Source organism: Miscanthus floridulus, unplaced genomic scaffold (genome assembly GCF_019320115.1).
Source record: "Miscanthus floridulus cultivar M001 unplaced genomic scaffold, ASM1932011v1 os_1010_1, whole genome shotgun sequence".
Taxonomy (NCBI): domain Eukaryota; kingdom Viridiplantae; phylum Streptophyta; class Magnoliopsida; order Poales; family Poaceae; genus Miscanthus; species Miscanthus floridulus.
Genome location: NW_027097464.1, coordinates 6,375 through 78,074, shown reverse-complemented (window position 1 = coordinate 78,074; position 71,700 = coordinate 6,375). Strand labels below are relative to the sequence as shown.

The 71,700-nt window shown below is 48.6% G+C and overlaps 4 protein-coding genes and 3 pseudogenes across 4 annotated transcripts; 5 read left to right on the top strand and 2 right to left on the bottom strand.

Moving 5' to 3' along the window:
• Positions 1 to 2,611: 2,611 nt before the first annotated feature.
• LOC136533606 (uncharacterized) lies at positions 2,612 to 9,239 on the bottom strand (annotated as a pseudogene).
• A 6,187-nt stretch (positions 9,240 to 15,426) lies between these two features.
• On the top strand, positions 15,427 to 15,873 carry LOC136533605 (uncharacterized). The gene has a single exon (XM_066526159.1). It carries the CDS (start codon positions 15,427 to 15,429, stop codon positions 15,871 to 15,873), a length of 447 nt encoding a protein of 148 aa, XP_066382256.1.
• Positions 15,874 to 20,043: 4,170 nt separating this feature from the next.
• On the top strand, positions 20,044 to 21,087 carry LOC136533604 (uncharacterized). The gene has a single exon (XM_066526158.1). It carries the CDS (start codon positions 20,044 to 20,046, stop codon positions 21,085 to 21,087), a length of 1,044 nt encoding a protein of 347 aa, XP_066382255.1.
• Positions 21,088 to 33,501: 12,414 nt separating this feature from the next.
• Positions 33,502 to 38,258, bottom strand: LOC136533608 (uncharacterized; annotated as a pseudogene).
• Positions 38,259 to 44,445: 6,187 nt separating this feature from the next.
• LOC136533603 (uncharacterized) lies at positions 44,446 to 44,892 on the top strand. Its single transcript, XM_066526157.1, has one exon. The coding sequence runs from the start codon at positions 44,446 to 44,448 to the stop codon at positions 44,890 to 44,892; it is 447 nt and encodes a 148-aa protein (XP_066382254.1).
• A 4,170-nt stretch (positions 44,893 to 49,062) lies between these two features.
• LOC136533602 (uncharacterized) lies at positions 49,063 to 50,106 on the top strand. Its single transcript, XM_066526155.1, has one exon. It carries the CDS (start codon positions 49,063 to 49,065, stop codon positions 50,104 to 50,106), a length of 1,044 nt encoding a protein of 347 aa, XP_066382252.1.
• A 9,545-nt stretch (positions 50,107 to 59,651) lies between these two features.
• Positions 59,652 to 63,474, top strand: LOC136533609 (putative wall-associated receptor kinase-like 16; annotated as a pseudogene).
• The last annotated feature ends 8,226 nt before the right edge of the window (positions 63,475 to 71,700 follow it).

The window sequence follows — 71,700 nt, the reverse complement described above, 5'->3', positions numbered from 1 at the left end:
GTTGTTACTTTAAGATCTTGGCCATCATATTTTCTTTTACTTGTTAAGTGAATATAACATGTCATATTGCATTCTCTTTTTTATGGATATGCACTTGTTCACATACGCTTGTTGCACCCCACGAATTGCAAAATTTAGGGGGAGTTTCTACATTAATATATGCAAGTGATGTGTTTATGATCATCATTGAAATTCAAATTCATTGCATATATTAAGGGCGAGCTCTCTATAAATTTTGGGGATAAAAAACTTTAAATTCTTATATTCTTATGAAAGCCTAAGTTGGTTGTCATCAATTACCAAAAAGGGGTAGATTAAAAGTGTGTTTGCCCCCTATGTGGATTTTGGTGTATTGATGACATCCAAATTAGGGACTAATGAGATATATTGCAGCTTTAGTCCCTTGAAAGCTTTAAAAGAGGTGATCTAAGATGAAATGGTGTCCCTCAGTTCTTCAAGTCCAAAAAGCGGATGAACCCAAAGCGCTCTCCAAAGCCTTTTTATTTTGTTTTGGGTTTAGGTATGCCATACTATAAAGAGGGATGCAAGTTTAGGTGGTCTGAGGAAGATAGAGTGCTCAAGCATAATAATAAAATCAAAAGAGAGACACAAAATCACCTCACGAACACTTGGACATAGTTTATGGACTTTTGGTAGTCGAAAGTCCCGGTGCTTGTTGACTTAGCCAGGTCTTGAGTCAAATCTTCGATTCTCCTAGGGTCTTGAGTGAAAGGAGAGTGAATTGAGTGAGAAAATCACTTTGGCAAGCTTGAGCACTTGATTTCTTCGTCAAACCGGTTGGATTTATATCTATTACTATTGGGTTCTTGGAACGCTAGCCGGCTAGGCATCGCCCAAGAGCTTCTATCTTGTGGAAGAGCCTTAGAAAGTTTGTATTACCCTTGATTTCTTAGTGGAAAGCTTGATTTACCTTTGTGGTTGCTTTGAGAGGGGCAAGGAGGTGGAAGAGACTCCGACCTTTGTGGTCACCTCAACAACGAGGACGTAGGAGCTCCTTTGTGGGGTTGCTGTACCTCGAGATAAATTCTTGTGTTCCACGTGCTTTTTGTTGTTGTGATTTGTGCTATCATATTTGTTCTAGTTGGTTTGTCTTCCTCCCAAACTATCCTCCTAGGGTTTGGACTCGATCTACAAAGTGGTAATCTTTAGGCATCAAAGAAGCAACCCTAACACTTCACCTTACCACTAGGGAGAGGGGTTGCAAGATATCTTTCACTCAAAGTTTGTTTTAGCACTTGTAGTACAATTCTCGTATGTGCCGGAAGTCCCAGTTGTTTGCGTCGAAACTTCCAGCCCAAACTATAAGGACTTCCAACTATCACTGATATTTGACTTTGAGTTTACTCATAAATTTTAGATACGCCTATTCACCCCCCTCTAGGAATTGTTTAGATGCTTTCAAGCACTTTACTACACACTAGAGGTGGGGGGATAGCAAGGTTGAGTTTATGTCGAACTCAGCAAGTACAGGTGGAAAGTAATGCCATACAAGGCTTATACAAAAAGGTAGGTTGACATGGTTGACTGCATGTAAGCATTTTTAGTTGGTAACTTTTATTAGAACAACCTGTTACTACAATGAGAAGAATCTCCCAACCCTTAATTAAAGTGGCGTAGAGTTAACAAAATTATTAAACACCATCATTATAATTATTATTACTGAGGTAGCAACCTCAATAAGAAACATGGGGTAGCAACCCCAAAGAACATGGGACAACCATTCCACCAAAACACGAGGTAGCCACCTCAATCCATAAGCCCCCTCCATAGTCCAAGTGAGTCAAGTTCTAATCATGTGAGAGTTTGGGCCGCTCGTGTCCGTAAACACGACTGATATATCAGTTTTAACTCTGTAGAGGTGTACACTTTCACTTTAAGTCATGATTCCCATTTGTCTGGGGTAGCTACTCCCCAAAACACTTCCAAGGTGAGTAGACAGGGTTTCACTACGAGGCTTTTCATAGGTTCCAGCTAATAGGATGCAACTCGTAAGGTTTGGTCGAGGCGCACGGCAGCCGTGCCCATAGTAATGGAACCCGGACTAACCGTCAACTTAATATTCATTACCTTGGTTACTTTCTTATGCCTACCCAAAAAGTTACACCCTACAAGTAGAGGTCCTGGTACTACGTCAAGCCAGAGCCATATGGCTTGAAGTTGTATTGTATGTCCCAGGTGGCCGCTCCACGAACAGGTCCTTAAGGAGGGCGGACACGAGTACCCCCGGAAACCAGGCCAAGCTCCAATACCTGTTCCCCCTTTCATCACCTTAACCATAATACTATCAGCATCCTTACTTCTCCATCATCACCATAGTAGTCATTAATCATCATTAACCATTAATCATCATTAAAGTGTTCATTAGGCATCATTACTTTCATTAATACGTGGGAGTGGTGGGTGGAGCAACTAAGCATATCTACACATAACTACACTACCCAATTTTAGAAACCCCAGGTAATACAAGGAAGGTAATCATAGGGCTAGTTAGGTCCTTAGGGTTTGCAATATTGGACACATGCAATGAAAGTAAATGAATTATAAATGTATAGGAACAAAATGATCAAATGGTGCATGCACTTGCCTTTTTCCCAAAGTTAAGATGCTCAGAAGTCTTCGGCTTCTATCTTCTGGTCTTTAGCTTCTACTTCACCTGTCGGTCCTCAGCTCATGGTCTTCAACGCTAACGAACCACTCTTCTTCTACGGACGGATCGTTCTCTAAATGCATCAATCATCACACACGAGAGCAATACATGCAAGCAAACAAGCTTTTAATTAAAAATAGTACACCAACACAAATAACAGAGACAAACAAGTTCATAAAACTAATCTATGCGTAGACGAAACTGTAGAAACAAGAACCACCTAAATCGAAGTTAAAACGTGAAAGTTATGGCCTAATCAAGGTACTGATGGTATTTATGTAAATAAACTGATCTAATTTCACATTTAAAATAATTAAAACTGAAATTCAAAAGCATTTCGGACTAAAACTGCTAATACCGATGGATTCAGGGTATAAACTGCAAAAACCAGGACTTAAATATAAATCTTTTTGAACGCGGTTAGACTGAGAATTAAATTCACAATAATAAAGGGGCCTTTCTGCAAAATAGCCATGGTCGACTGTTGGAGGCCGCGCTGTCGGCCACGCGGCGGCGCGGGATTGGCTGTGGGCGGTGCACCGCGGTGGACCGGCCCCGTGGACCGAGTCTACCAGTCAACGGTGAACCGTTAGAGGTCGGTAGTGGGTTTTGCGGCGGCGGCGCCATGGCTAGCGGCGGCGAGCCTGCGGCGGCGGCACTGCAGGGCATGGCGAGGCATGGAGAGCGCACGGGCGCATAACGCTCGCGGAGGTGATGGCGGTGCGCGCCATGGCCGCGGCGGAGAGCGGCCGGAGCCGGCGGGCCACGCGGCGGTGCGCATCGGCAGGAACGGAGCACAGAGAGGGAGAAAGAGCGCGATGAGGGAACCAACGCGTCCCTAGCAACCTCGCCGACCTCGTGCAGGTGCTTACCGCAGCAAAACGACGGCGAGGACGACGAACGGCGGCGAACTCGATCTAGGGTTTACGTTCGCGAGCGCTGGCCGCTAGGGTTTGGCAAAAGGCCGCGCTGAGGCTGGCACATCGGCTTTATAGGGCAAGGGAGGCCAAGGCGAACCTTGGTTCGCGTGCACGCGGACGCGGCGCGGTGTGGCTCGGCGAGCCCGTGTCCGTCTCCACGAAGGAGACGACACTGTGCTATGGGCCCCACCGACTGGTGGGCCCCACCTGTCAGGGGCAACGGCGCGGGCATGCCTCGGGTGGGGCTGGCTGGGCCGGCTGCTGCGCGCGGGCGAGCGCTGCTGCTGCTGGGCCGCGCTGGCGGGCTGGCGGCCCACGCGGGCGCGCGCGAGCGAGGGGTGGGAAGCAGGCCGGCTGCGGCCTGGGCTGCAAGCGAGGGCGGGCCAAAAGTGAGGGAGGGAGAAAGAGAAAAAGAAAAAGGTTTTTCTTTTTAATCAAAATGATTTAAACCACTTTTCTAAAAAGTTTTAAAACCAAAATTTGATTCATTAATTGAGATTAGTTTTGGAACATGTTTTATGCTATTTTTGAAAGCTAAACATGTTTTCTTTTAAACACATTTTTTCAAAAGTTCTTCAAACTCAAATCTAAACTGATTTTTAAACAAGACTTTTGAAGTTTTAATTTCCAAAAACGAAAAAGACCTATTCGTGGTTGGATTCTATTTTTAGAAATTCATTTTTCACACAAAAGCACAAAGGCACACAAACACACTCATATTAACTTTGTAAAAGTTTTTATAAATCCACATTTTTCTCATTCTGTTTTGACAATTAATAAAATCTTGAATATTTCTAGAAAAATTATTAAATTCTTTATTTTATTTAGTGTTTTCAAATCACATCCCAAAATGAAAATTTTAGGGTGTGACAGTGCACGCCATGGCGGTCGTGCCTGAACTTGGCGGCGGCGCGCCCTATCTGCCCCACTTGTGCCATGGCCCGATGGCTGCTCCCTCCTCACACCTGTCGATGGGCGCAAAAAAAAGACAAACGTTAACGCGAGTTGGGTCCTACTGTGCGAGGTGGAGCTAGCTGAAGCTACTATTTTTAGCTCCACCCTCCATTAGTTCATTGTCTCGGTAGGTTTTAAGGGTCAGTTCTTTGTCTCATCCGGTTTTAAGGGGCTCCTTGATGGAGTTATTTAGTTTTATCATGTTTGGCACAAAACGGCTCTAAACAGCTCTAGAGCTAGTGGTGGAGCTATGCCAAATAGAGCCTTAAATCACAGGCAGCAAAAGTTTGGCTTGCCAATGATGAACCCACGTGTTAACCGTTCTTGCCACCCATACCTTTGCCCAAAGTTGTTATTGACAATATTTCTTTGACAGCAATCCTACCGAAACCATGGATTACTCCCCGTTATGGCACCAACCGAACCAGTGGCAACATTGCTTTGCATGGCACTCAACAAACAGGAGCACCCACAAAGTCTCTTCCAGTTGACCGGCGAGGCCTGCAAAACAAGCTTGACCGGCTCAAGGTTGATTTTGAACATACGCTAGCGAGCCCCGCAGAGCCGAGCTTAAGGCCAGTCTCAGTTTCCAAGATTCTCATATGTTGAAATAGTGTAAACAAGTTTCATCTCATGAAATTTTCATCTTCTCTCTCTTCATCTACACTGAGACTGGCTTGTGACTCATTTGTCCCTCATATTCGCTTTTAATCCCGTTTTAAATGCTTGTTATCGTGTTACAATTTGAATCATACAATTTATACATGTGAAAGATGCTATTTATGTCGCTTTATATCAGTGAATTGATCCAAGTTGGTTTCCACTGAGTCATTACAGTGTTGATCCAAGTTGGTTTCCATTACATATTTTGCTAAAAGGTTCTTCACTGCAAAATGGTAAAAGGTTCTTCACTGTAATGGCTCACCGTTATAACATCAAGTGGGTTTAGTATGGTTAGGTTACACGCTCCTGAAAATCCTTGTCAACACTAAGGGGCGTAACCTGGCACTTTTAATAGCTTTGGTGTATACTGCGTTTGGATCTACATGCCACACAAACTTGGAAACTGGTTCAGGAACTTGCTAAGGCCAGTCTCCATAGAGAGTTTCATTTCGTTGTTTCGAAGAATGCCATGTCATATAGAATGAAATGAAATTTAGATGAAACACCCACTCTCAATGCAAAGTTTCATAGATATATTTAATTCTGAGACTCATAGAGAGTTGGTAATCATACCAGGAGAGTTTCATCCCCATGAAACTCAATTCTTCTCTCTCTTCGCTAAAACGTTATCATATCATAAAAAATGCATATGTGGCAGGTTATTAAATGCAAATGAAATCTTATAAAACTTCCACCGAGACAGCCCAAGTGTTGTTGCTGCACCAGTGTGCATTCTTTCAATCATGACCATTCACTAGTCCCCGGTTCTAGAAAAGTTGCCGCTGCATTATTGCCCACCGATTGAAACACTGATGCCAAATGTCACCGGCGCTTTATCACAAGAGGATTTGACGCATCAGGTAATCAGTTTTTTTTATAACAGGGTAATCAGTTGTAGAAAAGTGTTCATACTTCACAGTTTGAAATGCACTGTAGAAAGCCACTTCATATTGAGCGGACGTCTTTGCTTTTGATAGATTGTGTGGTCTATGGTTTGTGCCATTTTTTTTGGTCATAAACAAGGAAATGCAATGGCATCAGAGAGGTCCAGAAAGTGCAATTATGAAGATGGGAGGGGTTAGCAGCTTAAGAAAATGGTGTCTTCATTACCACAGGGTAAAGAGAAATGCATTGCAAAAAGAAGAATATCCTAGTTCAAAGAAAATAACCTAAACTAATTCAACCTTCGGAACTAAGAACATCTCCAAGAGTATCCTATTTTCCTTCCCAATCCTTGGTTTTTAGCAACATAAGAAAAAACACATCTCCAACATCTCCTAATCAATGCTCCTAAAATTTAGGCACTTAGGAAATCCTCCCCCGTCGCACGTAGCTTTGCGCTAGTAGCGGTCGCGCGGATCCCATGCGTATCGATTAGTCTAAAGGTGGAAGGGTGTGTGAAAGAATAAGAAGTTGGAAGGGGTTCCTGATGCAAATATACGAGAGAGAAAGAATATATAAAAATGGTTACGATAATTTAGAAATAGCATAGGATTCCTGATGTAAAATTGTCTTCTATGACACTGTTCGGCTGGATGAAAAAATGGCTGATGCTGATGCTAATTTGTTGTGAGAGAAAAATACAGTTATTTCGCTGAAACGGTATGGCTGATAAGTTCAAGCGAACAGGGCCTATGTTTTAGGAGTGGATTATTAGAAACTCATGGAGATGGCCTTCTTTTTTCCTACCAATACTTTTTTAGGAGTTGCAAAATTACATGTTTTTAGGAGGAAAAAATAGCATACTCTTGGAGATACTCTAAGATGATTAATGATGAGGAAATAATACCAGTTCCACAGAGGACATCTGCATGCATAGAAGGAAATAAATGCCTAATTAACCAACTAAGAATTGGAAGCCATATCAGGTGCACAAAGATTGGTTACAGTGAAAATAATGTGCCTTATAGTTTAACATATTTCTCATAATTAGGTTCAGCAACCTATGTAATTCATATAGCCAATTTCACAACTATGTTGTCATGGGTGATTTTTCATTGGTCATCCACTGTGAGAAACTAATAATTGCAAGAACCAACTAAAATGCTTCAACCTAATGTATTATCACTTTGCTATGAGCATTCAAATGCTTAATAGCCCCCTACAACTATGCAATGCTTTTGCTACAGGGTACAACTGCACAGTCCCCTTGTATCAGTATGATCAGCAAGTGCTATAGCTCTTCCCTTCCTTTTTATAACCGGTTTTAATCAATGATGTGCTATAGATCTTTTAAACAAAAGTCTATCACTTTCCTTTTCTCAACCACCAACAGGTTCCACACCAAGTGACAGACCAAGTAAGCTTTGCACTAGATCCCCATTTGCTAGTGAAGCATAAAGAAGAGAACCATAAAAGGGCGTTCCAACAAAGTTTGTGCTCAACGAATATGCTAAGTAGATCCCTTTCCAGTGCGAGCCTACAAAAAGACTATGATCTCCCATGCTAATCGACCATTACACCTTTGCAGTATCACCACCTGAGCCAGCCTCATTTCTCATGGCCTCCTTCTTCATCAGGTGTCCGTCAATCTATTCTGCGGCCACATCTTGCTGGCAAAGCCATGGATGAGGATGATCTTCGATCGCAGGGTGGTCATGCCTGAAAGCCTACAGCGCAGAGGGCAACCTAGCAACTTTGGCAGAGTCTTGTATGTCTCCTTGAATTGATTATGGGTTATACTGCAGCTTGTCCTGAGTTCATCTACTGCTGTTAACTTCTATATTTAAAGTAATAGCGAACTGATTATCACTTCTTTGAGACTCATTATATTGCCTATTATTGTTTTGTCCCTATGTGTGATTGTATCAGAGATGGTGTTGAGGGCTTAAAGCCCAAAAGTTAGCTTATCTCTAGTCAGTAAACGCTATACTTCTTTTTCTTTAATCTGTTGATGAAACTTTGGTGTTTTTAGTGATATTGCTGTGGAAATTAAAAGGATAAGTTTGTCTAGCCTGAAAAGCACTCTAGAGAATGTGGCTACTCTCTTGAACTTTACTTCAGATGTCATTCCACATTGGCAATCTCGCCATCTAATGATCTTTTAGGAATATCTCCTCATGGAGGTTAGTTTAAAGTATTAAACACCAGTGAATTACATTCCTCAAATCTCGGTTCTCTACATGTTCACTCTCTGATTTTTTTCCCCAAATTGAACAACCGCCCATCATGCTACTAAACTATTAGGCCCAATCCCATGCTGTAGGAGTTGAATTGGGCACTACAATACTTGAAACCATCCATTTTGGAAATCCCAATTGCAATACAGTTGCCACACCCAGCTCCAACTGACAATTGCTTATTTGTTCTCTCCACAATTTCCACTAATCAAGTTTGCAATTCACAAACACGGATAGGTAATTATTCATTCACCCACAAACCAAACTGACCTTCGTGAGGGTAAATACACGGACTGACCTGCCCGCTACTCCGCCGCCTCCGCCTTGTCCTCGGAGAAGCCGGCGATGTCGCTGCGCTTGAACCACTCCTCCCAGTTCCTCCCGTCAGCCTTCCGGTACTCGACGTGCTCCAGCGTGCCCGGGTCCACGCAGGCCACGGTGACGGCCACGCCGTCCGGGTTGGACCGCGGGGTGTAGAAGGAGGTGATGCCGCAGACCTTGCAGAAGGTGTGCTTGGCCGTGTGCGTGCCGAAGGTGTAGGTGGTGATGAACTCGTCGGCGCCGGCCTGCAGCTTGAACTTGGCGGCGGGGACGACGAAGTGGGTGTTCCCGCGCATGGAGCAGTTGGAGCAGTTGCAGATCCACGCCACCAAGCTCGCGGGGGCCTCGACCTGCCAGCGCACGCGGCGGCAGTGGCACCCGCCCGAGTGCACCACGTCGGGGACGACGGAGCCGCTGCTGCTCATCTTGTGATTGCGAGGTGCGGAACAGAGGGCGTAGAAGCTTATTGGGAGCTTCAGTTCTTGCCGTCAGCCGTCTTGATGAAGTTGGCGATGTGCCCGGGTGGGCTCAGGTTTCTACTCTCCGCGAGAAAATTTGGCGCAGCAGGCGCTCGGAAGAAGCGTGGAAGCTCACTGGGGTAGGTGAGGGCACCGCTGCACCGGTGAAAGGGGGAAGGGGTTGGGTGGCGTGGACACCGTTTAAAACGTGTCACGTGTCACGTGTCACCGAACCGACTGGGCAAGACTCTGACTACGGCAAGGAAGAGCGGTGGCTGGGCTGGGTTTCCACGCCTCATTTCACACGTCCGCGCGAGGGCCCGCGGCGCTCGGGCGTAGCCCGCTTAAAGATGGCAGCGGATCGGGTTTGGGACGGATATCCGCGGGTTTCGGTTTCTCGGGTTTCGGTTTTGGTGTCTGTTTTTCGTCCATGGTTTCGCGGGTTCGGATACCCGAAATACCGTGGGTTTGGGGCGGATCCTAATTTTCACCCGTGGTGCTCCATCGGGGCCCCGAAAGATGCAGCCCACTAAAAGCCCAGCAACCAACCCTAAGTATATAAGCCTGATTGCCTGAAACCCTCACTCCCTCAGCCTTAGCCCTCGACCCCATCCGCACGGCCGCACCCAGGCGGAAGGCGCGCAGCTCCACGCAGTCTGGCCAGTCCGCGACGTCGTCGACATCGCCAGCCTCGCCTCCGCGACCTCGCCCCATCCCCAGTTCGCGATGTCGCTGACCTCCCCACCTCGCCAGTGAATCCAACAGTCCAGCAGGTACGACGGCACATCATCCCTTCCCTAGATCTCAAGCTGCTGTATCAATGTGTGCCATTTTCTCAATCTTCTCATGTAGCCATGTATGTTTTTGCCTTTTTCATTTGACAAGAAAGTGAGCAATGTCGACTCCTGGTGCTACAAGTGGATCTCAAGCTGCTGCTGTATCTCAATCTGTGGGTTCTCGTCCGCAAACTCGTCCTCATCTTGCATCCGGTTTAGCAACACCACCATCCGGTTCAGCAGCACCAGCAACTGATTCTGCAACTGTAGGTAATTATGATGTGGTAGAGGTAGAAGATGATGTCCCTGTTGGTTGTAAGAGGAAGCTAAGATCTGAAGTATGGAAAGACTTTGATTTGATTAATGTAAATGGGGTTTGGAAAGCAAAATACAAATGGTGTAAAAACATTTAGGTGGGGAGACAAGAAATGGTACAACTCACTTGAAGAATCACTTTGCTGTATGTCAGGACAGAGCTAGTAGAAAAGGTTTAACACAGTCTACTCTTAAATTATCTACAAACCCAAGAAATGGCAGTGTCACATTAGACGAGTATGTGTTTGATCAAGATGTCGCTAGGAAAGAACTTGCTTTAATGATTATTGTCCATGAGTATCCTCTTTCCATGGTGGACCATGTTGGATTTCGCAAGTTTTGTGCTGCATTGTAGCCAGCATTCAAGTTAGTGTCTAGAAACACAATTAGGAAGGATCAAGTGCAAAAGCAATCAATGGTGAATTATATCAAGAAATTGAGTTCTCGTGTTGCTGTTACTACGGACCTGTGGACAGCAAACCACCAGAGGAAAGGTTACGTGGTAGTTACAACCCATTTTTTTATAAAGATTGGAAGCTAAAAAGTTTTCTTATTAGGTAACAATAAATCGCATCATTTTGTGTTTTTGTGTTATGCATTTTGTCTATTGACAGCAAACCACCAGAGAAAAGGTTACAGTGGACATGGCTATCGGCTACCTGCAACCTGCTAGCCTGCTAGGCTGCTACTCTTATATTCTGTACATTGCCTGCTACTTGCTAGTACTTTCATGGTGTATCAGCAAGCTATTCTGCTAATATATCATGTATTGTATTGCTGTCTCTGTTGATTTATTGTAATATTCTCGGGTTTTGGTTAATCCGTCGGGTTCTGGGGATCAGCGGGTTTCGGTTTTAGGAATGGATTTTCACCCGAATCGGGGTTCGGGGGGGGGGGGGGGGGGGGGGGTTGAGTTTTAATTTTGGGTTTCGGTTTTGGGTGCCCAAAGACTCGACCCGATCCGAACCCGCCCCATTGCCATCCTTAAGCTGCCCGCTTGTGCCTGCGTTTCATGCGCTCACGTGAGCCCTGCGTCGCTCATATGTCTCCTACGCCACGCGTCCGCGCGGGACCGCTCGCGCTCGATTCCCACGCGTATCCATGTGCAATACCTGATCTACTTTTGAAATATTCAGATGCAATACTTGTAACATAAAAAAGAAGACAGTTGAAACACTTGAAACATGTGTCTGAAACACTTGCAAAAACACATAAAAAACACTTGACAACCATTGCAAACATATGTAACGTATAGATAAAACACTTGCAACATAATGTGAAACATATATAACATCTAGATAAACACACTTGCAACGTACATCTAAAAGATAGATAAAATTGGGAACTGATGCTTCCAACATACGTGTACAAACCATTGTGACATATGCAACATCCGTATGAAACACTTGCAACATACCTCTAAAACATCTAGAACATACGTTTGCAACACACGTTTTTCAGCGCAACATGGCGCGGGCAGCGCGGCAAACTGACGCGGTGGAGACGGCTGTGATAGCAGATGGCGGCACCCGACGCGGCGGAGGCAGCCGCGACAACAGATGGCGGCACCCAGCGAGGTGGAGTCATCCGCGATAGTTGGATAGAGGCACCCCGCCGCGATGGAGTCAGCCATGGTAGGCCTACCTGGCCACTGTGGCTCGGGGACGGCGGTGAGGAAGGACAGTGCCAATGCGGCCAAAGAGCTTGGTGACAAAGACGGTGGCGTGGCCCTGCGCCTTGGCGTCGTCGATCCACTATAGCGACGTGGGGTGAATCTACGCGGGCGAGGGCGCACAGCGCGGGCGGGAGCGAGCGGCGCTTACGGAGGTAGGAGCGCGGGCAGGAGCGACCAGCGCTTGCGAAGCGAGGTACGCGGGTGGGAGAGAGTGATACGTGCGGAGCGAGGCGATCGGAGCTTTTGTCTCTGTGGATGGTTTGAATAGGGCATCCGAACGCCCTAAACAGAGCATTACCGCTTACAAAATGCAAGTAAGTGAAGTACAATTCTTGTATTTTGATTCTTCTGGTTAATTCAGTCTTGAGAGTAGGAACTAAAATTTCTTTGGTTATTTTGGTTTTCCTTGCTTTCTGGAACAATCGATTTTCGATTTCATTTCTTTTGGTTTTGGTAGTTTGATTTTTCGATTTCGGTTAATTATGCTCACCCCCAACGACACCCATATTGATGTCGGGTGTCAGGATGATCTCCAAATCATCATTCTACACTTTCCTAGTTCAAAAATTGTGAAGTTTTAATACAATAATGGAAGAGGTGTCAAATAAATGGTTAACTGAACTTGTCTAAACTTGTGACTCTCATTCCATTGTTATGTTTTTGTGGCCATGGAAAAACTCACCGAATATCATTTTCTTTTTTTTAAACGAATCAGGCAGGAGAGCTGCCGATTATATTAATAAGAAGAAGGCTCAGACAGGGCAAACAACGACACTTCAAGAGCTTACAACGGAAAAGCAACAACTACAACGAAAAAACAACTACAAACAACGATGAAGCATACAACTCTGTCAAGACGACGATCTGCTTGCAACAAGAGCAAACAACAAGGCACCCCCAACGATGTTAAACAACTCACTTAATTGCAAGGAGACCTCTGCCATCATGTCCCAAAAAGCTCGGCCCTTTAAACCCATCAATGGCTTGAGAAGGTCTAGCGACAACAGTTGTTGCAGGCAGTCTGTGTAGTCTTCAATCGCGCTCTCATTGAGTTTCCCATCAATCCCAACAATGCCCAAATCTTTTAAGACACTGCGTTGCAAGGCGGGCACTTCGACGAAGTGATGATTTGTCATAGGCCTTGCGTCGACGTCTTGTTGTCGTGGTTGATGATGAGGAGGGACGCATAACGAGGCATGCAAGATCCTCACCCTTCGAAACAAATGTCACTGAAGAAGGCACAATCAATGGATCCTCTATTAACGGTGGCTCTTCCACCTTGACCTTAGTTGTAGATAGGGTAGAGGCATCTTTGACGGTGATAAGAAAGATAGGGTCTTCATCTGTCACTTGTGCATCTGTGGTAGCTTCCTCATCATCTGATGCATCCTCCACAAGAACAATATCCTCAACAGAGGTAACAGCTTGCATCAACGTTTGTTTTTCCTAAAACTTGGAGGTCTCTACTTTGTCAAACGTCCTTGTAACCACCTCATTAATGATGGGATCCGTCTCTCTATGAATCTCTGTAGCTATGATCATTGTGGGCATATCCTCAATGACAGAGTCTATAGTGTTTGCTCATATGTCCTCGCACACCATAGAGTTGGTAGGCGTGCAAGCCGTAGCAAGAGAAGTGAGGACCGACAGTGTTGGAGAGCGTCGAACTAGAGAACATGGCCCGAAGAGCTCAGCCATGTTGGAAACTAAAGTATGATCTTCTAGAGGATCCACCCCCTCCAAATGGTTGGCCATACGTGCTAACCACAACTTGATGTTAGAAATATCGTCTCTAAGAGGGCGCAACACTTCCTCCAAACGAGCAGCAAACAACTATTGAAGTTCTGATCGTAAAGTTTCCACCAAAGGTGTAATCAAGGACTAGAGGTCCAAAGTCGTCGAAGCAGAAGTAGCAAAGCAACAGCTATGATGAGAAGGAATTGGACGTGACTCTGATGACTGATTGCAAAGTTGTTTTAGCAAAGAAGACGAAGACCCCACTGTAGTCTTCAATGGAGGCATGGCCATGACATTTGCCCAACTATGAGCTTGCTGAGGGCGTTGAGGTTGGGGTTGCACGAAGGAGGAGTGGGCTCTTAGGGACGACAATCCCTCTCTCGATGTCTAGGACGACGACATTGAATGCAATAGAAGGAGTCTCGGCACAAGTTGACTTGGTGATCACGTGCAAGGCAATGGTAACACCTGCCTCGGGCCCATCTCTTGAAGGCCAGACTGCGCTCTGACTTTGGTACATGTGGTGGCGACGATGATTGATCCACACGGAGCTCGAATGGGTGAAGGCGGGGATGATCTTCCGAGTCAAGCACTAGAGCCTCCATTGACATGACCACAACTCACCTCACTTGCTGGCAAGCATGTCGAAGGAAGAATGTTGCAGCTGCACGTAGGATACCTTGTCGGAGTATAGATGACTGAAAGGATGAATGACGGTAGTGGCGGCGGGGGCGACGACGACACAGAGTTGGAGCAGACCCAGGCAGCTTATTCTCCCTAGCGGTGGTGCAGACAAATTTTGAGAAAGTTGGCGAGGCGTGATCGAGAGAGTTGACGGCGAGCACGGCACGGATGAGTTGTCGCCGAATACGCCAAACTCAAACTCGGGCGTGTCGGTAGATCCGGCGATGAAGAGTGACAGTCTTGCTTGTAATCCTATGTTCCCGCTCAATTCAAATTCAGGTAGAGTAGTGTTGAGCACGGCTTGGACGATCATATCCTCCCATGCGCATCGTTGTATTTGTGGCCACGACGAGGCGCTTCATTCGCGTCGTGGCGAGTGCTGCCCGCGGTCTGTGGCATGGCCTGGTGTGTGGGATGGCGCACATCGCAGAGATCATGGCACGCATGGCGAGCATGCAGGAGAGCGAGAGAATAGCTCCGCCACTCCCTGGTAGTTTCCTTTCTTAGCTTTTGTAGCTTGTGTATAAGTAGGAACTCAATATATTCAGAAAAGCCTATGCAATCTTGCTACGGCACCAAAAAACCCACCTGTGTTCATCGTGTTCGTGAGGTTTGAGAATCTTGACCAGAGTGATTCCGGCTGACATTTGGCCTCAGAGCTGACCGATCCAGGGATCATGCCGCGGTACTCCATCCCACCCAGTGGGCGCTCATGGACGCCACCGCACCGAGGCCGCCACTATCCACTGTCGCCGTCACCAGGGCCACGCCGAGGTCGCCATGAGCCCGAAGTCATCATCCACCACGCCGAGCGGGATTCCAATGGGAATTCCTCGCTCAAATTCCCCATGCTCACTTGCACCAACTATCAAGAGTGGGTGATGTTGATGTAGGCGAATTTTGAGGTAGTGGGGTGGTGGTACGCCGTCGAGCCAGAGGAGGGGGACATGATCGACTACCGCGACGACCGTCTGGCGCTCGCCGCAATCCTGCGGTCAATGCCGGCGGAGATGCTGGGCACATTGTGCGGCAAGGGATCGGTGGCCGCCACTTGGTAGGCTATCAAGACGATCCGCGTCGGCGTGCAGCGCGTGCGAGAGGCGAGCGCGCAGCAGCTGCGGCGCCAGTTCGGCGCCATGGCTTGGAAGGATGGGGAGAGTGCGGAGGATTTCGCGAACCGCATCACCGGCCTCGCCAACAACCTTCGTGTCCTCAGCAACGACATGAAGGATGTTGAGATCGTCTGCAAGATGCTGCAGGTTGTCCCAGAGAATCTTGCTCAGGTGGCGATCTCCATCGAGACGTTGCTCGATCTCAACGACCTCTCCATCGAGGAGATAACGGGGAGGCTCCGTGCCGTCGAACAGTGGCGCCAGGCACCACCCGTCACCGACAACCAGGGGCGTCTGCTCCTCTGTGAGGAGGAGTGGATGGCCCGGCTCAAGCTCCGCGACTCCGAAGAGAAGGGGAGCGGGAGCGGCACCATCGGCGGCAGCGGCAGCACCACCGGCGCCAGCGGCAAGAAGCGCAGCAGCCGTGGTCGTGGCCGCGGGCATGGCAAGAGCGATGCCTCCACATTCTAAGATGGGGCAAAAGCCCAGGTGGGAGGTGGGAAAGGCCTCAACCAGGACCAGTGCGCGTGCTGCGGTAAGTCTGGCCATTGGGCCAAAGATTGTAGGAGCAAGCCCAAAGGAGAAGCCAACGTGGCGCAGGCTGAGGAGGAGGATGAAGCCTCTCTGTTGATGGCTCACGCATCAGTCTTCCCCAATGCGCTGCCACTGCCCACCAGCGAGGCCTGAGCTGCTTCTCCCCCACCGCTGCGCATCGTCGAGGCAAAGGTCTTCGCACAACTCGATGGCTCCGTCAAGCGCGACGATGGCGTGTGGTGTCTGGACAGCGGGGCCATGAACCACATGTCCGGCTGCAGGGAGGCGTTCATCGACATCGACACCTCTGTCCACGGCACCGTCAAGTTTGGCGACGGGTCAGAGGTGGCGATCATGGAGTCTGGCACCGTCCTCTTCGAAGGCAAGACCGGTGAGCATCTCCCACTCATGGGGGTGTACTTCATCCCTAGGCTGACGACCAACATCATCAGCTACGGCCAACTCGAGGAAGGTGGGTGTGAGATCCACTCCAAGGATGGTCTTCTCTGAGTTCGCGACGCCAAGGGACGGCTGATCATCCGCATCCGTCGTTCCTCCAACCGCCTCTATGTCCTACGCGTCAAGATCGCCCAGGCACTCTGCCTGGCCGCACGCCAAACTAAGGATGCGTGGCTATGGCATGAGCGGTTTGGGCACCTGCACTTCGATGCCCTGCGCAAGCTCCAGCAGCAGGGCATGGTGCGTGGGCTACCCAACGTGGACCATGTCCACCAACTCTGCTCCGACTGCGTCGTCACCAAGCTCAAGAGGAGTCCGTTCCCGACGCAGGCAAAGCGGCGAGCAGAAGGCCTGCTAGATCTGGTTCATGGGGACCTGTGCGGCCCTATTACGCCGGTGACCTCCGGCGGTAAGAAGTACTTCCTTCTCTTAGTGGATGATCAGAGCAGGTACATGTGGGTGGCGATGCTTGCCGCCAAGAGCGACGGCCTCGCCATGGTCAAGAAGTTCCAGGCGCGCGTCGAGGTGGAGATTGGGCGGCGTCTCCGCGTTCTGCGGACCGACAACGGTGGAGAGTTCACCTCCATCGAGTTCGAGACCTACTACGCCGAGCACGGTGTTGATCGACAGCACACTGCGCCATACACGCCTCAACAGAACGGCGTGGTCGAGCGGCGAAATCAGTCTGTCGTCACCATGGCGCGGAGCCTGCTGAAAGGAAGAAACATGCCGGCCACGTTCTGGGGAGAGGCGGTGGCCACCGCCGTTTACCTCCTGAACCACGCACCCACCAATGCCGTCGACGGCATGATGCCGTTTGAAGCCTGGCACGGACATTGGCCATGTGTCCACCATCTGCGGACGTTCGGCTACGTTGCGTACATCAAGGTGACGACCCTGCATCTCAGTAAGCTCGGCGATCGGGGAACTCCGGTAGTCTTCATCGGCTATGAACCCGGCGCCAAGGCGTGGTGCTTCTACGACCCTGCAGCACGCCATGTGGTCGTGTCTAGGGATGCGGTGTTCAATGAACCCATGCCCTGGAGCTGGCAGGACGAGGACATCGGTGGTGGCTCAGACCTCGTCATTGAGTACCTCCCCATAGAGCTTGGGGCTGATCACTTCACCGACAACGTGGCGCCCAGTACCGCGGCGCAGTCCCCTTCACCAGGCTCGGCCGCTCCCTCAGGTGTGGGAGCACCAACGACTACAACACCTATGCAGCCGTCCAATGTACAGGTGCCCGAAACACCTGCGTCGGCATCGTCGCTTCCACAGCCCGAGTTTGTCTCGCCGCATCCGGGTGCGGAGAAGTACCTGGACGCCGACGCCGACAACATTGAGCCACGCTACCGCACCATCAACAACATCATTGGAGCAGCGACACCACCGGGGTACGCCGCTCGTTAGGTTGCTGCTGAGCTCCACTTGCAGATCGAGGAGGAGCCAGCCTCTTTCGCCGAGGCTGAACGGCACCAGTCTTGGCGGCGTGCCATGATGGAGGAGATGGATGCCATTGAGAGCAACCAGACATGGCGTCTGGTGATGCTTCCACCAGGTCATCGACCTATTGGCTTGAAATGGGTGTACAAGGTGAAGAAGGATGCCGCCGGTGAGGTCATCAAGCACAAAGCTCGGCTCGTCGCAAAGGGCTACGTCCAACAACCCGGCATCGACTTCGACAAAGTGTTCACGCCGGTGACCCGCATCAAGTTCGTGCGGCTGCTGCTTGCACTCGCTGCCTAGGAGGGGTGGCCAGTGCATCACATGGACGTTAAGTCCGCGTTCCTGAACGGGAAGCTGGTCGAGGAGGTCTACGTCAAGCAACCTCCTGGCTTCGCCGTCGCTGGGCACGAGAACAAGGTGTTGCGCCTGGACAAGGCGCTCTACGGACTTCGTCAAGCACCGCGCGCGTGGAACGCGAAGCTCGATGAGACGCTAGTGGCACTCGGCTTCAGCCACAGCACGTCGGAGCACACTATCTACGCACGTGGGAAGGTCATGTCACAGTTGCTGGTGGGGGTCTACGTCGACGACCTCATCATCACCGGGAACGACGACGCCGAGATCGCCCGATTCAAGCAACAGATGTCCAGCAGGTTTAAGATGAGTGATCTTGGCTTGTTGTGCTTTTATCTGGGAATTGAGGTGCAGCAGGGACACGATGGGATCAAGCTGCAGCAGTCTGCGTACGCGCGCAAGATTCTGGAGCGCGCCGGCATGGGTAGCTGTAACCCGTGCTACACTCTGATGGAGCATCGCCTGAACCTCTCGAAGTCCAGCACTGCAGAGCCGGTGAACGCCACTGAGTATCGAGGCCTAGTCGGCTGCCTCGGGTACCTGGTGCACACCCGCCCAGACATCACCTTCACGGTTGGCTACGTAAGTCGTTTCATGGAGCACCCCACCATCGAGCATCTTAACGCGGTGAAGCGCATCCTGCGCTACATCGCGGGAACGATCGACTACGGCTGCCATTACAAGCCTAGAAGCAAGAACCTGAAGCTACTGGGGTACAGCGACGCCGACATGGGCGGCGACGTTGATACAAGGAAGAGCACCACTGGAGTGATGTTCTTCTACGGCTCTTGTCCGGTGACTTGCCAGTCACAAAAGCAGAAGGTCATTGCGTTATCATCCTGCGAAGCTGAGTACATTGCAGGTACAACGGCGGCCTGTCAAGGTGTTTGGCTGGCGCAGCTGCTTGCCGAGCTGAAGAGCGAGCAGCGCACCACCTTTCTCCTCAAGATGGACAGCCAATCGGCTATTGCTCTAAGTAAGAATCCTATCTTCCACGATCGGAGTAAACATATAGATGTCAGATTTCATTTCATCCGCGAGCGTGTTGGGGATGGGAAGCTGGACATTGAGCACGTCCGCACTGAAGAGCAGATCACCGACATCCTGACAAAACCTCTGGCGCGAGACCGTTTCTGTGAATTGCGCGAGAAGATGGGCGTCATCAAGATCAGCAAGGACATCAGGATTAGGGGGTGAAATGACAGTCTTGCTAGTAATCCTGTGTTCCCGCTCAATTCAAATTCAGGTAGAGTAGTGTTGAGCACGGCTTGGACGATCATATCCTCCCGTGCACGTCGTTGTATTCGTGGCCACGACGAGGCGCTTCGTTCGCGTCGTGGCGAGTGCTGCCTGCGGTCTGCGGCATGGCCTGGTGAGTGGGATGGCGCACATCGCAGAGATCGTGGCGCGCATGGCGAGCATGCAGGAGAGCGAGAGAATAGCTCCGCCACTCCCTGGTAGTTTCCTTTCTTAGCTTTTGTAGCTTGTGTATAAGTAGGAACTCAATATATTCAGAAAAGCCTATGCAATCTTGCTACGGCACCAAAAAACCCACCTGTGTTCATCGTGTTCGTGAGGTTTGAGAATCTTGACCGGAGTGATTCCGGCTGACATTTGGCCTCAGAGCTGACCGATTCAGGGATCATGCCGCGGTACTCCATCCCACCCAGCGGGCGCTCATGGACGCCACCGTGCCGAGGCCGCCACCATCCGCTGTCGCCGTCACCAGGGCCGCGCCGAGGTCGCCGCGAGGCCGAAGTCATCATCCACCGCGCTGAGCGGGATTCCAATGGGAATTCCTCGCTCAAATTCCCCATGCTCACACGCACCAACTATCAAGTGTGGGAGATGTTGATGCAGGCGAATTTTGAGGCAGCGGGGTGGTGGTACGCCGTCGAGCCGGAGGAGGGGGACGTGATCGACTACCGCGACGACCGTCTGGCACTCGCCGCAATCCTGCGGTCAGTGCCGGCGGAGATGCTGGGCACATTGCGCGGCAAGGGATCGGCGGCCGCCACCTGGCAGGCCGTCAAGACGATCCGCGTCGGCGTGCGGCGCGTGCGAGAGGCGAGCGCGCAGCAGCTGCGGCGCCAGTTTGGCGCCATGGCTTGGAAGGATGGGGAGAGCGCGGAGGATTTCTCGAACCGCATCACCGGCCTCGTCAACAACCTTCGTGTCCTCGGCGACGACATGAAGGACGTTGAGATCGTCCGCAAGATGCTGCAGGTCGTCCCAGAGCATCTTGCTCAGGTGGCGATCTCCATCGAGACGTTGCTCAATCTCAACGACCTCTCCGTCGAGGAGGTAACGGGGAGGCTCCGCGCCGTCGAACAGTGGCGCCAGGCACCACCCATCACCGACAACCAGGGGCGTCTGCTCCTCTGTGAGGAGGAGTGGATGGCCCGGCTCAAGCTCCGCGACTCCGAAGAGAAGGGGAGCGGGAGCGGCACCACCGGCGGCAGCGGCAGCACCACCGGCGCCAGCGGCAAGAAGCGCGGCGGCCGTGGTCGTGGCCGCGGGCGTGGCAAGAGCGACGCCTCCACATTCCGAGATGGGGCAAAAGCCCAGGCGGGAGGTGGGAAAGGCCTCAACCGGGACCAGTGCGCGCGCTGCGGTAAGTCTGGCCATTGGGCCAAAGATTGCAGGAGCAAGCCCAAAGGAGAAGCCAACGTGGCGCAGGCTGAGGAGGAGGATGAAGCCTCTCTGTTGATGGCTCACCCATCAGTCTTCCCCAACGCGCCGCCACCGCCCACCGGCGGGGCCCGAGCCGCTTCTCCCCCACCGCTGCGCATCGTCAAGGCAAAGGTCTTCGCACAACTCGATGGCTGCAGCCCGTTCAAAAACCATATCGAGAAATTTATTACAAAAGTCAATCAAAATGCCAAAAGCTAGAAACCCGAAACCCAAAACCCGAAACTAGATTTTAAGCCAAAAGTCGTCTGAAAGCTACCGTTCAAAAAGATAGGCATCCTAACCTTATCGAGTAATTGATTGTTTCTTGTCTTCCTAGCCGGGAAGTCTTCGATTCACTGTTGATATCGATAAAGGAGCAAAAACTAAATAGAACAGATCATGTCAACTACACAATCATGACACAAATCTAACGGCCTTCATGGTGATGGCCTAGGGATCGCAGATTTTGACAGACAAAATATGATAAAATCACAAAAACCATATCATACATATTTTGAAAATTCTGTGTGCAACTAGTCCATCTATTCTCCAATGTGCACACTTGAGAAGTTCGCGAGAAAGCGCAAGATAGCGTTTGACCTTTTTCTTTGCGGGGAGCTACTAGTTCGATGATTAATGAAACGTAGGAGGTGCATGTTTACTACCAAGCCAGCAAAGATGTCTCTCTATTTCCATCCAGGAAATATGTGTACGTGATCCTGAGGATTACAGGACCACGAAAATTCTAGGATTGGTCACGTGGAGCCTAATAAGACTACGTACTGACCGGAAACTGCATGCATGGCCCAGGATCGGACCACCCCACGGCTCTTCCAATTACAGGGACCTCATGGATGACGACGATTTGTTCATGATGAAGCTAAGGCCACTGAGTAGCAATTGCAGGGTCCCGTTCTCCGTCGTCTGTCATGCGTGTTTTCAAACAAAAGTAAAGACTTGAATAGAATTTGACGATTATTCCATTAGATGCATGTAGACACTGGATGCCCACTGCACGCGCTGTCCTTTGATGGATCCTTCATAGGGCGGCAGATGCAGGCCCATGCACACACCGTCTAGCCTATGAGAGCACTGAGTTTCTACAATAATAATGGCAGCCCGCCCCACAGATAATTGGCCTGGACCGTCGTCCTTGATGCCGGTCACATATGTTACACATGCATGTCGTCCTATGAAGTGCATGCATGCTAGTTAGTTCTTCCATGAGGAATCGGATCATATACTCACTATATATACAACAGTCACACTGCTCGTCCGGCACCATATACGTTGCTGCTCGCTAGTGGCTATGGACGCCGTTCATCTTGATGCGACGGTGCTAGTCTATCTGCTCCTAATATTACTTGCTCCCACGGCGGCAGCGTCGCTCGCCGGTTGTCCCAAGAAATGTGGCAACATTACCTTCGACTACCCCTTCGGCATTGGTGCTTTGAGCTCATCTGCGAGCAGCAGCCCTCAAGGCTGTTCCTTAGGTGGTGGGGTGGTGTTGAGGGTCAACCATCATCATGCACCCATGCCTTGGGTGTTGATGATGGGAATCACTACAGCAGCCACACGCTTTGCCGAGTGCCCCATGCACTCGGCAAATCCTTTGCCGAGTGACGAGTGCAACACTCGGCAAAGAGGCTCCGTCGAACCTTTTCACGGTAAAGCTTGCTTTGCCGAGTGCCAAATCTCGGGCACTCGGCAAAGGCTTTGCCGAGTGTCAAGCTGGCACTCGACAAAGGATTGACGGCCGTTGGCCGAAGGCTCACGCCATCTTAATTTTTTTAATTTCTTTGCCGAGTGCAACACTCGGCAAAGAATTTTCTTTTTTTTTTCAAAGTTCTTTGCCGAGTGCCATAGCGCCGAGACACTCGGCAAAGCCTGTTTTCAATTTTTTAAAAATTTTCTTTGCCGAGTGCCACTGCCAAGGCACTCGGCAAAGCATTTTTTATTTTTTTTAAATTTTCTTTACCAAGTGCAATGGCCATTGCACTCGGCAAATCTGGGAAATTGTTGCTGCTATTTTCCCAGCTTTGCCAAGTGCAATGGTCATTGCACTCGGCAAAGCCACAGCAAAAAAAATTTTTGTTCGTTTTTTGCTTTTCCATGTAAACAACAGTGCATATATATATATTAGAAACCACAATTCAACACAATATATGAGAAAACACACACACACACACACACATATATATATATATATATATATATATATATATATATATATATATATATATATATATCACAAATGACCAATTATGTCCGAAATCCACAATATATTACAAACCACAAGTTCAAAGTTCACAAGTTCAATACATAAAGGCATGCCTACATAAAACCGACTCCGGAAGCGGCTCACGACGATTGTGAGGGTTGCGACGCCCCAACTTGCGATGCCGGCGACCCTCCGAGATGGTTCAATGCCGCCCCCAATTGATGCTGCACAAAAGAGAAGAGATTGCACGTGAGTGATAAGATAAAAATGTAAGCAGTTTAAAGAAAAGTTGAAAATTTCGGCAGCACCTCCTCTGCACGGGGAGGTTTCCAAAACCTGCAAGAAAAACATCGGCACGAAGGCCGACAACCACATTTCCGGCACGAATGCCGACACATCAACAAACCCGGCACGAAGGCCCACACATCAACAAATCCGGCACGAAGGCCATCACTAGGTTTGACACTAAGCATGAGCATAGAAAGTAAAGCATCCGTACTCATACTCACCGGAGTAGAATCTGGACGATGTGGTGGTGGTGGTGGTGGTGCAAGCAGGTTGGCTGGGATCTCCCAACCTTGTTGCAGCCCAAGTTGTTGCACGAACTGGAGCAAACCTACTTGCTGGGCCTCCAAAGCTTGTAGCCTCTGACACTCGGCCTCCCGCTCAGCCAGCTGGGCCTCCTGCTAGGACCGAAGTTGCTGTAGCTCGGCCTGCAACATTTGACACCAATGTTTCAATAATGCATAGCTAAGGAATGTAAATGACAAAGAACGACGAATGAAACTGGAATACTTACCTGGAGTGCCACCACCGATGATGGCCGTTGCCTTATGGGCACGCTAGAGCTCGTGCTCGCTGCTCGGAGGCGCTGGAGAGGAGGAGTAGTGCCCGTGTCGAGGATGCCATCGCCAATCCAGAAACGCCCATGCTTCTTGCCTTCCCCCACCCTCATCACGAGCTCAGGATCAAGGCGCTCCTCGGTCCTTGGATCGTAGTCAGGCCCGTGGACTAACCTTGCCGCCTCCGTGCAAGAAGTGAGGCAGGTGTGGACGCTGGAGTTGGTGTATGCCTCTGGGCCCGCAACCGGGTTGTACTCGATGTTGGACTTTGCCGGGCCCATGTGGGCCAGAGCATACGCCGTGAGTTGGCCAATTGGCTGGCCACCGTGCGCCACCGACTGCGAGAAAGACAACAACATGTGGTAAGAAATAATGCAAAACTGAGCGCGGCTAGATAAGACAAATGGTGGAGACTTACATATGTCTTCGCATACTTGCTGAGGCTGGCACTGCCCTGATGGTGAGGTACACCTAGCATCATCATACGGTGCTCGCTTTTCTCTTGGTGCGCCCTCTGCCAGTCCGCGTCCAACCATTTGTCCACTATAGCGGCCCAGCAATCGGGGTGGGTGGCGCACCAGTTTGGAATCACCTACAAGCCATCATAAGATCAAATTAGGCATAGTTAATCTCAAAAGGAATCAATAGGAGATGTTTTCTATTTACTTGTAGGTACTGCTCACTGGTAAGAACCTCTGTCTCCCTTCTTGCCCGTGTCTTGTTGATTCTTCTGTTACAGAAGGTGGCGTTGTAGTCTCTATGCGCCTAGAGGCGGGCCTCGTAATACAAGTCCGAGACATGCCTTTTACAGGAAGCGTAAGCCACCTGATACGCCCTATCCTCCTATCCCAGCTGGCATCTGAAGAAGTCCTGCATAAAGACACGAGGTATCCATTATTTTGTTTAAAGAATGTGCATTGAATGCAATGAATTGAGGGCCGTAGTGCGAGAAAGGCTTACCCACAACTCCTAAATCACCCGATCCGCCAAGTTTCTATGCTCAGTGTCGGTGGCGACAAGGGCGTACTGGTCGAACGAGGGTACCACTGGGTCCTCATCCTCTGACGTCCACACCAGGCCAGGGAAGTGTTCCCTGCACAGAAGTCCTAGGATCCCATTGACATTGCGAGCCTCGATCCCCTCCTCCACAAGCATCCAGTTCCTGCACAAGTGGTTAACAATAGTTATTATTAGCTCTTATTATCATTTTCAACATATCAAATGAAGAACATATGAAGTTACTTACTTATCCCCCTCGGGTGCAATCAGTGGGCGGCGGTGAGGAGGAATCGGTCACTTTGGGAGCTGGCTAGGACCTCGCAAGTAGGGTTTGGAGGCTGTAGAGGAAGTCGAACCCCCTACCCCCTCCTCGGACGTGTGCGGAACCACCTCCTCATCATACATCTGTGGAGCTGCCTCCTCGCTCACCGTGGGCAGAGGGCCGTCGTTGTCCCTAGAAGAGCGCGAGGAGCCACGCTCGTGGTTAGTCGATGGCTCCCGCCTGGGCCTGCCCCTCGGCCTCCTCTGCCTCTGTGACGTCTCCGCCTCCGCCTCTGTCTCCTCAACCTGTGGCATGTCCCTCGATCTCATGTAAGTCGAGTGACAGCTCCTCCTAGTGAGCCCCATCACCTGCAATTAAAAAGAATAAACCAGTATTAGTCAAGATAAACGAGAAGTACTTAGCAAGGTATGCAAAAAAAGAAAATATAATTACAAAATAACATAGTATTACATGTATTTCTAATATTCTTCATGATTAGGATTATCTGAACGATAGGTATCATCATCACTATCAAGAGCCGACAAATCATCAACAGCCTCATCCTCATCGCTGTCATTGCCTAGTTGTAGTCCGTCAAGCATTTTCAAGTCTCTCAGATCATGCACCTCATCTGCAGCTTCCTTATCAACAACCCATTCCTCGTATACTTCCATTTCAATCTCTCCTGTTAAGTCTATCTCAAGCATCCCTGGTAGCCCCTCGTCTTGTTGATAGAACTCCCCGTCATCATGCGTGGGTGGGTTCAAGTTGTAATCATCATCGTTTGGCGAGGTAATTTACCATGTGGTGATACCTTGTGCACAATATACCAACCCTGAAGACGTGGGTCGGTTTTGCAAGCATATGGACAATAATAAACTTGCCTGGCTTGTTGAGCCACAATATAGACATCATCTCCTGGATAGAAGGAATCTTGTCTAGTTTCTACTATCCCATGTTTAGGGGACTTTTTCGATACTGCAGGATAAAACCATTGGCATTTGAATATGACTGGCCTAGGTGCTTTTTCACCATGGTATTGGAGCTCGTATATTTCTTCAACTGTGCCATAATAGTCCTCTTGCTCAGCGCCGGGCGTAACTACTCCGGGCGTATATACTCTGGTATTCGTGGTCTTTGCATTGGGCCGACTCTTCTCGTAGCTTGTTGTGTGAAAGCGATATCCATTCACGTCATAAGCGTTAAATGACAAGACCTTATAGTCAAAGCCTTTGCCCACTTGTCGTAATTCGGCACTTATAGACAAATCACTTTGGCACTGCAAGGTAAAGCAGGAGAGAAATGAAATTAGGTAACTAGGAACGCCAAACTTGGAACGAGCTAAGTTGGTCAAAAGGTACCTTTCTTTGGAACCATGTAATGAAATCAGGCGAACCATGTTCAAGAAGGGTCTCTCATTCATGGTTAGAAGGTGGCCTTGGATGATGCCAGTATTGGTCAAAAAATTCCCTGCACCGACAAGCAACAAGGTTGTTGGATGCAGAAAAGATGACTGGCTATGTAACAAGTTCATTGAGAATTTACCTCTGATACTTGTCGACTTTGTCAAGGTTCGTCAACACGTAGAGTGGATTCGTCACCAAAGTGCGTCGGGAGTCCCGACGTTCTTGGAAGTTGGCTCAAGGGTCAGAACTCCCAACCATCGGAAGTCCCGATGCAAGCCAAAACCTCCGACCCCTTGGTCTACTCCATCCATGTTTCTCCATCTCTAGGCTCTCGTTCAACTTTCTTCTACCTGCTTCTTAGTTTCATTTTGTTTTTCTCCATAGTGATAGCTTCCATTAGTGATGACACTCCTCTCATCATAGTGAGAAGTGTTCCAAGAAGAACAATGACCCCGGATCCTCTCACCCACCTGGCACACCAAGGCATCACTCCCTCATGATGCAACTGGTAGTCATGGGGCTCATGCTAATGCTGCTCGTGCTCAAGCCTAGGCTCTAGCTCCGCCCGCTGGTGCTGCTGCTCGGGAGTTCGTTACTAGCATTGGCGATGTGCTCGTTGTTGATCCTACTGAGGAAGCCCTTGATCAAGAAGGAAGGACCATTGCTGAAGATGTCTGCACCATGACTCCCTCTGCTCCAGGCTATTTTGGGGTCAGTCGGTTGGTTTCGTTTGCCGGTCCTACTCCTACCATCCAAGAACCGCAGCGCACTCCAAATCCAGCTAGAGGTTACACACCTCATTTGATGGTTGATTATCATCGCCATGTGGCTGAGATTCATCGTTGGCGTGCCAACCTCTCTATGATGTGACCAAAGATTTGAGAATTGAGTACAGGTTCTGGCAACCATTTCATTTTGACTTTTATCATCATTTGGTCTATCTCCGCTACATCAACAAGAGTGAGGCCCCTGTGATTCAGATGAAGGCCATTAACACTTTTGAGCTTAGCAAGCCTACCTGGCTTGGACATGACATAGCTGCTCCGGGACTTGAGGAGGATGGGGTTTGCAGCCACTGATGGAGTTCCTCAAGCCATGGAACAATGAGATTATCTGTCAGTTCTATGCCTCCTATCACTTGGACACTTGAGAGGATACACATGTCATTCATTGGACTACAGAAGGCAAGCACTACAAGGTTGATTTCATTACCTTTTCTCGCCTTCTTGGCTTGGACCATAGGGATCTCACCTCCACTGCCATCACTGAGATTTCAGCTCTTGCCATGGATGAGTATCAGTACATGTATTTGGATGGTCATCATGCTGATGGGAAGACTGTTTGGCTGAAGCCCTATTACTATGTGCTCAACAACATTCTTCGTCAGATCTTGTATCCCAAAATAGGTGACTCTACCAATCTCCGTGAGGATTCCCAGGTTGTACTTGATTGCTTTGGAGATGAGTTCACCAAGTTCTCCATTAGTCGTTATATTTGGGACAAGATCTTCGTGGCTAGTGAGGATGTGGTGAAGCACTACCCCCTATGCTCCATTCATCATGCATATCATTGAGCACGTGTCCGACATTCACTTCCCTTCAGATGCCCCTCACAAAGTTCTCAAGCTGTCCAACAAGACGTCGCTTTAGGCAAAGCAGGAGTTAGAAGAGGCGCTAAGGGAAAAGTAAAAGGAAAAGACAAAGGTGCCTCGGGCTCCTCCTCACGTGCTTCTCCACCTCGTGCTTCGCTCTCTCGCCGTGCTCATAGTGAGGAGCCTTAGTCCTCCCTCCTCCTCTGGTGGTAAGCCCCCCAGCAAGTTCAAGTTCTTCATGAAGTATATGTTTGGAGCTTGTTGTGCTAGTGCTGAGCGTGAGCAAGAGATGCTAGTGAGGATGCATCGCATTGAGTAGAAGCTTGACATTCCCTCTGCTCTGCCTCGGGCCTTGGAGCCACTTTGTGATCCTTTTGAGCTTTATGATGAGGCTTGCAAGGAATACAATGGAGAGTCATCTGATCAGCCCCATCACCATGGCAAGTCGCAAATGGATGTCGATGATGAGGAGTACCATGAGGAAGATGATGATGACAATGACGATGATGATGGTGATGACTGTGATGATGATGAGGACTATGATGATGAGTAGTCGTTTCTTTCACGCGGCCTACCCTTTTTGTCACTTGTTGACAAAGGGGGAGTGTTAGGCTTTGATCTTATTGTAATAAGTTAGTTGGTCGTTTGGAGCTTGTGAGACTTTAAAACTTTTAGCTTGTATGAACTATGTCGTGCGGTTGGCACTATGTGATGGACAACTATATTTGTGTGATAGATGATTGTAGGACAAGCAATGTTTATCTACATATCTATTCGTCTCCACATGTGAATGGTGGATGTTATTTTGGATGGCCATATGTTGTTTCAAGTTGTTACTTTGAGATCTTGGCCATCATATTTTCTTTTACTTGTTAAGTGAATATAACATGTCATATTGCATTCTCTTTTTTATGGATATGCACTTGTTCACATACGCTTGTTGCACCCCACGAATTGCAAAATTTAGGGGAGTTTCTACATTAATATATGCAAGTGATGTGTTTATGATCATCATTGAAATTCAAATTCATTGCATATATTAAGGGCGAGCTCTATAAAATTTTGGGGTTCAAAAACTTTAAATTCTTACATTCTTATGAAAGCCTAAGTTGGTTGTCATCAATTACCAAAAGGGGTAGATTGAAAGTGTGTTTGCCCCCTATGTGGTTTTGGTGTATTGATGACATCCAAATTAGGGACTAATGAGATATATTGCAGCTTTAGTCCCTTGAAAGCTTTAAAAGAGGTGATCTAAGATGAAATGGTGTCCCTCAATTCTTCAAGTCCAAAAAGTGAACAAACCCAAAGCGCTCTCCAAAGCCTTTTTATTTTGTTTTGGGTTTAGATATGCCATACTATAAAGAGGGATGCAAGTTTAGGTGGTCTAAGGAAGATAGAGTGCTCAAGCATAATAATAAAATCAAAAGAGAGACACAAAATCACCTCACAAACACTGGACATAGTTTATGGACTTTTGGTAGTCGAAAGTCCAGGTGCTTGTTGACTTAGCCGGGTCTTGAGTCAAATCTTCGATTCTCCTAGGGTCTTGAGTAAAGGAGAGTGAATTTAGTGAGAAAATCACTTGGCAAGCTTGAGCACTTGATTTCTTCGTCAAACCGGTTGGATTTGTGTCTATTACTATTGGGTTCTTGGAACGCTAGCCGGCTAGGCGTCGCCCAAGAGCTTCCATCTTGTGGAAGAGCCTTAGAAAGTTTGTATTACCCTTGATTTCTTAGTGGAAAGCTCGATTGACCTTTGTGGTTGCTTTGAGAGGGGCAAGGAGGTGGAAGAGACTCCGACCTTTGTGGTCACCTCAACAACGAGGACGTAGGAGCTCCTTTGTGGGGTTGTTGTACCTCGAGATAAATTCTTGTGTTCCATGTGCTTTTTGTTGTTGTGATTTGTGTTATCATATTTGTTCTAGTTGGTTTGTCTTCCTCCCAAACTGTCCTCCTAGGGTTTGGACTCGATCTACAAAGTGGTGATCTTCAGGCATCAAAGAGAAACCCTAACACTTCACCTTACCACTAGGGAGAGGGGTTGCAAGATATCTTTCACTCAAAGTTTGTTTTAGCACTTGTAGTACAATTCTCATATGTGTCGGAAGTCCTAGCTGTTTGCGTCGGAACTTCCGGCCCAAACTATCGGGACTTCCAACTGTCACTGATATTTGACTTTGAGTTTACTCATAAATTTTAGATACGCCTATTCACCCCCCCTCTAGGAATTGTTTAGATGCTTTCAAGCACTTTACTACACACTAGAGGTGGGGGATAGCAAGGGTGAGTTTATGTCGAACTCAGCATGTACAGGCGGAAAGTAATGCCATACAAGGCTTATACAAAAAGGTAGGCTGACACGGTTGACTGCATGTAAGCATTTTTAGTTGGTAACTTTTATTAGAACAACCTGTTACTACAATGAGAAGAATCTCCCAACCCTTAATTAAAGTGGAGTAGAGTTAACAAAATTATTAAACACCATCATTATAATTATTATTACTGAGGTAGCAACCTCAATAAGAAACATGGGGTAGCAACCCCAAAGAACATGGGACAGCCATTCCACCAAAACACGAGGTAGCCACCTCAATCCATAAGCCCCCTCCATAGTCCCAAGTGAGTCAAGTTCTAATCATGAGAGAGTCTAGGCCGCTCGTGTCCGTAAACATGGCTGATATATCAGTTTTAACTCTGTCAGAGGTGTACACTTTCACTTCAAGTCGTGATTCCCATTGTCTGGGGTAGCTACTCCCCAAAACACTTCCAAGGTGAGCTAGACAGGGTTCACTACGAGGCTTTTCATAGGTTCCAGCTAATAGGATGCAACTCGTAAGGTTTGGTGAGGCGCATGGCAGTCCGTGCCCATAGTAATGGAACTCCGGACTAACCGTCAACTTAATATTCATTACCTTGGTTACTTTCTTATGCCTACCCAGAAAGTTACACCCTACAAGTAGAGGTCCTGGTACTATGTCAAGCCAGAGCCATATGGCTTGAAGTTGTATTGTATGTCCCAGGTGGCTGCTCCACGAACAGGTCCTTAAGGAGGGCGGACACGGAGTACCCCCGGAAACCAGGGCCAAGCTCCAATACCCTGTCCTCCCCTTTCATCACCTTAACCATAATACTATCAGCATCCTTACTTTCTCCATCATCACCATAGTAGTCATTAATCATCATTAACCCATTAATCATCATTAAAGTGTTCATTAGGCATCATTACTTCATTAATACGTGGGAGTGGTGGGTGGAGCAACTAAGCATATCTACACATAACTACACTACCCAATTTTAGAAACCCCAGGTAATACAAGGAAGGTAATCATAGGGCTAGTTAGGTCCTTAGGGTTTGCAATATTGGACACATGCAATGAAGTAAATGAATTATAAATGTATACGAACAAAATGATCAAATGGTGCATGCACTTGCCTTTTTTCCCAAAGTTAAGATGCTCAGAAGTCTTCGGCTTCTATTTTCTGGTCTTTAGCTTCTACTTCACCTGTCGGTCCTCAGCTCATGGTCTTCAACGCTAACGAACCACTCTTCTTCTACGGACGGATCGTTCTCTAAATGCATCAATCATCACACACGAGAGCAATACATGCAAGCAAACAAGCTTTTAATTAAAAATAGTACACCAACACAAATAACAGAGACAAACAAGTTCATAAAACTAATCTATGCGTAGACGAAACTGTAGAAACAAGAACCACCTAAATCGAAGTTAAAACGTGAAAGTTATGGCCTAATCAAGGTACTGATGGTATTTATGTAAATAAACTGATCTAATTTCACATTTAAAATAATTAAAACTGAAATTCAAAAGCATTTCGGACTAAAACTGCTAATACCGATGGATTCAGGGTATAAACTGCAAAAACCAGGACTTAAATATAAATCTTTTTGAACGCGGTTAGACTGAGAATTAAATTCACAATAATAAAGGGGCCTTTCTGCAAAATAGCCATGGTCGACTGTTGGAGGCCGCGCTGTCGGCCACGCGGCGGCGCGGGATTGGCTGTGGGCGGTGCACCGCGGTGGACCGGCCCCGTGGACCGAGTCTACCAGTCAACGGTGAACCGTTAGAGGTCGGTAGTGGGTTTTGCGGCGGCGGCGCCATGGCTAGCGGCGGCGAGCCTGCGGCGGCGGCACTGCAGGGCATGGCGAGGCATGGAGAGCGCACGGGCGCATAACGCTCGCGGAGGTGATGGCGGTGCGCGCCATGGCCGCGGCGGAGAGCGGCCGGAGCCGGCGGGCCACGCGGCGGTGCGCATCGGCAGGAACGGAGCACAGAGAGGGAGAAAGAGCGCGATGAGGGAACCAACGCGTCCCTAGCAACCTCGCCCGACCTCGTGCAGGTGCTTACCGCAGCAAAACGACGGCGGAGGACGACGAACGGGCGGCGAACTCGATCTAGGGTTTACGTTCGCGAGCGCTGGCCGCTAGGGTTTGGCAAAAGGCCGCGCTGAGGCTGGCACATCGGCTTTATAGGGCAAGGGAGGCCAAGGCGAACCTTGGTTCGCGTGCACGCGGACGCGGCGCGGTGTGGCTCGGCGAGCCCGTGTCCGTCTCCACGAAGGAGACGACACTGTGCTATGGGCCCCACCGACTGGTGGGCCCCACCTGTCAGGGGCAACGGCGCGGGCATGCCTCGGGTGGGGCTGGCTGGGCCGGCTGCTGCGCGCGGGCGAGCGCTGCTGCTGCTGGGCCGCGCTGGCGGGCTGGCGGCCCACGCGGGCGCGCGCGAGCGAGGGTTGGGAAGCAGGCCGGCTGCGGCCTGGCTGCAAGCGAGGGCGGGCCAAAAGTGAGGGAGGGAGAAAGAGAAAAAGAAAAAGGTTTTTCTTTTTAATCAAAATGATTTAAAACCACTTTTCTAAAAAGTTTTAAAACCAAAATTTGATTCATTAATTGAGATTAGTTTTGGAACATGTTTTATGCTATTTTTGAAAGCTAAACATGTTTTCTTTTAAACACATTTTTTCAAAAGTTCTTCAAACTCAAATCTAAACTGATTTTTAAACAAGACTTTTGAAGTTTTAATTTCCAAAAACGAAAAAGACCTATTCGTGGTTGGATTCTATTTTTAGAAATTCATTTTTCACACAAAAGCACAAAGGCACACAAACACACTCATATTAACTTTGTAAAAGTTTTTATAAATCCACATTTTTCTCATTCTGTTTTGACAATTAATAAATCTTGAATATTTCTAGAAAAATTATTAAATTCTTTATTTTATTTAGTGTTTTCAAATCACATCCCAAAATGAAAATTTTAGGGTGTGACAGTGCACGCCATGGCGGTCGTGCCTGAACTTGGCGGCGGCGCGCCCTATCTGCCCCACTTGTGCCATGGCCCGATGGCTGCTCCCTCCTCACACCTGTCGATGGGCGCAAAAAAAAGACAAACGTTAACGCGAGTTGGGTCCTACTGTGCGAGGTGGAGCTAGCTGAAGCTACTATTTTTAGCTCCACCCTCCATTAGTTCATTGTCTCGGTAGGTTTTAAGGGTCAGTTCTTTGTCTCATCCGGTTTTAAGGGGCTCCTTGATGGAGTTATTTAGTTTTATCATGTTTGGCACAAAACGGCTCTAAACAGCTCTAGAGCTAGTGGTGGAGCTATGCCAAATAGAGCCTTAAATCACAGGCAGCAAAAGTTTGGCTTGCCAATGATGAACCCACGTGTTAACCGTTCTTGCCACCCATACCTTTGCCCAAAGTTGTTATTGACAATATTTCTTTGACAGCAATCCTACCGAAACCATGGATTACTCCCCGTTATGGCACCAACCGAACCAGTGGCAACATTGCTTTGCATGGCACTCAACAAACAGGAGCACCCACAAAGTCTCTTCCAGTTGACCGGCGAGGCCTGCAAAACAAGCTTGACCGGCTCAAGGTTGATTTTGAACATACGCTAGCGAGCCCCGCAGAGCCGAGCTTAAGGCCAGTCTCAGTTTCCAAGATTCTCATATGTTGAAATAGTGTAAACAAGTTTCATCTCATGAAATTTTCATCTTCTCTCTCTTCATCTACACTGAGACTGGCTTGTGACTCATTTGTCCCTCATATTCGCTTTTAATCCCGTTTTAAATGCTTGTTATCGTGTTACAATTTGAATCATACAATTTATACATGTGAAAGATGCTATTTATGTCGCTTTATATCAGTGAATTGATCCAAGTTGGTTTCCACTGAGTCATTACAGTGTTGATCCAAGTTGGTTTCCATTACATATTTTGCTAAAAGGTTCTTCACTGCAAAATGGTAAAAGGTTCTTCACTGTAATGGCTCACCGTTATAACATCAAGTGGGTTTAGTATGGTTAGGTTACACGCTCCTGAAAATCCTTGTCAACACTAAGGGGCGTAACCTGGCACTTTTAATAGCTTTGGTGTATACTGCGTTTGGATCTACATGCCACACAAACTTGGAAACTGGTTCAGGAACTTGCTAAGGCCAGTCTCCATAGAGAGTTTCATTTCGTTGTTTCGAAGAATGCCATGTCATATAGAATGAAATGAAATTTAGATGAAACACCCACTCTCAATGCAAAGTTTCATAGATATATTTAATTCTGAGACTCATAGAGAGTTGGTAATCATACCAGGAGAGTTTCATCCCCATGAAACTCAATTCTTCTCTCTCTTCGCTAAAACGTTATCATATCATAAAAAATGCATATGTGGCAGGTTATTAAATGCAAATGAAATCTTATAAAACTTCCACCGAGACAGCCCAAGTGTTGTTGCTGCACCAGTGTGCATTCTTTCAATCATGACCATTCACTAGTCCCCGGTTCTAGAAAAGTTGCCGCTGCATTATTGCCCACCGATTGAAACACTGATGCCAAATGTCACCGGCGCTTTATCACAAGAGGATTTGACGCATCAGGTAATCAGTTTTTTTTATAACAGGGTAATCAGTTGTAGAAAAGTGTTCATACTTCACAGTTTGAAATGCACTGTAGAAAGCCACTTCATATTGAGCGGACGTCTTTGCTTTTGATAGATTGTGTGGTCTATGGTTTGTGCCATTTTTTTTGGTCATAAACAAGGAAATGCAATGGCATCAGAGAGGTCCAGAAAGTGCAATTATGAAGATGGGAGGGGTTAGCAGCTTAAGAAAATGGTGTCTTCATTACCACAGGGTAAAGAGAAATGCATTGCAAAAAGAAGAATATCCTAGTTCAAAGAAAATAACCTAAACTAATTCAACCTTCGGAACTAAGAACATCTCCAAGAGTATCCTATTTTCCTTCCCAATCCTTGGTTTTTAGCAACATAAGAAAAAACACATCTCCAACATCTCCTAATCAATGCTCCTAAAATTTAGGCACTTAGGAAATCCTCCCCCGTCGCACGTAGCTTTGCGCTAGTAGCGGTCGCGCGGATCCCATGCGTATCGATTAGTCTAAAGGTGGAAGGGTGTGTGAAAGAATAAGAAGTTGGAAGGGGTTCCTGATGCAAATATACGAGAGAGAAAGAATATATAAAAATGGTTACGATAATTTAGAAATAGCATAGGATTCCTGATGTAAAATTGTCTTCTATGACACTGTTCGGCTGGATGAAAAAATGGCTGATGCTGATGCTAATTTGTTGTGAGAGAAAAATACAGTTATTTCGCTGAAACGGTATGGCTGATAAGTTCAAGCGAACAGGGCCTATGTTTTAGGAGTGGATTATTAGAAACTCATGGAGATGGCCTTCTTTTTTCCTACCAATACTTTTTTAGGAGTTGCAAAATTACATGTTTTTAGGAGGAAAAAATAGCATACTCTTGGAGATACTCTAAGATGATTAATGATGAGGAAATAATACCAGTTCCACAGAGGACATCTGCATGCATAGAAGGAAATAAATGCCTAATTAACCAACTAAGAATTGGAAGCCATATCAGGTGCACAAAGATTGGTTACAGTGAAAATAATGTGCCTTATAGTTTAACATATTTCTCATAATTAGGTTCAGCAACCTATGTAATTCATATAGCCAATTTCACAACTATGTTGTCATGGGTGATTTTTCATTGGTCATCCACTGTGAGAAACTAATAATTGCAAGAACCAACTAAAATGCTTCAACCTAATGTATTATCACTTTGCTATGAGCATTCAAATGCTTAATAGCCCCCTACAACTATGCAATGCTTTTGCTACAGGGTACAACTGCACAGTCCCCTTGTATCAGTATGATCAGCAAGTGCTATAGCTCTTCCCTTCCTTTTTATAACCGGTTTTAATCAATGATGTGCTATAGATCTTTTAAACAAAAGTCTATCACTTTCCTTTTCTCAACCACCAACAGGTTCCACACCAAGTGACAGACCAAGTAAGCTTTGCACTAGATCCCCATTTGCTAGTGAAGCATAAAGAAGAGAACCATAAAAGGGCGTTCCAACAAAGTTTGTGCTCAACGAATATGCTAAGTAGATCCCTTTCCAGTGCGAGCCTACAAAAAGACTATGATCTCCCATGCTAATCGACCATTACACCTTTGCAGTATCACCACCTGAGCCAGCCTCATTTCTCATGGCCTCCTTCTTCATCAGGTGTCCGTCAATCTATTCTGCGGCCACATCTTGCTGGCAAAGCCATGGATGAGGATGATCTTCGATCGCAGGGTGGTCATGCCTGAAAGCCTACAGCGCAGAGGGCAACCTAGCAACTTTGGCAGAGTCTTGTATGTCTCCTTGAATTGATTATGGGTTATACTGCAGCTTGTCCTGAGTTCATCTACTGCTGTTAACTTCTATATTTAAAGTAATAGCGAACTGATTATCACTTCTTTGAGACTCATTATATTGCCTATTATTGTTTTGTCCCTATGTGTGATTGTATCAGAGATGGTGTTGAGGGCTTAAAGCCCAAAAGTTAGCTTATCTCTAGTCAGTAAACGCTATACTTCTTTTTCTTTAATCTGTTGATGAAACTTTGGTGTTTTTAGTGATATTGCTGTGGAAATTAAAAGGATAAGTTTGTCTAGCCTGAAAAGCACTCTAGAGAATGTGGCTACTCTCTTGAACTTTACTTCAGATGTCATTCCACATTGGCAATCTCGCCATCTAATGATCTTTTAGGAATATCTCCTCATGGAGGTTAGTTTAAAGTATTAAACACCAGTGAATTACATTCCTCAAATCTCGGTTCTCTACATGTTCACTCTCTGATTTTTTTCCCCAAATTGAACAACCGCCCATCATGCTACTAAACTATTAGGCCCAATCCCATGCTGTAGGAGTTGAATTGGGCACTACAATACTTGAAACCATCCATTTTGGAAATCCCAATTGCAATACAGTTGCCACACCCAGCTCCAACTGACAATTGCTTATTTGTTCTCTCCACAATTTCCACTAATCAAGTTTGCAATTCACAAACACGGATAGGTAATTATTCATTCACCCACAAACCAAACTGACCTTCGTGAGGGTAAATACACGGACTGACCTGCCCGCTACTCCGCCGCCTCCGCCTTGTCCTCGGAGAAGCCGGCGATGTCGCTGCGCTTGAACCACTCCTCCCAGTTCCTCCCGTCAGCCTTCCGGTACTCGACGTGCTCCAGCGTGCCCGGGTCCACGCAGGCCACGGTGACGGCCACGCCGTCCGGGTTGGACCGCGGGGTGTAGAAGGAGGTGATGCCGCAGACCTTGCAGAAGGTGTGCTTGGCCGTGTGCGTGCCGAAGGTGTAGGTGGTGATGAACTCGTCGGCGCCGGCCTGCAGCTTGAACTTGGCGGCGGGGACGACGAAGTGGGTGTTCCCGCGCATGGAGCAGTTGGAGCAGTTGCAGATCCACGCCACCAAGCTCGCGGGGGCCTCGACCTGCCAGCGCACGCGGCGGCAGTGGCACCCGCCCGAGTGCACCACGTCGGGGACGACGGAGCCGCTGCTGCTCATCTTGTGATTGCGAGGTGCGGAACAGAGGGCGTAGAAGCTTATTGGGAGCTTCAGTTCTTGCCGTCAGCCGTCTTGATGAAGTTGGCGATGTGCCCGGGTGGGCTCAGGTTTCTACTCTCCGCGAGAAAATTTGGCGCAGCAGGCGCTCGGAAGAAGCGTGGAAGCTCACTGGGGTAGGTGAGGGCACCGCTGCACCGGTGAAAGGGGGAAGGGGTTGGGTGGCGTGGACACCGTTTAAAACGTGTCACGTGTCACGTGTCACCGAACCGACTGGGCAAGACTCTGACTACGGCAAGGAAGAGCGGTGGCTGGGCTGGGTTTCCACGCCTCATTTCACACGTCCGCGCGAGGGCCCGCGGCGCTCGGGCGTAGCCCGCTTAAAGATGGCAGCGGATCGGGTTTGGGACGGATATCCGCGGGTTTCGGTTTCTCGGGTTTCGGTTTTGGTGTCTGTTTTTCGTCCATGGTTTCGCGGGTTCGGATACCCGAAATACCGTGGGTTTGGGGCGGATCCTAATTTTCACCCGTGGTGCTCCATCGGGGCCCCGAAAGATGCAGCCCACTAAAAGCCCAGCAACCAACCCTAAGTATATAAGCCTGATTGCCTGAAACCCTCACTCCCTCAGCCTTAGCCCTCGACCCCATCCGCACGGCCGCACCCAGGCGGAAGGCGCGCAGCTCCACGCAGTCTGGCCAGTCCGCGACGTCGTCGACATCGCCAGCCTCGCCTCCGCGACCTCGCCCCATCCCCAGTTCGCGATGTCGCTGACCTCCCCACCTCGCCAGTGAATCCAACAGTCCAGCAGGTACGACGGCACATCATCCCTTCCCTAGATCTCAAGCTGCTGTATCAATGTGTGCCATTTTCTCAATCTTCTCATGTAGCCATGTATGTTTTTGCCTTTTTCATTTGACAAGAAAGTGAGCAATGTCGACTCCTGGTGCTACAAGTGGATCTCAAGCTGCTGCTGTATCTCAATCTGTGGGTTCTCGTCCGCAAACTCGTCCTCATCTTGCATCCGGTTTAGCAACACCACCATCCGGTTCAGCAGCACCAGCAACTGATTCTGCAACTGTAGGTAATTATGATGTGGTAGAGGTAGAAGATGATGTCCCTGTTGGTTGTAAGAGGAAGCTAAGATCTGAAGTATGGAAAGACTTTGATTTGATTAATGTAAATGGGGTTTGGAAAGCAAAATACAAATGGTGTAAAAACATTTAGGTGGGGAGACAAGAAATGGTACAACTCACTTGAAGAATCACTTTGCTGTATGTCAGGACAGAGCTAGTAGAAAAGGTTTAACACAGTCTACTCTTAAATTATCTACAAACCCAAGAAATGGCAGTGTCACATTAGACGAGTATGTGTTTGATCAAGATGTCGCTAGGAAAGAACTTGCTTTAATGATTATTGTCCATGAGTATCCTCTTTCCATGGTGGACCATGTTGGATTTCGCAAGTTTTGTGCTGCATTGTAGCCAGCATTCAAGTTAGTGTCTAGAAACACAATTAGGAAGGATCAAGTGCAAAAGCAATCAATGGTGAATTATATCAAGAAATTGAGTTCTCGTGTTGCTGTTACTACGGACCTGTGGACAGCAAACCACCAGAGGAAAGGTTACGTGGTAGTTACAACCCATTTTTTTATAAAGATTGGAAGCTAAAAAGTTTTCTTATTAGGTAACAATAAATCGCATCATTTTGTGTTTTTGTGTTATGCATTTTGTCTATTGACAGCAAACCACCAGAGAAAAGGTTACAGTGGACATGGCTATCGGCTACCTGCAACCTGCTAGCCTGCTAGGCTGCTACTCTTATATTCTGTACATTGCCTGCTACTTGCTAGTACTTTCATGGTGTATCAGCAAGCTATTCTGCTAATATATCATGTATTGTATTGCTGTCTCTGTTGATTTATTGTAATATTCTCGGGTTTTGGTTAATCCGTCGGGTTCTGGGGATCAGCGGGTTTCGGTTTTAGGAATGGATTTTCACCCGAATCGGGGTTCGGGGGGGGGGGGGGGGGGGGGGTTGAGTTTTAATTTTGGGTTTCGGTTTTGGGTGCCCAAAGACTCGACCCGATCCGAACCCGCCCCATTGCCATCCTTAAGCTGCCCGCTTGTGCCTGCGTTTCATGCGCTCACGTGAGCCCTGCGTCGCTCATATGTCTCCTACGCCACGCGTCCGCGCGGGACCGCTCGCGCTCGATTCCCACGCGTATCCATGTGCAATACCTGATCTACTTTTGAAATATTCAGATGCAATACTTGTAACATAAAAAAGAAGACAGTTGAAACACTTGAAACATGTGTCTGAAACACTTGCAAAAACACATAAAAAACACTTGACAACCATTGCAAACATATGTAACGTATAGATAAAACACTTGCAACATAATGTGAAACATATATAACATCTAGATAAACACACTTGCAACGTACATCTAAAAGATAGATAAAATTGGGAACTGATGCTTCCAACATACGTGTACAAACCATTGTGACATATGCAACATCCGTATGAAACACTTGCAACATACCTCTAAAACATCTAGAACATACGTTTGCAACACACGTTTTTCAGCGCAACATGGCGCGGGCAGCGCGGCAAACTGACGCGGTGGAGACGGCTGTGATAGCAGATGGCGGCACCCGACGCGGCGGAGGCAGCCGCGACAACAGATGGCGGCACCCAGCGAGGTGGAGTCATCCGCGATAGTTGGATAGAGGCACCCCGCCGCGATGGAGTCAGCCATGGTAGGCCTACCTGGCCACTGTGGCTCGGGGACGGCGGTGAGGAAGGACAGTGCCAATGCGGCCAAAGAGCTTGGTGACAAAGACGGTGGCGTGGCCCTGCGCCTTGGCGTCGTCGATCCACTATAGCGACGTGGGGTGAATCTACGCGGGCGAGGGCGCACAGCGCGGGCGGGAGCGAGCGGCGCTTACGGAGGTAGGAGCGCGGGCAGGAGCGACCAGCGCTTGCGAAGCGAGGTACGCGGGGTGGGAGAGAGTGATACGTGCGGAGCGAGGCGATCGGAGCTTTTGTCTCTGTGGATGGTTTGAATAGGGCATCCGAACGCCCTAAACAGAGCATTACCGCTTACAAAATGCAAGTAAGTGAAGTACAATTCTTGTATTTTGATTCTTCTGGTTAATTCAGTCTTGAGAGTAGGAACTAAAATTTCTTTGGTTATTTTGGTTTTCCTTGCTTTCTGGAACAATCGATTTTCGATTTCATTTCTTTTGGTTTTGGTAGTTTGATTTTTCGATTTCGGTTAATTATGCTCACCCCCAACGACACCCATATTGATGTCGGGTGTCAGGATGATCTCCAAATCATCATTCTACACTTTCCTAGTTCAAAAATTGTGAAGTTTTAATACAATAATGGAAGAGGTGTCAAATAAATGGTTAACTGAACTTGTCTAAACTTGTGACTCTCATTCCATTGTTATGTTTTTGTGGCCATGGAAAAACTCACCGAATATCATTTTCTTTTTTTTAAACGAATCAGGCAGGAGAGCTGCCGATTATATTAATAAGAAGAAGGCTCAGACAGGGCAAACAACGACACTTCAAGAGCTTACAACGGAAAAGCAACAACTACAACGAAAAAACAACTACAAACAACGATGAAGCATACAACTCTGTCAAGACGACGATCTGCTTGCAACAAGAGCAAACAACAAGGCACCCCCAACGATGTTAAACAACTCACTTAATTGCAAGGAGACCTCTGCCATCATGTCCCAAAAAGCTCGGCCCTTTAAACCCATCAATGGCTTGAGAAGGTCTAGCGACAACAGTTGTTGCAGGCAGTCTGTGTAGTCTTCAATCGCGCTCTCATTGAGTTTCCCATCAATCCCAACAATGCCCAAATCTTTTAAGACACTGCGTTGCAAGGCGGGCACTTCGACGAAGTGATGATTTGTCATAGGCCTTGCGTCGACGTCTTGTTGTCGTGGTTGATGATGAGGAGGGACGCATAACGAGGCATGCAAGATCCTCACCCTTCGAAACAAATGTCACTGAAGAAGGCACAATCAATGGATCCTCTATTAACGGTGGCTCTTCCACCTTGACCTTAGTTGTAGATAGGGTAGAGGCATCTTTGACGGTGATAAGAAAGATAGGGTCTTCATCTGTCACTTGTGCATCTGTGGTAGCTTCCTCATCATCTGATGCATCCTCCACAAGAACAATATCCTCAACAGAGGTAACAGCTTGCATCAACGTTTGTTTTTCCTAAAACTTGGAGGTCTCTACTTTGTCAAACGTCCTTGTAACCACCTCATTAATGATGGGATCCGTCTCTCTATGAATCTCTGTAGCTATGATCATTGTGGGCATATCCTCAATGACAGAGTCTATAGTGTTTGCTCATATGTCCTCGCACACCATAGAGTTGGTAGGCGTGCAAGCCGTAGCAAGAGAAGTGAGGACCGACAGTGTTGGAGAGCGTCGAACTAGAGAACATGGCCCGAAGAGCTCAGCCATGTTGGAAACTAAAGTATGATCTTCTAGAGGATCCACCCCCTCCAAATGGTTGGCCATACGTGCTAACCACAACTTGATGTTAGAAATATCGTCTCTAAGAGGGCGCAACACTTCCTCCAAACGAGCAGCAAACAACTATTGAAGTTCTGATCGTAAAGTTTCCACCAAAGGTGTAATCAAGGACTAGAGGTCCAAAGTCGTCGAAGCAGAAGTAGCAAAGCAACAGCTATGATGAGAAGGAATTGGACGTGACTCTGATGACTGATTGCAAAGTTGTTTTAGCAAAGAAGACGAAGACCCCACTGTAGTCTTCAATGGAGGCATGGCCATGACATTTGCCCAACTATGAGCTTGCTGAGGGCGTTGAGGTTGGGGTTGCACGAAGGAGGAGTGGGCTCTTAGGGACGACAATCCCTCTCTCGATGTCTAGGACGACGACATTGAATGCAATAGAAGGAGTCTCGGCACAAGTTGACTTGGTGATCACGTGCAAGGCAATGGTAACACCTGCCTCGGGCCCATCTCTTGAAGGCCAGACTGCGCTCTGACTTTGGTACATGTGGTGGCGACGATGATTGATCCACACGGAGCTCGAATGGGTGAAGGCGGGGATGATCTTCCGAGTCAAGCACTAGAGCCTCCATTGACATGACCACAACTCACCTCACTTGCTGGCAAGCATGTCGAAGGAAGAATGTTGCAGCTGCACGTAGGATACCTTGTCGGAGTATAGATGACTGAAAGGATGAATGACGGTAGTGGCGGCGGGGGCGACGACGACACAGAGTTGGAGCAGACCCAGGCAGCTTATTCTCCCTAGCGGTGGTGCAGACAAATTTTGAGAAAGTTGGCGAGGCGTGATCGAGAGAGTTGACGGCGAGCACGGCACGGATGAGTTGTCGCCGAATACGCCAAACTCAAACTCGGGCGTGTCGGTAGATCCGGCGATGAAGAGTGACAGTCTTGCTTGTAATCCTATGTTCCCGCTCAATTCAAATTCAGGTAGAGTAGTGTTGAGCACGGCTTGGACGATCATATCCTCCCATGCGCATCGTTGTATTTGTGGCCACGACGAGGCGCTTCATTCGCGTCGTGGCGAGTGCTGCCCGCGGTCTGTGGCATGGCCTGGTGTGTGGGATGGCGCACATCGCAGAGATCATGGCACGCATGGCGAGCATGCAGGAGAGCGAGAGAATAGCTCCGCCACTCCCTGGTAGTTTCCTTTCTTAGCTTTTGTAGCTTGTGTATAAGTAGGAACTCAATATATTCAGAAAAGCCTATGCAATCTTGCTACGGCACCAAAAAACCCACCTGTGTTCATCGTGTTCGTGAGGTTTGAGAATCTTGACCAGAGTGATTCCGGCTGACATTTGGCCTCAGAGCTGACCGATCCAGGGATCATGCCGCGGTACTCCATCCCACCCAGTGGGCGCTCATGGACGCCACCGCACCGAGGCCGCCACTATCCACTGTCGCCGTCACCAGGGCCACGCCGAGGTCGCCATGAGCCCGAAGTCATCATCCACCACGCCGAGCGGGATTCCAATGGGAATTCCTCGCTCAAATTCCCCATGCTCACTTGCACCAACTATCAAGAGTGGGTGATGTTGATGTAGGCGAATTTTGAGGTAGTGGGGTGGTGGTACGCCGTCGAGCCAGAGGAGGGGGACATGATCGACTACCGCGACGACCGTCTGGCGCTCGCCGCAATCCTGCGGTCAATGCCGGCGGAGATGCTGGGCACATTGTGCGGCAAGGGATCGGTGGCCGCCACTTGGTAGGCTATCAAGACGATCCGCGTCGGCGTGCAGCGCGTGCGAGAGGCGAGCGCGCAGCAGCTGCGGCGCCAGTTCGGCGCCATGGCTTGGAAGGATGGGGAGAGTGCGGAGGATTTCGCGAACCGCATCACCGGCCTCGCCAACAACCTTCGTGTCCTCAGCAACGACATGAAGGATGTTGAGATCGTCTGCAAGATGCTGCAGGTTGTCCCAGAGAATCTTGCTCAGGTGGCGATCTCCATCGAGACGTTGCTCGATCTCAACGACCTCTCCATCGAGGAGATAACGGGGAGGCTCCGTGCCGTCGAACAGTGGCGCCAGGCACCACCCGTCACCGACAACCAGGGGCGTCTGCTCCTCTGTGAGGAGGAGTGGATGGCCCGGCTCAAGCTCCGCGACTCCGAAGAGAAGGGGAGCGGGAGCGGCACCATCGGCGGCAGCGGCAGCACCACCGGCGCCAGCGGCAAGAAGCGCAGCAGCCGTGGTCGTGGCCGCGGGCATGGCAAGAGCGATGCCTCCACATTCTAAGATGGGGCAAAAGCCCAGGTGGGAGGTGGGAAAGGCCTCAACCAGGACCAGTGCGCGTGCTGCGGTAAGTCTGGCCATTGGGCCAAAGATTGTAGGAGCAAGCCCAAAGGAGAAGCCAACGTGGCGCAGGCTGAGGAGGAGGATGAAGCCTCTCTGTTGATGGCTCACGCATCAGTCTTCCCCAATGCGCTGCCACTGCCCACCAGCGAGGCCTGAGCTGCTTCTCCCCCACCGCTGCGCATCGTCGAGGCAAAGGTCTTCGCACAACTCGATGGCTCCGTCAAGCGCGACGATGGCGTGTGGTGTCTGGACAGCGGGGCCATGAACCACATGTCCGGCTGCAGGGAGGCGTTCATCGACATCGACACCTCTGTCCACGGCACCGTCAAGTTTGGCGACGGGTCAGAGGTGGCGATCATGGAGTCTGGCACCGTCCTCTTCGAAGGCAAGACCGGTGAGCATCTCCCACTCATGGGGGTGTACTTCATCCCTAGGCTGACGACCAACATCATCAGCTACGGCCAACTCGAGGAAGGTGGGTGTGAGATCCACTCCAAGGATGGTCTTCTCTGAGTTCGCGACGCCAAGGGACGGCTGATCATCCGCATCCGTCGTTCCTCCAACCGCCTCTATGTCCTACGCGTCAAGATCGCCCAGGCACTCTGCCTGGCCGCACGCCAAACTAAGGATGCGTGGCTATGGCATGAGCGGTTTGGGCACCTGCACTTCGATGCCCTGCGCAAGCTCCAGCAGCAGGGCATGGTGCGTGGGCTACCCAACGTGGACCATGTCCACCAACTCTGCTCCGACTGCGTCGTCACCAAGCTCAAGAGGAGTCCGTTCCCGACGCAGGCAAAGCGGCGAGCAGAAGGCCTGCTAGATCTGGTTCATGGGGACCTGTGCGGCCCTATTACGCCGGTGACCTCCGGCGGTAAGAAGTACTTCCTTCTCTTAGTGGATGATCAGAGCAGGTACATGTGGGTGGCGATGCTTGCCGCCAAGAGCGACGGCCTCGCCATGGTCAAGAAGTTCCAGGCGCGCGTCGAGGTGGAGATTGGGCGGCGTCTCCGCGTTCTGCGGACCGACAACGGTGGAGAGTTCACCTCCATCGAGTTCGAGACCTACTACGCCGAGCACGGTGTTGATCGACAGCACACTGCGCCATACACGCCTCAACAGAACGGCGTGGTCGAGCGGCGAAATCAGTCTGTCGTCACCATGGCGCGGAGCCTGCTGAAAGGAAGAAACATGCCGGCCACGTTCTGGGGAGAGGCGGTGGCCACCGCCGTTTACCTCCTGAACCACGCACCCACCAATGCCGTCGACGGCATGATGCCGTTTGAAGCCTGGCACGGACATTGGCCATGTGTCCACCATCTGCGGACGTTCGGCTACGTTGCGTACATCAAGGTGACGACCCTGCATCTCAGTAAGCTCGGCGATCGGGGAACTCCGGTAGTCTTCATCGGCTATGAACCCGGCGCCAAGGCGTGGTGCTTCTACGACCCTGCAGCACGCCATGTGGTCGTGTCTAGGGATGCGGTGTTCAATGAACCCATGCCCTGGAGCTGGCAGGACGAGGACATCGGTGGTGGCTCAGACCTCGTCATTGAGTACCTCCCCATAGAGCTTGGGGCTGATCACTTCACCGACAACGTGGCGCCCAGTACCGCGGCGCAGTCCCCTTCACCAGGCTCGGCCGCTCCCTCAGGTGTGGGAGCACCAACGACTACAACACCTATGCAGCCGTCCAATGTACAGGTGCCCGAAACACCTGCGTCGGCATCGTCGCTTCCACAGCCCGAGTTTGTCTCGCCGCATCCGGGTGCGGAGAAGTACCTGGACGCCGACGCCGACAACATTGAGCCACGCTACCGCACCATCAACAACATCATTGGAGCAGCGACACCACCGGGGTACGCCGCTCGTTAGGTTGCTGCTGAGCTCCACTTGCAGATCGAGGAGGAGCCAGCCTCTTTCGCCGAGGCTGAACGGCACCAGTCTTGGCGGCGTGCCATGATGGAGGAGATGGATGCCATTGAGAGCAACCAGACATGGCGTCTGGTGATGCTTCCACCAGGTCATCGACCTATTGGCTTGAAATGGGTGTACAAGGTGAAGAAGGATGCCGCCGGTGAGGTCATCAAGCACAAAGCTCGGCTCGTCGCAAAGGGCTACGTCCAACAACCCGGCATCGACTTCGACAAAGTGTTCACGCCGGTGACCCGCATCAAGTTCGTGCGGCTGCTGCTTGCACTCGCTGCCTAGGAGGGGTGGCCAGTGCATCACATGGACGTTAAGTCCGCGTTCCTGAACGGGAAGCTGGTCGAGGAGGTCTACGTCAAGCAACCTCCTGGCTTCGCCGTCGCTGGGCACGAGAACAAGGTGTTGCGCCTGGACAAGGCGCTCTACGGACTTCGTCAAGCACCGCGCGCGTGGAACGCGAAGCTCGATGAGACGCTAGTGGCACTCGGCTTCAGCCACAGCACGTCGGAGCACACTATCTACGCACGTGGGAAGGTCATGTCACAGTTGCTGGTGGGGGTCTACGTCGACGACCTCATCATCACCGGGAACGACGACGCCGAGATCGCCCGATTCAAGCAACAGATGTCCAGCAGGTTTAAGATGAGTGATCTTGGCTTGTTGTGCTTTTATCTGGGAATTGAGGTGCAGCAGGGACACGATGGGATCAAGCTGCAGCAGTCTGCGTACGCGCGCAAGATTCTGGAGCGCGCCGGCATGGGTAGCTGTAACCCGTGCTACACTCTGATGGAGCATCGCCTGAACCTCTCGAAGTCCAGCACTGCAGAGCCGGTGAACGCCACTGAGTATCGAGGCCTAGTCGGCTGCCTCGGGTACCTGGTGCACACCCGCCCAGACATCACCTTCACGGTTGGCTACGTAAGTCGTTTCATGGAGCACCCCACCATCGAGCATCTTAACGCGGTGAAGCGCATCCTGCGCTACATCGCGGGAACGATCGACTACGGCTGCCATTACAAGCCTAGAAGCAAGAACCTGAAGCTACTGGGGTACAGCGACGCCGACATGGGCGGCGACGTTGATACAAGGAAGAGCACCACTGGAGTGATGTTCTTCTACGGCTCTTGTCCGGTGACTTGCCAGTCACAAAAGCAGAAGGTCATTGCGTTATCATCCTGCGAAGCTGAGTACATTGCAGGTACAACGGCGGCCTGTCAAGGTGTTTGGCTGGCGCAGCTGCTTGCCGAGCTGAAGAGCGAGCAGCGCACCACCTTTCTCCTCAAGATGGACAGCCAATCGGCTATTGCTCTAAGTAAGAATCCTATCTTCCACGATCGGAGTAAACATATAGATGTCAGATTTCATTTCATCCGCGAGCGTGTTGGGGATGGGAAGCTGGACATTGAGCACGTCCGCACTGAAGAGCAGATCACCGACATCCTGACAAAACCTCTGGCGCGAGACCGTTTCTGTGAATTGCGCGAGAAGATGGGCGTCATCAAGATCAGCAAGGACATCAGGATTAGGGGGTGAAATGACAGTCTTGCTAGTAATCCTGTGTTCCCGCTCAATTCAAATTCAGGTAGAGTAGTGTTGAGCACGGCTTGGACGATCATATCCTCCCGTGCACGTCGTTGTATTCGTGGCCACGACGAGGCGCTTCGTTCGCGTCGTGGCGAGTGCTGCCTGCGGTCTGCGGCATGGCCTGGTGAGTGGGATGGCGCACATCGCAGAGATCGTGGCGCGCATGGCGAGCATGCAGGAGAGCGAGAGAATAGCTCCGCCACTCCCTGGTAGTTTCCTTTCTTAGCTTTTGTAGCTTGTGTATAAGTAGGAACTCAATATATTCAGAAAAGCCTATGCAATCTTGCTACGGCACCAAAAAACCCACCTGTGTTCATCGTGTTCGTGAGGTTTGAGAATCTTGACCGGAGTGATTCCGGCTGACATTTGGCCTCAGAGCTGACCGATTCAGGGATCATGCCGCGGTACTCCATCCCACCCAGCGGGCGCTCATGGACGCCACCGTGCCGAGGCCGCCACCATCCGCTGTCGCCGTCACCAGGGCCGCGCCGAGGTCGCCGCGAGGCCGAAGTCATCATCCACCGCGCTGAGCGGGATTCCAATGGGAATTCCTCGCTCAAATTCCCCATGCTCACACGCACCAACTATCAAGTGTGGGAGATGTTGATGCAGGCGAATTTTGAGGCAGCGGGGTGGTGGTACGCCGTCGAGCCGGAGGAGGGGGACGTGATCGACTACCGCGACGACCGTCTGGCACTCGCCGCAATCCTGCGGTCAGTGCCGGCGGAGATGCTGGGCACATTGCGCGGCAAGGGATCGGCGGCCGCCACCTGGCAGGCCGTCAAGACGATCCGCGTCGGCGTGCGGCGCGTGCGAGAGGCGAGCGCGCAGCAGCTGCGGCGCCAGTTTGGCGCCATGGCTTGGAAGGATGGGGAGAGCGCGGAGGATTTCTCGAACCGCATCACCGGCCTCGTCAACAACCTTCGTGTCCTCGGCGACGACATGAAGGACGTTGAGATCGTCCGCAAGATGCTGCAGGTCGTCCCAGAGCATCTTGCTCAGGTGGCGATCTCCATCGAGACGTTGCTCAATCTCAACGACCTCTCCGTCGAGGAGGTAACGGGGAGGCTCCGCGCCGTCGAACAGTGGCGCCAGGCACCACCCATCACCGACAACCAGGGGCGTCTGCTCCTCTGTGAGGAGGAGTGGATGGCCCGGCTCAAGCTCCGCGACTCCGAAGAGAAGGGGAGCGGGAGCGGCACCACCGGCGGCAGCGGCAGCACCACCGGCGCCAGCGGCAAGAAGCGCGGCGGCCGTGGTCGTGGCCGCGGGCGTGGCAAGAGCGACGCCTCCACATTCCGAGATGGGGCAAAAGCCCAGGCGGGAGGTGGGAAAGGCCTCAACCGGGACCAGTGCGCGCGCTGCGGTAAGTCTGGCCATTGGGCCAAAGATTGCAGGAGCAAGCCCAAAGGAGAAGCCAACGTGGCGCAGGCTGAGGAGGAGGATGAAGCCTCTCTGTTGATGGCTCACCCATCAGTCTTCCCCAACGCGCCGCCACCGCCCACCGGCGGGGCCCGAGCCGCTTCTCCCCCACCGCTGCGCATCGTCAAGGCAAAGGTCTTCGCACAACTCGATGGCTGCAGCCCGTTCAAAAACCATATCGAGAAATTTATTACAAAAGTCAATCAAAATGCCAAAAGCTAGAAACCCGAAACCCAAAACCCGAAACTAGATTTTAAGCCAAAAGTCGTCTGAAAGCTACCGTTCAAAAAGATAGGCATCCTAACCTTATCGAGTAATTGATTGTTTCTTGTCTTCCTAGCCGGGAAGTCTTCGATTCACTGTTGATATCGATAAAGGAGCAAAAACTAAATAGAACAGATCATGTCAACTACACAATCATGACACAAATCTAACGGCCTTCATGGTGATGGCCTAGGGATCGCAGATTTTGACAGACAAAATATGATAAAATCACAAAAACCATATCATACATATTTTGAAAATTCTGTGTGCAACTAGTCCATCTATTCTCCAATGTGCACACTTGAGAAGTTCGCGAGAAAGCGCAAGATAGCGTTTGACCTTTTTCTTTGCGGGGAGCTACTAGTTCGATGATTAATGAAACGTAGGAGGTGCATGTTTACTACCAAGCCAGCAAAGATGTCTCTCTATTTCCATCCAGGAAATATGTGTACGTGATCCTGAGGATTACAGGACCACGAAAATTCTAGGATTGGTCACGTGGAGCCTAATAAGACTACGTACTGACCGGAAACTGCATGCATGGCCCAGGATCGGACCACCCCACGGCTCTTCCAATTACAGGGACCTCATGGATGACGACGATTTGTTCATGATGAAGCTAAGGCCACTGAGTAGCAATTGCAGGGTCCCGTTCTCCGTCGTCTGTCATGCGTGTTTTCAAACAAAAGTAAAGACTTGAATAGAATTTGACGATTATTCCATTAGATGCATGTAGACACTGGATGCCCACTGCACGCGCTGTCCTTTGATGGATCCTTCATAGGGCGGCAGATGCAGGCCCATGCACACACCGTCTAGCCTATGAGAGCACTGAGTTTCTACAATAATAATGGCAGCCCGCCCCACAGATAATTGGCCTGGACCGTCGTCCTTGATGCCGGTCACATATGTTACACATGCATGTCGTCCTATGAAGTGCATGCATGCTAGTTAGTTCTTCCATGAGGAATCGGATCATATACTCACTATATATACAACAGTCACACTGCTCGTCCGGCACCATATACGTTGCTGCTCGCTAGTGGCTATGGACGCCGTTCATCTTGATGCGACGGTGCTAGTCTATCTGCTCCTAATATTACTTGCTCCCACGGCGGCAGCGTCGCTCGCCGGTTGTCCCAAGAAATGTGGCAACATTACCTTCGACTACCCCTTCGGCATTGGTGCTTTGAGCTCATCTGCGAGCAGCAGCCCTCAAGGCTGTTCCTTAGGTGGTGGGGTGGTGTTGAGGGTCAACCATCATCATGCACCCATGCCTTGGGTGTTGATGATGGGAATCACTACAGCAGCCACACGCTTTGCCGAGTGCCCCATGCACTCGGCAAATCCTTTGCCGAGTGACGAGTGCAACACTCGGCAAAGAGGCTCCGTCGAACCTTTTCACGGTAAAGCTTGCTTTGCCGAGTGCCAAATCTCGGGCACTCGGCAAAGGCTTTGCCGAGTGTCAAGCTGGCACTCGACAAAGGATTGACGGCCGTTGGCCGAAGGCTCACGCCATCTTAATTTTTTTAATTTCTTTGCCGAGTGCAACACTCGGCAAAGAATTTTCTTTTTTTTTTCAAAGTTCTTTGCCGAGTGCCATAGCGCCGAGACACTCGGCAAAGCCTGTTTTCAATTTTTTAAAAATTTTCTTTGCCGAGTGCCACTGCCAAGGCACTCGGCAAAGCATTTTTTATTTTTTTTAAATTTTCTTTACCAAGTGCAATGGCCATTGCACTCGGCAAATCTGGGAAATTGTTGCTGCTATTTTCCCAGCTTTGCCAAGTGCAATGGTCATTGCACTCGGCAAAGCCACAGCAAAAAAAATTTTTGTTCGTTTTTTGCTTTTCCATGTAAACAACAGTGCATATATATATATTAGAAACCACAATTCAACACAATATATGAGAAAACACACACACACACACACACATATATATATATATATATATATATATATATATATATATATATATATATATATATATATCACAAATGACCAATTATGTCCGAAATCCACAATATATTACAAACCACAAGTTCAAAGTTCACAAGTTCAATACATAAAGGCATGCCTACATAAAACCGACTCCGGAAGCGGCTCACGACGATTGTGAGGGTTGCGACGCCCCAACTTGCGATGCCGGCGACCCTCCGAGATGGTTCAATGCCGCCCCCAATTGATGCTGCACAAAAGAGAAGAGATTGCACGTGAGTGATAAGATAAAAATGTAAGCAGTTTAAAGAAAAGTTGAAAATTTCGGCAGCACCTCCTCTGCACGGGGAGGTTTCCAAAACCTGCAAGAAAAACATCGGCACGAAGGCCGACAACCACATTTCCGGCACGAATGCCGACACATCAACAAACCCGGCACGAAGGCCCACACATCAACAAATCCGGCACGAAGGCCATCACTAGGTTTGACACTAAGCATGAGCATAGAAAGTAAAGCATCCGTACTCATACTCACCGGAGTAGAATCTGGACGATGTGGTGGTGGTGGTGGTGGTGCAAGCAGGTTGGCTGGGATCTCCCAACCTTGTTGCAGCCCAAGTTGTTGCACGAACTGGAGCAAACCTACTTGCTGGGCCTCCAAAGCTTGTAGCCTCTGACACTCGGCCTCCCGCTCAGCCAGCTGGGCCTCCTGCTAGGACCGAAGTTGCTGTAGCTCGGCCTGCAACATTTGACACCAATGTTTCAATAATGCATAGCTAAGGAATGTAAATGACAAAGAACGACGAATGAAACTGGAATACTTACCTGGAGTGCCACCACCGATGATGGCCGTTGCCTTATGGGCACGCTAGAGCTCGTGCTCGCTGCTCGGAGGCGCTGGAGAGGAGGAGTAGTGCCCGTGTCGAGGATGCCATCGCCAATCCAGAAACGCCCATGCTTCTTGCCTTCCCCCACCCTCATCACGAGCTCAGGATCAAGGCGCTCCTCGGTCCTTGGATCGTAGTCAGGCCCGTGGACTAACCTTGCCGCCTCCGTGCAAGAAGTGAGGCAGGTGTGGACGCTGGAGTTGGTGTATGCCTCTGGGCCCGCAACCGGGTTGTACTCGATGTTGGACTTTGCCGGGCCCATGTGGGCCAGAGCATACGCCGTGAGTTGGCCAATTGGCTGGCCACCGTGCGCCACCGACTGCGAGAAAGACAACAACATGTGGTAAGAAATAATGCAAAACTGAGCGCGGCTAGATAAGACAAATGGTGGAGACTTACATATGTCTTCGCATACTTGCTGAGGCTGGCACTGCCCTGATGGTGAGGTACACCTAGCATCATCATACGGTGCTCGCTTTTCTCTTGGTGCGCCCTCTGCCAGTCCGCGTCCAACCATTTGTCCACTATAGCGGCCCAGCAATCGGGGTGGGTGGCGCACCAGTTTGGAATCACCTACAAGCCATCATAAGATCAAATTAGGCATAGTTAATCTCAAAAGGAATCAATAGGAGATGTTTTCTATTTACTTGTAGGTACTGCTCACTGGTAAGAACCTCTGTCTCCCTTCTTGCCCGTGTCTTGTTGATTCTTCTGTTACAGAAGGTGGCGTTGTAGTCTCTATGCGCCTAGAGGCGGGCCTCGTAATACAAGTCCGAGACATGCCTTTTACAGGAAGCGTAAGCCACCTGATACGCCCTATCCTCCTATCCCAGCTGGCATCTGAAGAAGTCCTGCATAAAGACACGAGGTATCCATTATTTTGTTTAAAGAATGTGCATTGAATGCAATGAATTGAGGGCCGTAGTGCGAGAAAGGCTTACCCACAACTCCTAAATCACCCGATCCGCCAAGTTTCTATGCTCAGTGTCGGTGGCGACAAGGGCGTACTGGTCGAACGAGGGTACCACTGGGTCCTCATCCTCTGACGTCCACACCAGGCCAGGGAAGTGTTCCCTGCACAGAAGTCCTAGGATCCCATTGACATTGCGAGCCTCGATCCCCTCCTCCACAAGCATCCAGTTCCTGCACAAGTGGTTAACAATAGTTATTATTAGCTCTTATTATCATTTTCAACATATCAAATGAAGAACATATGAAGTTACTTACTTATCCCCCTCGGGTGCAATCAGTGGGCGGCGGTGAGGAGGAATCGGTCACTTTGGGAGCTGGCTAGGACCTCGCAAGTAGGGTTTGGAGGCTGTAGAGGAAGTCGAACCCCCTACCCCCTCCTCGGACGTGTGCGGAACCACCTCCTCATCATACATCTGTGGAGCTGCCTCCTCGCTCACCGTGGGCAGAGGGCCGTCGTTGTCCCTAGAAGAGCGCGAGGAGCCACGCTCGTGGTTAGTCGATGGCTCCCGCCTGGGCCTGCCCCTCGGCCTCCTCTGCCTCTGTGACGTCTCCGCCTCCGCCTCTGTCTCCTCAACCTGTGGCATGTCCCTCGATCTCATGTAAGTCGAGTGACAGCTCCTCCTAGTGAGCCCCATCACCTGCAATTAAAAAGAATAAACCAGTATTAGTCAAGATAAACGAGAAGTACTTAGCAAGGTATGCAAAAAAAGAAAATATAATTACAAAATAACATAGTATTACATGTATTTCTAATATTCTTCATGATTAGGATTATCTGAACGATAGGTATCATCATCACTATCAAGAGCCGACAAATCATCAACAGCCTCATCCTCATCGCTGTCATTGCCTAGTTGTAGTCCGTCAAGCATTTTCAAGTCTCTCAGATCATGCACCTCATCTGCAGCTTCCTTATCAACAACCCATTCCTCGTATACTTCCATTTCAATCTCTCCTGTTAAGTCTATCTCAAGCATCCCTGGTAGCCCCTCGTCTTGTTGATAGAACTCCCCGTCATCATGCGTGGGTGGGTTCAAGTTGTAATCATCATCGTTTGGCGAGGTAATTTACCATGTGGTGATACCTTGTGCACAATATACCAACCCTGAAGACGTGGGTCGGTTTTGCAAGCATATGGACAATAATAAACTTGCCTGGCTTGTTGAGCCACAATATAGACATCATCTCCTGGATAGAAGGAATCTTGTCTAGTTTCTACTATCCCATGTTTAGGGGACTTTTTCGATACTGCAGGATAAAACCATTGGCATTTGAATATGACTGGCCTAGGTGCTTTTTCACCATGGTATTGGAGCTCGTATATTTCTTCAACTGTGCCATAATAGTCCTCTTGCTCAGCGCCGGGCGTAACTACTCCGGGCGTATATACTCTGGTATTCGTGGTCTTTGCATTGGGCCGACTCTTCTCGTAGCTTGTTGTGTGAAAGCGATATCCATTCACGTCATAAGCGTTAAATGACAAGACCTTATAGTCAAAGCCTTTGCCCACTTGTCGTAATTCGGCACTTATAGACAAATCACTTTGGCACTGCAAGGTAAAGCAGGAGAGAAATGAAATTAGGTAACTAGGAACGCCAAACTTGGAACGAGCTAAGTTGGTCAAAAGGTACCTTTCTTTGGAACCATGTAATGAAATCAGGCGAACCATGTTCAAGAAGGGTCTCTCATTCATGGTTAGAAGGTGGCCTTGGATGATGCCAGTATTGGTCAAAAAATTCCCTGCACCGACAAGCAACAAGGTTGTTGGATGCAGAAAAGATGACTGGCTATGTAACAAGTTCATTGAGAATTTACCTCTGATACTTGTCGACTTTGTCAAGGTTCGTCAACACGTAGAGCATGATCTTGCGCCACTCTTCATTGATCAAGAACTTTTTGGATGCTCCACTTGATCTCCCACGTTGCCCTTTGAATAGGTTGAGGGTCGATTCATTTTCATCCTCGTTGTAACGAGGGGGTGGATTATGCACGCTAGGAAGGTTGTCACTATAGTATAATGTTATGAAGTTGGACACCTCCTCATGAATGAATGCCTCTGCTATGGAAGCCTCAATCCTACCTTTGTTTCCACATTTCTGGCGAACAGTCTTTAGACATCTCTCGATAGGATAGCACCAACGGTTCTGCACGCCCCCCCCATTTGGACCTCGTTCGGGAGGTGCAAAATCAAATGCTGCATCGACAAGAAAAAGCCAGGTGGAAAGATCTTCTCCAACTCACAGAGCAACTTGGGTGTCGTTTTTTCCAACTCCTCAACCACTTTCAGAGAGATCTCCTTGGCACAAAGCTGGCGGAAGAAAAAGCTCAACTCTACCAGCACCTTCTAGACATGCTCAGGGACGTAGCCACGAACCATCGACGAAAGAAGCCGCTCAATCCATATGTGGAAGTCATGACTCTTTATCCCTAACACTCGGCCAATATCTGGGTTCGCTCCCCTCCTCAGATTCGCTGCAAACCCATCAAGGAAACTTAACGTCTGCATCTATTGTATCACTTCCGTCCTGTGCTTCTTTTCCAAGACATAATCGGCCTTAGGCCTTTTCCATGGTTTGCCGTCTCTTGGAGGCAGCATCTGTAGCTTTGGTCTGTCGCATAGTGTTGCCATGTCTACTCTAGCCTTAGGGTTGTCCTTTGTCTTGTCAGGAATATCCATGAGTGTTGCCCAAAGTGCTTCGACGACATTCTTCTCAGTGTGCATTGCATCTATGTTATGTGGATGAAGAAGGTCATCAAAATAGGGAAGCCTCTCTAATCCCGACTTATGAGTCCACATATGTTCCACACCATAGCCCAAAAAGCGATCTTTGTTTGGATTATCTTTCTTTGGATTAACTTTCTTTCTTTTACCCTTCTTTGGATTATCTTTCTGCATCAGGACCATGAGAGCATCTATCTGAGCATGAACCTAGCCACTAGTCATCTTCTGAGGTGCAGGGTCAGTCACCGTGACACCTTTCGTGAAGTTCTTGGTGTCTTCTCTGAATGGATGGTCAAGAGGGAGGAACTGCCGATGCTTGTCGAACGATGAGAACTTGCCACCCTTCAACCAAATGAACCATAGAGCTGCCTTGCATACCGGGCATGGAAACTTCCCATGGACACACCAGCCGGTGAATATCCCATACGCTAGGAAGTCATGCATGGAGTACAAGTACCAAACATACATTTTGAAGTTCTTCTTTGTAGCTCGGTCGTAAGTCCATATGCCTTCATTCCAAACCTTGATCAATTCATCATAAACGGCTCCATGTACACACCCATTTTGTTTCCTGGGTATCCAGGAATTATCAACGTCAAGAATATGTTTTGCCATTGAAGTAGGGCCCCGGGGGGAGATTGAGGGGGATAGCAAACATGGGCCAACAAGTGTATGGGGCCGACATCATTCTATAAGGATTGAACCCATCCATTGCCTAGTGCAATACGTACATTATGGGCCTCTTCATCTTTGCCACAGATGGTTGCCATTAAAGCTTTTCCATGCTTCACCATCTGCTGGATGTACCATCTTGTCAGGATTGTATCGAACATCCATTCTTGTGCCATATCATCTGTTTCGCGGACTCCTCGAACATGAATAGCCTTTGGAGCCTCGGTATGATCGGAAGGTATCATAGGACTTTCATGGGGATCCCTTCATTCTGCTCCTTCTTGCCATCACCTTTGTCTACCTCCACATACCTAGAGGATTTACACTTTGGACAGTACTTTGCTTCCTTGTGATCTTTCCTAAATAGGGCGCACCCCTTCAGACAACAATATATCTACTCATACGACATCTTCAGTGCCCGAAGGAGTCTCATTGACTCATACAAGCTGCTCAGCAGATGATGACCCTCCAGAAGCAAATCCCCAATAATTGCCATCATAGCATCGAAGCAGGCTCGAGTCATGTTGTGCTGGGACTTCAACCCCAGTAGGCGCCCAATGGCATCTAGTTGAGAAACTGTTGTCTTCTCATGTAGGAACTTCTGTGCCGATTCCAACATGGCCAAGAACGCCTTAGCGCTTGGCTCTGGCTCCTCCTCCTCATCCTCCTGCTCGACCTCCGGAGGTCTTTCAGCGAACATCGCATCCTCATAGTCACCTAACCATCCTTCTACCCCGCCATCACCATCAAATGCCTCCAAGCATCATCTCATGACCTCCTCTCTAGGATGATAGGCTTCACCATGGTACACCCACCGGGTATAGTTTGGCATAAATCCAAATTTGCAAAGATGCTTCATCATGACTTCCCTTGTTTTTCTTTTCTTGTTTTCACAATCGCTGCAGGAACAGAACATGTCTCTCGCTCCCTTAGCTTCCTTAAATGCATGGTCCAAGAATTTCTCGGTCTTATCCATCCATTCACGGGTGATTTGAGCCTGACTTGGACGTCCCATGTACATCCACTCACGGTTCTCCATCCTCTAGCATATGCACATAATGGAGCAATATCATATACACACGGTTCTCCCTGTTGCATCTGCACGACGTGCCTGCTGTCTAATAGGTGAGGATAGGTCCTAATCCCACCCACGGATGCATAGATGAGGTTAGTTTCCATGCTCTACTCCGATCCGAGATAGAATTTCGGCAGCACCTCCCTGCTGTTCTCCTGATACACATCCTAGAAGGGAGAGTGTGTATCCGGAGAACAACAGGGAGGTGGTGCCAAAACTCCATCTTAGATCCGAGCAGACCATGGAAAACTAACCCATCTACACATCCGCGAGCTGTCCAAAAAACGTGGACAATCTGAAACAGATACGGTCATAGATATGCAAAGATCCGCATACCTCCAACCTGTATTGTTTCAGACGGGAGACGCCTAACTGGGTTATGTACGACAACTGTAAGTAAGAGAGGTCCATTATACCTAGGGTGGCAGGTGGAGAAAGGCTAGCGGCGTAGTGGCAAGTCGGTGCAGTGGCGAGACGAAGCAGTGCAGGCACGACCGCAGCAGCCGACGAAGACGATCAGGATCGCCGAGGTGCTCTAGGTCCCCTCCGACAGCTCCTGCTCTGCAAAAGAAGAAACACATCACTATTACTTGAAAAATTCGGCAGAACCTCCCCTGTACGGGGAGGTTTCCAAAACCTGCAAGAAAAAGCCGGCATGATGGCCGACGTCCACATTTGGGGCACGATGGCCCACACATACACAAACCGGCACGAAGGCCATCAACACATAAACGGCACCAAGGCCGACACCCCTGGACCCTTTACCTTTTCTCCGACGAGGGACAGGGACGATGGCGTGGACGAACGGCGATGTGCGGGGACGACGAAGTGGACGAACGTCGTCGACGAACGGTGTGAATGGTCATCGGACCGAGGTCTATCTCCTCCTCCCCCCTTCTCCTTCTTCTTCCTCCTCCTTCTTCTTCTTCCTCCTTCCTCCCTTCTCCTTTTTCTTCTTCCTCCTCCTCCTCCCTTCTCCTTCTTCCTCCTCCCTTCTCCTTCTCCTCCCTTCTCCTTCTTCCTTCTCCCTTCTCCTTCTCCTCCCACCTCCCTTCTCCTCCTCCCCTTCTCTTTCTCCCCTCCTCCTCCTCTTTGCATTGACGGCCGGGCCAGGGGCAGGGCACCGCGGCCGGCCTCCTCCTCCTCTCTGCAGGGTTGGCCGCCGAGGGGCGGTGTGGGGGTAGGAGCCAGAGGGTGCGGGCGGCGGTGCGGGGGCAGGGCTGGCAGCCGAGGGGCGGCATGGGGCATGGCGGCGTGGGCTGGGGCCACGAGGCCGGGCGGTGTGGGGCGCGGCGGTGTGGGCAGGGGGACGTGGGGCGCGGGGGCGTGGGCCGGGGTGGCGTGGGGCGCGGCAGCTGGTGCAGCGGCGGGAATGGCGGCGGCGGCGCTGGCGCGGGTGAGGGGCGGGCAGGCGTGAATGAGGAAGGGTTGGAGGAGGATGGGCCGTGGGCCCTTATTCTAGAAGGTTTTTTTTCGAAATATCCTTTGTCGAGTGCTGTGGCCTGGCACTCGGCAAAGGGAAGGGTTGGAGGACGATGGGCCATGGGCCCTTATTCCAGAAGGGTTTTTTTTTTCGAAATATCCTTTGCCGAGTGCTGCGGCCTGGCACTCGGCAAAGGCCCTCTTTGCCGAGTGTCAGGCATGGCACTCGGCAAAGTATTTTTGTTTTTTTTTTGAATTTTGATTTCAATTTTTTTGTATACCTTATCTATTGTTTACAAGCACATGTTAAAATTTGGGACCTTTTTATAACTTTTTGCTATATTTCTTGAATTAATTTTGTTTACTTGCATTTTTTTCCGAAAAAGTAAATTTGAACTGCAGGTGCATGAAATAATGAAATGTAGCCATTCAAAAAATGATAGTCATGTTGTAGAGTGTATTTTGAGGCCGTATGCAGGAACTCACACAAAATTTTGAACGCCTTGTTCGCCAAACATGACGACCCGCTTGTGGTCAGAGTGTATTTAAATTATAGAAAATGCAAACGAAGTCCGAAATTCACGAAACTTGTCGAGGTGTCGTGTGATCGCATGTGGAGGGTATGATAAAAATTTGAGATGGTTTCGAGCAAGTTGCGACGTCAGATGCCTAAAACCCAGACATCTCCACATGCGATGTCGTGTGATCGCATGTGGAGATGTCTGGGTTTTAGGCATCCGACGTTGCAACTTGCTCGAAACCTTCTCAAATTTTTATCATAGCCTCCACATGCGATCACACGATACCTCAACAAGTTTGGTGAATTTTGGACTTCGTTTGCATTTTCTATAATTTAAATACACTCCGACCACAAGCGGGTCGTCATGTTAGGCGAACAAGGCGTTCAAAATTTTGGGATGAGTTCCTGCATACGGCCTCAAAATACACTCTACAACATGACTATCATTTTTTGAATGGCTACATTTCATTATTTCATGCACCTGCAGTTCAAATTTACTTTTTCGGAAAAAATGCAAGTAAACAAAATTAATTCAAGAAATATAGCAAAAAGTTATAAAAAGGTCCCAAATTTTAACATGTGCTTGTAAACAATAGATAAGGTCTACAAAAAAAATTTGAAATCAAAATTAAAAAAAAACAAAAATACTTTGCCGAGTGCCATGCCTGACACTCGGCAAAGAGGGCCTTTGCCGAGTGCCAGGCCACAGCACTCGGCAAAGGGCCTCTTCGCCGAGTGTCAGGTTAAGCGCTCGGTAAACATTTTTTTTAAAGATGGTAACGGTGTGGGCAGGGAGGCGGGCAACTGACGGGCACTTTGCCAAGTGCGCTCTTTGCCGAGTGTTGTGCTCGACAAAGAGTGCCTTTGCCGAGTGGCATGCTTTGACGAGCGCCGGGCACGATGCGGCACTCGGCAAAGCCACTCTTTGCCGAGTGCAATTATTTGCCGAGTGCAACATTCGGCAAAGAGTGGCTTTGCCGAGTGCCTTATTTTCGGCACTCGGCAAAGCATGCGGCACTCGACAAATTTTGCTTCTCCCGTAGTGAATGTTGGCCATCCGTATGTACCCGATGGTTGCAAACGTGATTCTCAAGGTAAATATTTTTAACTGTTGTCGTTGCTTCTTAATTCAATTAATAATGGTCATTAAGTTTTAAATTTTCACATGACAACAGGGTACAGTCCGGTTCCACAAAAGGTGAACTGCCGCCGGAAATGTGGAAACATCCATGTCCCGTTTCCATTTGGCCTGGAACCAGGATGCTCTGCAAGGCCTCAGTTTCAACTCAACTGCACAAATATCACGTCCTCCACCCTTATGTTTGACAAGGATCACTACCTGTCCCAGATAAATATTGGCCCCGTTCGCTTCGTTGAAAAAGTCAAAACACTGTTCCGGCTGATTTGTTGTGAGAGAAAAATACTATTCCGGCTGAAAAACAAGCTGAAAAAGACGGATTATAAGAGAAGCGAACAGAGCCATTGCAGACGGGTTTGTGCACATCAAGCACCTAAAATCCAACGGTTTTTCTTATCGATCTGGCCATAGGGATAGGGATGGTGTCTTCTCCAGTATAAAGATCGAGCTCTGGCGACCTTGCTCTTTATTGGGTTGTCGCCAATCTTACCTGCCAAGAGGCACAGAGAAATACATCGAGCTATGCATGTGTTAGCGACAACAGTTCATGCTTGAGCGTCAATGAAACTGGTGTTGACAACAGCTACGGTTACATTGTTGGCTACCGATGCAAGTGCATGAATGGCTACCACGGAAATCCATATGAGCTAAATGGGTGCCATTGGGTTAAAAGACATGTAATAAGTCCCCAGATGGGTGAGTCCTTACTCAATTAATTTTTTTTATGGATGTGGAGAAACAAAAAAAAAAAAATGAGTGTATAGTTGTTTCAAGCAGGTGTTGCCATTGGGTTTTCCGTAAGTTTCGGAATTCTACTTTTCGGCGTCAGTGTAACACTTCTCGTCCGTAGATGGAGAAGAGATATAGAAAAGAAAGTGCGGGGGAAGTATTTCCGGGAGAACCAAGGCCTTCTACTTGAACAGTTACTATCCTCAGATGAAAATGCCACTGAAAAAACAAAGATCTTCTCTTTGGAACAGCTAGAAAAGGCAACAAACAATTTTGATCGCGCACGTATCCTTGGTGAAGGTGGACACGGAATGGTTTATAAAGGCATCTTATCTGATCAACGTGTTGTGGCTATAAAAAAAGTCAACGACAATCAAACAAAGTGAGATTTATGAATTCATCAATGAGGTCGCCATTCTTTCACAAATAAACCATCGGAATATCATGAGACTTTTTGGTTGCTGCCTCGAAACCAAGGTTCCATTACTCGTATATGACTTTGTTCCTAATGGTTCGTTATTCCAAATTCTTCATTCCACCTCAAAAAGTGATTTTGCTTTGTCTTGGGATGATTGCCTAAGAATTGCCATTGAACCTGTAGGGGCCCTTTGTTATCTTCAGTTGTCAGCTTCAGTATCAATCTTTCATCGTGATGTCAAGTCATCTAATATACTCCTTGATGCAAACTACACCGCTAAAGTTTCAGACTTTGGAGTTTCTAGGTTGGTTCCTATCGATCAAACTCATATTTTTACACATGTACAAGGAACTTTTGGTTACTTAGATCCAGAGTACTACAAAACTGGACAATTAAATGAAAAAAGTGATGTATATAGTTTTGGCATTGTGATACTAGAGATGCTCCTAGAAGGGAACCTATTTTTACAAATGAGTCAGGCTCAATGCAAAGTATATCCCATTACTTTCTTTCTGAAGAGATAGATGATGTTCAAGTTCGTGAAGAAGCAGATGAGGAAGAGATTACAAGTGTTGCCTCACTTGTAGAGATGTGTTTGAGGCTTAAAGGTGAGGAGAGACCTACTATGAAGGAAGTGGAGATGACACTGCAGACCATAAAAACAAAAAGGTTGAAGTCATACAGAGTTCCACCCTTGAAAGTTAAAGATCCCCATCAGATGATATATTCAAGAGCTAGAGATATTATTGATCAGTCATTTCCTATAGTGGATTCTGGCTTGTGCCGACCAAGTACAAGATGCTACAGCTTGGAGCAAGAGTTCATCATCAACTGATATACCACGATAGATGTGCATCAGTGTAGGTGAATTCCACTCCACAATAACGATACTGATCCAAAATGTCGTAGTGATGTGATTCACCCTTTTCATGTAGGTGTCTCATGTTCGAGACATATATGTTATACAATATTGTATTTTTTTATGTAAGAATCATATATAGCTTGAGCTCATGTATATGCCTTTTACTCATGCTGGTAATCTGTATCGCCTCAAATCCAGTTTCATTCTTCCAGTTCCTAATCTCCTGTTGTTTCCTTTATATTTTTCTTAACAAAAAACATGTACCTCCCATTCTCCGTGATAGGTTGGCAACTGAACTCTAAACCTTGTATTTGTTGACGCCGAATAGGAATCCGGATCACATACAAGCAAGGACTAGCACGTCCGAGGTTGCAAACAACCTAGATCGCAGCAAGAACGCAGCGGATTGACGAAACCGATCGAGAGACTAGTTAGGCCGATGTTGAGCCCGTTCTTCACGTGGTAAACTCTCGAACGCCTCCCGGGAAGACCCATCAGGGAGGAGCACGTGGAGGGTGTCCTAGGGTTGGCAAGGCCACCGCCATATCTTGCCAGGAGACAAGACGAACAGCAAGGTAGAGAGAAAACAGGAGAAAAGGGGTATGTGTTGTATTTTTTGACAATTGAAAGTTGAGATACTCAATCGGCCATGATCCTCTCATATATATAGAGAGAAGGTGGTATTATCCTAGTAGGAAATATTCCCAAAACATGTTCTCCAAATTTCCCACGTTGAAAAAGGGTCCAAAACTGATTTGGAAACCAAAATGAGTTGGACTTAGTTGGGAGTCGGCTAAGCCAATTTTAACGGGCCCTGAGCACTGTGGCCAGGCCAACACAAGGAGCAGTCAGCTTAGCCGCCTGGGGGGCCGGCTAAGCTGACTTGGGCGGAGGAGCCGGTGTAGCCGGCTTGGCGAGCCGGCCTGGCCGACTCTTGTTGACGGTGAAAATGTCATGATTTTACATACTCAAAACATCGTCAACTTCCTCAGAATAAAAGGAAGATAAGCCTAACATAAGCATATTTTTATCAAATAACAAGTTCCATAGGTCCATGGAGTATTTGATGCAAAACTATAGGAAATGGAGAAATGTGAGTAGGTGGGACCCATACAGGGGGGTTGCCCGACCACCCCTATGGGGCCCACAGCTTCCCCAAGCTCCTTTGATCCACGTGTCACCTCCCAAAGTGATTCTCCACCCTTAGATGTGAGTTGTGTTTCCTCTCAAGAGTGGAAGATGAAGTCACATGGATGGATGGTCCCACATTTGCTCAAACCGATGGGCAAGGTAGAATTTTTAGCATATGCCACTCTACACCAAGTGAGGACCCACCACACCAGAGGAGGTGGGCCTGCAGGGTAGAGAGGGGGTTGGCTAAACCCCCCTAGGTCAACCGACCCACCTATTGCACCCACAGCCTTGGTGCATGGTCCCACATGCAAAGAAGCACAACTCCAAGTGATCATGATCATCCAATTCAAGTTGGTTTGATCAAGGGAGGAGATGGAGAGCACATGGATCCATGGGTACACACCTCCATCCATCTACAAATAGAGGCTCACACCCTCCTCTCAATTCATGCCTTCAAGCTCCAAGTGAAGATCGAGTAGCATAGCTCCATTCTATCTTAGTAGTGTAGAATGGTTTACTGGCTACCTCATTTCATTATGTAAGTCCATGTGGGGAGTACTATGTTATGTAATCAAGGGGCAGCTTGGGTAGTATAATTGCTCATACTTGTCATGTCTTACCTCACATTCTGTGTTAGCTTGGATTGCTCTTCTAATACTTAAACTTGTTCCTGGACAAGATGTATGGATTTGATGAATGCATCTTTATGGTTTGTTCAATATGTAAATATTGTGAAAGGGGTTATCATTGCCAGATGAAAGAATATTCTGATGATGAAGACATGGTCATCATCATTGGATCAACCAATTTAATGGCATTGAAATAATAGTCATCACTACCAAAGGACAACCAACTAGTGTTGACAAAATGCTAATCACTGCTAGATGAAATGGCAACCCGATGGTCTTCATTGTCTCATCACCACTGAATTAAGCCAAGATCCAACATTGATCAATTACTATCACCGCAGATTGCACCACTGACTGATACTATGGTGACCAAACACCTCACTGTTAGATTGCACCACAGACCGGTGGTAACCAAACGCACATCACCGCTGCATCATCCTATGAACAGACTATGATGAGAGGATCATCAACGCCGAATAAATCTACGAACCAGTGGTGACCATGGCGTCGTCATAGTTAGATGAAGCATGAACCCAAAGGTGACAGCCGACTACCACTACTAGTTTCAAACTGATGGTGATAATCATGGTTAACACCATCGATATTTCACTACCGAGGAACAAAACCTATGGTGATAGGGGTTCCAAACTGATGGTGATAACGTTTCTATAGTAGTGCATGTTGTCCATGTTAGTAAAAATCATCAATTTAACATTGATTTATTAAGTCATTAGTCAAATTAAAATTATACATTGGTGATTGCGGCCTTGCAGGTTAAGACAACTACCCTTATGTATATATAGGGTACAAGAATGATAAGTAAGGTCCTTAGGGTTTCATGGTATTAGTCACACGCATATGCAAAGATTATTTATAAAATTATTAGGTAACAAGGGGTGCTCATGTTACACTTGTCCTCCAATAACAGTAGCTGATGACCACCCTTCCCAAAGATCTGCTCGTATTGCTCAACTTCTAACATTAGCGGTAACCATCATAAGTAGTACAAAATAAACCTCAAGCATTACAAAAACAATCTATAAAGGCAACTAATTTTCCCTACCTGTCACTAAGAACTCATGATCACAGGAATTGCTTAAAACGGAGCAATAGCTCAAAAGTTATGAGCCTCTAAAATTTCAGCTGTATTTATGAAATCAGGGACAAAAATATAAAATATTTAGGCTTCAATTTTTTTTTCTAAAATTTAAAGGGTCTTTTAGCAAAATTACCATTTTTAGAATTATTTTGTTAAGAAAAACATTAATGACATCACAAATGGGAATAACAACAAAATATATAAATTTATTTTTCTAATTAGTTTACAAAGATAAAATAGTTTAAACCATTTTACAATTATTTTTCCTATTATTTTCATTATGGAAAAGATATTAATAATATTATTATTTGTTTTTGTAGAAAGAAAATAAACAAATCCATTTTTACAAATATTTTGCCACGATAAAATAGATTTAGCTATATTATTTATAAAAACAAAGTAAGTTAAATTACTTTTATAACTATTTTTACAAGGCAAGATATGTTTAAACATGTTGATTTTTTATAAGTAAAGAACAAGTTATTAAGATTTTTGTAAATATAAAACATAATCTTTTCTCGTAAATATTTTTATATAAGAAAATTCATTTAAAATGTTTTTAACATAATCATTACAGAGTATAAATCATTTTAAAACTTATGAAACACTTCTATAGGGACCAAAACAGGATTAAACATAGCTTCTAGGGGTAGCAAGAAGTTTATACAAGACACAAAGCATGACGGGTATATTTTCAAGGACTGTGGGGGCTAGATTGAAAAAATCCATCATCTAGGCTCTTGATTTGACACATGGCGATCATGGATTGGATCGGCTACACCTTTGAGTTGGCTGACCATTGGTCAATGAGAGATGCGGGTTGCTAATCTTGAGATGGACGGTTGGAGGAGTGCATCCCGAGTTCAATAGTCGCTCGGTGGTAGTGGTGCTCCTAGCCATAGAGGTTGGACAACGATGCTCCGGTGGCCACATGAGTCCAACAACTGGCAGTGAAGCATGAGGAGGTCACAATGGGTTTGATTGGTGGTAATCTCGATGTGAGGGAGCCGATGATGGCGTTGAGATGAAGCCAGTGTGGATTACGAGGTTACTGGCTCATTTGGCGTTAGGATGTAGTGAGGTGAGCGTGGCATGATCGTGCAATTCCAATGAGGTGAAAATAGGGCATGAGAGGCCTTGTTTGCAGAGATTGGGAGCTCATTCAAGTTTGGCCAAGGCTGGGGGTGGTGTTAATTGGTGGCACTTGAGCATCGAGGAGGCATAATGGGAGGCGAGATAGAAGCAGGGGACATGCTTGATCAATCTGGACAACTTAAATATGGACGAAGGAAGGGGGCTTAGCCATCAAGCTCAGGGGCATCGTACATGATGGTAATGGTAGATACCATTTGTCAGTGTTTTGTAAACCATACTAGTAAACTTACGATTGCCGTGCTGCTCTAGGAAGACGATTGTAGCATCCAAAAGACACGAGGATTTATACTAGTTCAGGCTAGAGCCCTATGTCTAGTCTCAAAAATGATCAAGTGCGTGTTCCTCGCTTGAATGCTCTGGAGTTCTTACAATGTGGGTGCAAGAATGGTGGAAGAGGTAGGAGAGCTAGAGCTAGGAGATGGGCTGCCCAAAGGGAAGCTAGGAGCCCTTCTATGGTGTAAGAATGAGTGAAAATGTAAAAGGATGTCTAGAAATGGCACCCTGGCTACCCTTATATAGAGTTTGGGGCTAGGGCTGATACAAAGAAGAAGGTTCTCCTGACCAAGGTGTCATAAGCCTGAGGAAGGGGCATAGCTAACTTGGATTGCAAGTTACGCCATCTTGTGGTGCACATCTTGGCATGGCTATCGTCATGGTCTAGTGCCCATGTCATGGTAAGGTGTGGCATGGTGCTACTGTGCCATCCATGGTGGCATTGCCATCCGTCCTATGTGACGTGCTTTTCACCATGGCCTTCCTCATTGCCTCCTAGTCTCCTAGGGCATCGTACATTAGTTGGTATGTGCCTTGGGTCATCGTCCACCCGGTTGGCTTATGGAGTTGATGGCCACAATCCCGAGCGTCAAGGTTGTGGCTCCCGTTGGTCTAGAGGGCCTCTAAGTCAAGGCCTTCATCGTGGATCCCATCTCGTAGTGGGTAGAATTGTACATGCGTCTTGTCGGGCTGTATTTGGATGGTGTGCACCATACCAGCCATCATCGCCTTGGATAGTGTTGTCTTGTTCGTGCTATGTGGCACAGGGATGGCATCCGACCAGACTGAGGTGACCTCTGTCCCCTCGGTCCTTGCAGGGTTAGTGCGGCATGCTTACTCCTATCAGGACAGGCATGCTTGGCTAGGTCTGACCTCTCCTCATTCCTCCTAGGGGTCAGGACGATGGAGAGGTCATGAGTTTCTTATGCATCGTGCGGCTAGGTCTATTGAAGAGGTCATGGCTGACATCGGCCTTAGTGTCTAGCCTGGTTCATTTGGTTCAGCTAGGCCTTGGTCCTCTGAGCCTTTGCTAGCTGATGTATCATGGGCTGCTTGGCCTGCTAACTATTCGATGCCTTGAGACACCCGGGGATAATAACCCCGACAGTAGCCCCTGATCATTTTTGTGAACACGAAATGATCGCGAAAGTGCTGAGATGTGTGCGGACTCGAGTGTGGGTTCATAGTCATGACTTGTTCGAGCTTTGTCGCTCGACCCCATGCGGGCTGGTGCGTTCGATGAGATTGGTGGCCATTGTGCTTTGCCCCGTTAGGATGCCCTGATGATGTGGCATGTGACTATTGAGCTCTGCCATGTCAGTGTGCTGCATATTGGGGTTCGTGACCTAGGCAGGGTGAAGTGGTCTCGTTGATGTTGTACTGGCCCTGCCTTTGGGAAGGTCTCGATTTCCTCGAGCTCACGCAAGCACCTAATATCGGCTATGACCTCTCATGGTTCGTGTAACACCCTTGGTGTTACACTGCAAATCATTTGCTAAAACATGCCATGAGTATCATGTTTACATGTTAATGCATGTAATATAGAGTGTAGATCAAGTTCCGTAACTCAAAACGATCAACGGAAGTGCGAAACGAAAGTTAATTCAATAGTCGGGTTATATTACTTAGGGTTTAAAACCAATTTTTATTAAGCCAAAATGCTATAGAACATGTATGTGACATTCAAATAAAGTTTGAAGTACAAACTTAGTAGATGACGATGAAATACCTATGGTCGAAAAATAATATTACTAGCTAACATTTCTAATAGCTTGAAAATCGAATTTGAAGCAAATCCCACACAAGACTTGGTAAGTTTCTTATGTCTGAAAATTGATTGACAAAGCTATGTTTGGCAATTTTTGCTGAGAAATTGGGTTAAGGAGTGGTGTGGTATTATGGCTTGTTTTAGTAGCCTAATATACCCTCTTAGGTATAGCAAAGGTGGTTTAGGGATTTGATCAACGGTTTAGATTTTTTGAACGCTTTAAAAACCATGCACAACATGCTCTCGGTCGGTTTCCTCGTGTGGGCGCGATCACCATGCCTAAGGGGCATGGCGTCAAAGCATCGGCTCATCCGACGCACGCATGCACGCACACACGCGCACCGCCGCGCTCGGTGGGTTGCTAGGGCCGGTTGGCCTGGCTGCACGGTGCCGTTGCCATCGCGGGCATGACGCCCTAGCCTATCCGCTACTATCTAGCCATTTGCCACACCGTGTTGTTGCCGCTGCCATCATGTCATGTATGCATGCCTACGCCACGTTGCGCTATGCTGCCTCTCCCTGGCCGGGTGGATGCCTTCCGCACTTGGCCATGCACGCCATCGCTATGCCATTAATGGAGCTGCAGCGCATGGGCCATGGCCTATCACCGACGCACTCGCTCATCCCCTACGCTTAGACAAGGGTCCCTTGGCCACAACAACTGCACCCCGCCAAGACGCACACTAGTCGAATCCTGACTGAGCCCCTCTGCCGTCCCGTCCGCCCATGTGCCCCTGTTTTTCTCTCTATCACCGCCATCGCCTTGCTCCCACGAGTGCGCTAGATATAGGTCACCTCTATTCAATTCATCTTGTCTGCACCTACGCTCTCTTGTCCTCTCACCACCTGTGCCACCCATAGCCTTGATGATGGCCGGCCGGGCACCAATTTGGCATTTCCACCCTAGCAAGCCGTTAAGGCCGCGCTTGGCCGTGGGCGCAGACAGCTCGCTCGCCCTTCGCCCACTGCCCAATTTGTTGTACCACTACCTTTGCCTAGATCTTTCCTTCACCCCGCGCACCTTAGCCTAGTTGCTACAGTCTCACCATGGTTGCTGACACAACCGTGTCACTATAGTGTTCCACCGTATTCCACCGCCCGCACGTGGCCAGCCCGGTCTGGGGAATCCCCAGCCAAACCATCACCATAGCTGCAACCAGGGTATGATAGTGATGCTTTAGTGTTAGCTAGCTCTTCTCGTGGTGGCTATGACTGGCCGACGTGGTCACACCACTGTCATGCATGGCTGCGCGCCATGGTCGCCACTTCCGTGAGCTCCGCCACTCTTGTAACCTTGGCTAGTGTAGGTGCTAGGGTTGTCGGTGCTAATCGACCCGCTATCTGGGTCGAGGCAGGTCTTGGTTGGCCGACATGACCGTCTAGTGCCGCATCCACCATGCCAGCGTGCGTAGGGGTGGCAAGAGACCTAGCCGAGGTGAAGGTGATAGATTGTAGGGTCCTATACGCATAATCTCCCTCTCGAGAAATAGTGCTGTGGACAGCGGGTTGATTCAGTCTTAGCACGGGGGCGTTTTTGTGAAGTTGGCAGCACGCGGGTGACCAAGGACTATGCTATTGTAAAGGAGGTAGTTTCTGAGGGTTTTGTTGCATAGTTGCTCTCTCTAGGAATAGTGACTTGGACTGTCGGTTAGTTTCTCCAGAGTTTAGGGGTGTTTTTGCAAGTTGGTCGGCACGCACGCGGGCTCCCCTATCGTGGGCCGTTTGCATGCGTGGGCCGCGCCTGCGGGTCGCGCGCTTGCTACACGCGGATGGGCCACGCGAGGTTTCGTTTTTCTTTTTTCAACGAATTAGCAAAGCTTTTCTAATTTAGTTTTGAGCTGATCTTTGGAAAATTATAGTAAATTCTATAGGTTCCCAAAAATAGTGAAACAAAATTTGTTAGGTTCATAAAAATGTGAGCTATCTGTTGGTATAGTTAGTTTATGGTTATCTGTGAGGATGTTAGGTTCATTAATTCATTTAGGAAAGCTTAACATTATTTAGTTTAATATTTGTAGAAATTTTTGTGGCAAATTGGTAATAGCTTTGGCCATGAAATTTTTATAGTAGGTTCATTGTATTATTATGTGCTCACTGTAATTTTTGTAGCCTTAGAATAGGTTGATAAATATGGTAGCTAG

What these genes read in the sequence shown, in the direction of transcription:
- LOC136533605 (XM_066526159.1), top strand. Translation starts at nt 15,427, where the DNA reads ATGGCTTGGAAGGATGGGGAGAGTGCGGAGGATTTCGCGAACCGCATC.
- LOC136533604 (XM_066526158.1), top strand. Translation starts at nt 20,044, where the DNA reads ATGTTGATGCAGGCGAATTTTGAGGCAGCGGGGTGGTGGTACGCCGTC.
- LOC136533603 (XM_066526157.1), top strand. Translation starts at nt 44,446, where the DNA reads ATGGCTTGGAAGGATGGGGAGAGTGCGGAGGATTTCGCGAACCGCATC.
- LOC136533602 (XM_066526155.1), top strand. Translation starts at nt 49,063, where the DNA reads ATGTTGATGCAGGCGAATTTTGAGGCAGCGGGGTGGTGGTACGCCGTC.